At 36.1% G+C, this 67,627-nt stretch overlaps 1 protein-coding gene across 1 annotated transcript; it reads left to right on the plus strand.

The window, feature by feature from the left end:
* The first annotated feature begins 12,806 nt into the window (after positions 1–12,806).
* LOC138713517 (uncharacterized) lies at positions 12,807–37,331 on the plus strand. Its single transcript, XM_069845686.1, has 3 exons — positions 12,807–13,033; positions 27,877–28,158; positions 35,848–37,331. The coding sequence occupies exons 1-3, from the start codon at positions 13,022–13,024 to the stop codon at positions 36,082–36,084; spliced, it is 531 nt and encodes a 176-aa protein (XP_069701787.1). The 5' UTR covers positions 12,807–13,021; the 3' UTR covers positions 36,085–37,331.
* Positions 37,332–67,627: the final 30,296 nt, after the last annotated feature.

Consider the following 67,627-nt stretch of genomic DNA (forward strand, 5'->3'; position numbering starts at 1 on the left):
CGATCTTACATAAATAAAAAGAAAACACTTTAGGCCCTATTTGTTCTATACTGTAATTAAACAGAACTAAAACATTTCAAAATAACCAAAGTTTAAGGTCTAATCAAACAAAATAACAATTTATATAGACTGAAAACAAAACTTATGAAAACAATTGAAGTATTAGACTATAAATACCATTACTTATTGTTAAGTCAATTAAACTTTATCCTCCTCCTCTCTTTGGCTGACCAAATAAAAACTGAAAAAAAAACTTAAAAAAAGAACGTGCAATGAAAACCATGAATTCAGCTTTGTTTATAGCAGCTAAGATGAGACAAACCAAACTTGTATAAAATATTGTCACACTTTAGTCACAGTTTTCGCAATAGAACACTTTGGCTCCTTTTGTAACACCAGCACAGTTCTCATGAACCCACTCGTTACATGACAGATAGTGAATGATATCTTATTTTATGTCATTGCAACATATGCCACAACACCATGATTCCTTGTTAGAATTACACCTCGTTGAACCATTTGAAGAATACGAGAGTTTGGTTTGAGCTGACTTCTCCGGTGCAGAATTTTCAAAACTTCTTCTTTTTGTTGTTTGCTTTTTACCTCTTCCAGTCTCTGCTTGTACGGACTACTCGTGATCACTATCATTTTCTCAGCTTTATTTGTACTTCTTTCGAGAGAAATATTGTTTGATATAGGAGACATTTCACCCAAGGAAACTTGCAATTTTGGTGCCAATGTTGCTGCATTAGCTGGAAGAGATTCTAAACTATCTTGACTTCCAGATGCTATTGCTCCTTTTTCTGGAATCACGGTATTAGGCCTATTTGGTTCTGGAATTTCCTCATTGACAGGTTCAATTGTAGAAGCTTCCATAACGGGAACATAATCTATTTCAAACTGCATCGCTGCCACAAAATGCCAATCATGAAAGACATCCCTGTTGACTGGTCAAACTCCGGTTTTTGCAAATGCATTCACTGCAGTTCCTATTGTTGCCGCCAGACCATACGCTTTACCAAACAGTAGTGGAATATGAAATTCGGTAACAACTTCAGGTTTGCGTACTCAAATGCGTAAAAAACGACACGTCCAGTGGCTGCAACCTATGAGTAATGTGTCCTGGAAGTGCCAGCATGATGACTCCATTCTCTCGAGCAATATCTAGAGCATCGAGATTTCTAGTGTGAGTTGAATGTCCATCGAGAAGAAGCAAGACTTCTCTTTCCTTTGAAGGACGGACAGTGTCGATGAAATGCCTTAACAACCTCACAAATACATCTTTGTTAATGTATCCACTTTCATGATTATAAGAAAAAATTGTTCCCGGTGGAGCTCCATCTTTTAACCCTTCCGCAGAACGCGAACGTTTGTAGATGATCAGTGGTGGAACATAGTGACACGCAGCACTTGTGCAGCAAACTGGAGTAGTAGCGGAACTTCTTTCTCCACTGGCTGTCGAACTTACTGCTCGTTCACATTTCCAGGTTTATTTTACACAGTTGATAAACCAGTCTCATCAACGTTGAATACTCGCGTTGAATCGAGTTGGTTTTCATCAACAATTTTCTGAAAGGTGTCAAAAAAGTGTCTTACGTTTTCTTTATTAAACCCCTTAGCTCGAGCAAAAGAGGTCGACTCTGTTTGACGCAAATTAAGTTCTGGATGTCTCCTCATAAATGCATAATACCATTTCTTTCCGGCGATTCTCTTTTTTTTACTGAATCTATGAGGGATTTCGTTTCTTTCTGCTATATCAAAAGCTAGCAAGTGCAGTTCCCTTGATGTAATACCAACATAAATTCCTCAAGTTTGAGAACATGAACATGAAGTTCAGTTTCCACTTCAGCGGGAAGATTAGCTATGCTATCTATAATATTTTTTTTTTTTATGTTCAACAGCAAAACAATAATTCTTGCCCACTAAAAGTCTTTGAAATGTTACCCTGGGCACACTATATGTTCTGGCAGCCTCATTGACACCCATGTCACCATTTCGTACTGCAGCTAACGCACGACTCATATCTTCTTCCTGCCACTGACCATATTTCATTTTTGACGACATCTAGGAAAGAAAATATACATATTTATAATATATGCATTTATAACTAATCATTAGTTTACATTATACACGTATTAAATCAGCTAGCACGGCTCTTTATTAACTAATTCGAAACAGTAGTTACGAAAGTGCGCGCGAGTACGGTTTCCATCATTGGGCCACTAGCCCATTCATAGCAACTCAGATTGGCTCATTGAAGGCAACTAGCACTGCATCGTTTAACATGACCCTGTATCCGTCCACAGTAACAAATTTATAATGTAAATATGACTGAATAACGAGAATTCATCGTACTTTCAGACACTGTCTGTAGGAATTTATAAAGGATTAATATTTGACAGAAATGCTTCCTTCATTACATCAGTCAATTAGAAGAAAAACGTGAAAATCATACATTCTTTCACTGCTGCTTTGTGTCTGCGTCGAGCAACTCACAACTAATATGGCGACACTTTGACAACCCGAAGTACACTAAACAGCCGCCAGAGTGCGCCTATTGGCAATACCTATGGATAAATCGAGCCGGCCCATCGAAGGAACCGGCCCATTGATAGCAACCTTACCCTACATATGTACTTGCATGTGATATAATTGTCTGACTGTTATAAGTAATGTGTATTCGTTAGTAACATTTGTGTACTTATTTGTATCTGAAATGTATTTAATTATAATCCTAATGTACCTTATGGTAAAATAGGGTTCAATAAATTTGGATATTAAAAATAATATATATTGGAGAATGTGATTTTTGTAATCAAGCTTTAGAGAATGTGACTTTTAAACTTCATAGACTTAGACAGTGTTACTTTTGGCTCCAAGAATAATCATCCCGTGACCTAGTGGCAGCTTCCTATTGGCTGAAAGGAGAATGTGACTTTTGAAATCAGGTGTACCTATGGTGGAAAATGTTAGTTTTGAAAATACATCCAACTTTTGTCACACTATATGAGTTTTTAGGCTTTCACGGTGGCTATGATCAGAATTAGGCTTTCGGATATTCCATCGTGTCCTGGAACTTGACATTTCCAACGTTTTGGGAACTACTTACCGGTTCCATCATCAGGCCAAATAGATAAGATTGGAGAGGTCGCCTACGCTGGTCTGTCCTGAAGATGGAACTTATAAATAGTTCCGAAACGTTGGAAATGTCAAGTTCCAGGACACGGTGAAATACCCAAAAGCCTGATTCTAATTTTATCACATTTAATATAAAAGAATGTTATTTTTACGTTATAATTATAATTGAAATCTGAATCTAGAAGAAAAATGCATCAAAAACTAATTTTACCCAAAAGTGGAGAATGTGGGTTTTGCAGTAAGATCCTTCATATGCATGTCCCACTTTAGGCACGCACAGCAGAAATACTACCGAAAATTTAAAGTATTTTAGAACGGTATTTTACGACTAATATCGAGGCTACATTATGTCACTTCCGTGAGATTAATTCGTAGAGAACTTAGAATTTGGACTGTAAAGGATTTCATAAGCAACTTAGTATTTCAAACATACAGCAAAACGTATATTACAAAAAGCATCTTAATCTCCAGTGTAGGGAATTATAACTCTGCACTTGATAAGAGCAAGCGGCCAAAAAGTACTTTGCAGGTACTAACACGGAACGACAACAGCCCTGAACACGCTCAAATAGACTATCCGGCGGGTCAGTAGTACTGTATTACCAAGTAAATAATGATACTGTGATGCGGGCCAGGCGATGTCTTTGTTAAAATTCATATTATTAAAAAAAGTAAAGAATGTAAACTTGCGAATTCTAAATTAGGCACTAGTATCAAATATTTGGGTGTACTATAAGCAGTAACATGAGCTGCAGCCAAGAAGTCAAAAGGAAGATAACAATGGCAAAGGAAGTTTTTAATAGAAAAAGGAGTATCTTCTGCGGACCTCTGGAGAAAGAACTAAGGAAGTGCTTTGTGTGGAATGTAGCATTGTATGGAGCAGAAACATGGACATTACGTCGAAATTGAGAGAAAGCGACTAGAAGCATTTCACATGTGGATATGGAGAACGATGGAGCATGTGAAGTGGACAGACAGAATAAGAAACGAAGCTGTGTTGGAAAGAGTGGGTGAAGAAAGAATGATGCTGAAGCTGATCAGAAAGAGAAAAAGGAATTGCTTGGGTTATTGGATGAGAAGAAACTGCCTACTGAAGGATGCACTGGAAGGAATGGTGAACGGGAGAAGAGTTCGGAGTAGAAGAAGATATCAGATGATAGACGACATTAAGATATGTGGATCATATGCGGAGACTAAGAGGAAGGCAGGAAAATAGGAAAGACTGTGAGGCCACGGGCATGGCTCAGTCGGTTAAGGCATTTGCCTGCCGGTCTGAAGTTGCGTTCGAGCGCTGGTTCGATCCCCGCTTGGGCTGATTACCTGGTTGGGTTTTTTCCGAGGTTTTCCCCAATCATAAAGTGAATATCAGGTAATCTATGGCGAATCCTCGGCCTCTTTTCGCCAAATACCATCTCATTGTCACCAATCTCATTGACGCTAAATAACCTAGTAGTTGATACAGCGTCGTTAAATAACCAACTTAAATAAAAATAAATCTGTGAAAATCTGTTGTAAATTTCGTATTTTATTAAATAAAATTAGAAATCTCTCACGAGTGGCCGATTTGATGGGTTCCAGAGAATTCACTAGCCATTCAGTTAACAAATTGGTTTGTTGTAAGGACGACAATTTACCCTGGCTTGGTTTTCCGTGATTTTCCTCGGGCGCTAAGACAAATGTCGGGGCCACGGACCTAAGCCCTAACTTCCAAAGTTTTCCTCCTACTTTTCTCAGCTTATTTTTCTAAATTATTGAACGTCAAATTTCTTCATTGGATTCGCCGTTCTTCGGGCATTGGCTTCGCGATACATCCTAGTGTGTCTTCGGAACGGCCTAACAGGCTCTTGCGTCTCCTCACAATGCAAAATCAATTGAAGGGTTTAGAACCATAGTGGGCCAAGCGCCATTTATTAAAACCGTAGTAAACAAGGGTTAAAATGACGTTATTACCATAATTCTATGGAAACATATCGCAATTAATGTAAAGTATACACATTCAAACTACATGATATGTCAATCTTCATTAAATTGTGGTATTCACTTAACTTTAACCCTTGCATTCTCTTTTTTTAATAAATGGCGCTTGGCCCAATATGGCTCTGAACCCTTCAATTAAAATGTAGTCTATTGTAAATTGTAAACTCTACAGTTTTAACTTGAAAATGTGCCCTGCTGTACACACTCATAACATAATACAGCAAAAAAAAAAAAGTCATTGCTTTTATAATAAAAATATACTTACATTTTTAACAGGACAATAAATAAATAGTTCACAGGGCTAACGACTAAGCAGCTGATAAGTACACTGATCTCTAATTAACATGGAGGCTTCAGATAATTACTCTGCCGGCAACTATAATTCATTCTGGCTCCATCCCTATTTGTTTGTTTGTTTGGGATTTTCCATACAATAGTCATGGAAATATTGTGTGTACGAGTTATGTATATACATGAATATCAAATTACAGTGTTAAAGAAAGTATATTATGTTGCATTTTATTACCGTAATTTGAGTGTAGACGTTTCACGTAATCATTTGAATTTACTTAAATCCCCTGTTAAATTTTTTCCTTTTATTTATATTTTGGCCCTATACGTCTGCTTACCTCTGATTGAGGTTCTGGCTGATATGTACATTTATTATCAGGCAGTACATCTCATTTAACTTACCTTTGTACCTAGGTTTTGTAGACTACAGCAAAGCTTTTGACTCAATCGAACACAAAAGCATTCTGCAGGCCTTGTCGACACAGGGAGTGGAAGGCAAATACATTCGTCTATTGAGCAATATTTATAGACAAAACTTTGCTAAGGTAAGAACAGAAATAGAAGGTCAATCATTTCGTCTAGAACGCGGAGTACGACAAGGTGACCCAATCTCTCCCAAACTCTTTACAAGCGTTTTGGAAAATGTATTCAGAAAAATGAACTGGAACAAGCAACAGGGAATAAACATAAACGGAAGACACCTAACAGACCTAAGATTCGCGGACGACGTAGTCCTGTTCGCAAAAACACCAGAAGAACTACAGTCAATGCTCCAACAACTCTGTACACGAAGCAAAACCGCAGGTCTATCAATGAACATGACAAAAACATAGCTGATGACAAACAGACAAGAAATCCCCATCTCAATTGACGGAACAACGCTACCATATGCAACGGAATACACATACTTAGGCCAACTAATTTCCTTTAAAGACAAGACTGGAAAAGAAATAATAAGAAGAATATCCTTAGCTTGGAAATCCTTCTGGTCCCTCCAGTTCATACTCCTGGACAAGACAATCAGCAGAAGACTCAAATTCGAAGTACTACAAACCTGCGTCTACCCAACACTACTTTATGGATGCCAAACATGGTCGACAACAAACAGACATATGAATGCGCTAGAAATATGCCAAAGGAAAATGGAACGAAAGATATTGGGAATAACTATGAGAGACAGAATTTCCAATGAGTCGCTGTCCCAAATGGCATCAACAACAAACGTCACACAAAGAGCAAACAAATTGAAGTGGAAGTGGGGAGGCCACATCGCGCGGATGAAAGACGAAAGATGGACATACAGAGCCACCATGTGGGACCCGCGCACAGGAGACCGGCACAGAGGCAGACCAAGGAAGAGGTGGGCAGACTTCTACACGACACAAGCAGACCAGCAATGGTCCAGAATAGCAAGAAGCAGGGGAACATGGAGAACAATTGGAAATCGACTACAAACGAAGACAGTGCCAGCCACACACAACATCCCAAGTTGACTCAGTCAAAGTGCATTCAATATAATAAAAGTGTTAGTGAATTCAAATTAATGAAAGTGACAGCGAAATCAACTCCAACCAGACAAAGAAACACTAGACACAACCTAACGCGGAGTAGCTCACCGCGTTAGTGAAACAGAGCTACCCTCTAGCAGGAGGCCTTTGCCCTTCAAGGGACATATTAGGCTATTATTATTATTATTATTATTATTATTATTATTATTATTATTATTATTATTATTATTATAGTACATCTCACTTGACGTTATGTGTCAGAGGAAAAACAATTGTATGCATCTGAAGTCTGATTAGAGTAATATGTAGCTAATCGGCAACGGATGAGGAAAGAATCTGGCCATCCTATCCCATTACCTCCTGGCTTAGTTGCCTCATGAGTGATGTCTTATTGGTGTCACTTATGAGGTTCAGACCTGTGTTCGGACAGTTTACTAAATAACAGCTATCTGCTATTTTTGTTCTTTTCACTCTTTCCTGTGTGAGCTGTTTGTATTTTTTTGCCCTTCCTCACTGTTTTATCTATAATTTTTGTAATTTTGGACTGTGAAACAAAAACCCCACAACGACCCTGACCGTCCTTCAGGGTGCCACGGCGCACAGACTGAAGATCATAACTTACACGTACTGTATGTGCTAACAGGTATTGTAGATTTCCTGAAGCTGCTTTTCCTAGAAAATTAAATATGAGACAATTGCCTATGTTTTTTTTTTCAGAGCACATTTATTTAAGAGTGGGTGTAGTTAGGGCAAACATATTTAGAAGGCCTGAGTTCGTGGAATGGATCGAAGTAATAGCACAGCTTTGCAGTGCGAAGGAATTTCAGCCCGTAACCCAGGACATGAAGGTTGATATCATGTAGTTACGTAACGACTACACGCAGTTTAAAGTAAAGTTCTTGTTAGTGATACAATATTTTATAGCAAATTAATCTAAAAATAAGAAAGATTGGAAAATGCTGGGTTTGCAGTGAAAGACCTGCTCTTGGGCAGAAAACTACGAATGAATTAATCTAACGTGATAATAGTTTTGTGGCGTACCATTAGTTATCATACAATAAAGTGTTGTGCTTGAAGGTTTAGCTGTTGGCATACGATCGCTAAATTACACATTCCCGGGTTCAAAACCAGCAGAGTACGTTTGATTTTAAATAGCGGTCTAGTATATACAGTCGCGAAGCTCAATACGTAGTAAATATGCAAACATTAGGTAGTTGCTCACCACTAGGATCGCTAATATCGCCTCATTACAGGCAATGCAAAATAATACCGTCACAGTCTATTGTTTCTAGCACCCTCAAAACTCAAGCTTCGTGACTGTATATAGTAGACTGTGATCTTACTATTGCTTCCTCTGGGAGAAAAACGAAGCGTTATGTTCTGCGTCATACATTTAACCCTGTTCTTGATATGGACTCCTGGCAAAATATCGGCCGTTTATCCTATATATTGAATTTCGACAATAGATAATCACTGCAGTTAGAAGTGTCTTAAAATAGGCTAAAATCTTACTATTAGGCCTACTACTGCTACTGCAACTACTAAGCCTACTACTGCTATTGATATTATTGATATTTGTGTTAGGAGTTAATCCACAAACGATTAGGGAAAACATAGAAAGTTTACTTAAAGCAAGTAAAGCAATAGGTTTGGAAGTAAATCCCGAAAAGACAAAGTATATGATTATGTCTCGTGATCAGAATATTGTACGAAATGAAAACATAATAAAAGGAGATTTATCCTTCGAAGAAGTGGAAAAATTCAAACATCTTGGATCACAACAGGCTTGGAGCTCACATACAGACGTGGACAAATTATTAGACTAAATGAATAATATGTGCAACAAAGCTGTATTTATCGGCAGAAATAATGAACAAAATGTATTTTGCACAGATGTAATGAACAGAGAATTGCGTCTGGAGGTTCCTAATATTTTGTGAACATTCCCTTATTCTTTATTAACATGTTGATTTTGTCAGGAATGCTGGAAACCAAAGTTTGACACTTTCTTTGACTATCAGCATCATTTAGCCAGATATCAGACAGTGCTTAAATGAGTCCATGTTTTGTTGTAAGCCTCTTTTTGTTCACTTTCTTCTTCAGTATAGATCACAGATTTTCAATTTCGTTCATATCCGGTGTTCTTGCAGGCCATGGGAGAACAGACTGTTGAATATCTTCTGCAGTATATATTTAAAACACCAGTAGTACCAACACAACCAGGAAAATATACTTAACCACTGGAAAAATATAACAGAAGATGTAAACAATCATATTTACAACAATAAAGACTCTGTGAATTATACTGATTGTTGATATGACGAATTATATTATGTTTCTAAGAAAAAAGTTTTAATCTAATGATTTGTCCACGTCTGTAGATACAAATCGCGCCCAAATTTCCTTGCGGGAACGCGCGATCGTTGTTCAATTGTTTCTGTTCCTATTTACCTCTTTAAGTCATTAATTATTTCATCTTCGCGAGTAAAATTCATGTCGTGATTGCATGCAAGTTCCATTTTGCAGTAAAAGTAGCTTTTTTTTTTTTTTTTACTTGAATCAAATTTATCTGTCGGCATGATTTACCATCGTTGCTAAGAGAATATTCTTTATTTTTAAAACAAAGCTCTGCAACATCACTAAATTAGTTTCCTATGGAAATAACGTCCGGAGAATCGAAAAGAATGAGTGGTTAAAAACTCTTCATCTTGAATTAGTGATTCTAACAACGAAGTTGAGAATGGAATCACGAACGTCCCGAAATAAAGTGATTAATATTCTTTTATTGTAGCAGTCCCTTGTTTCGAAGAAACGCCACCTAATGAGCAAGACCTGTCACGCAAATGTATCTCTGGTGGCCATATCAATAGCCTGCAACAACTTACCTAGAGTAGGATGGTCTGTGGAAATGAGTACATAACACGCATGACGTCTCATGAACGCAATGAGTACTGCACGCGTGAATCTTAGTATTGCAAATGCAAGAATGTAAAGATTTGCTAATTTGACTCTAACTTACAGCTCAGCTGACATAGGAGGTGTCTCTACAGTGGAATTTTCAAATCGAACTGCTCTACTTTTCACTTTATCATCACACGAAGTACAAGGATGGTACCAGTATCGTAATATTACGTAAACTCTATTTTAAGATTGTCGCTCAAATGCTTTCTTTATCATTCATATCGAAAGCATGTATTTTGGCGCACCATTTTCCTGTGTACAACTTTCCATCTTAAAATTAAACTTTTGGACAGATTTAGTATTATTCAAAATGTACTATTCAATTATTTTGGAATGATTGACATTGAATACAATAATATTTTGCGTTATTCCTGTCATTTGTCTCTTGAATAGGCCTAATCATTTTAAGCACATAGGCCTACTGAATTCCAGATAAGAAAAATACTGAGGTAAACAAAAGGGTGGAGTTTTACCACAGTCTAGTATATACAGTCACGAAGCTCAATACGTAGTAAATATGCATCCATAGATAGTTGCTAACCACTAGGATCGCTACTATCGCCACATTACAGACAATGCGAAATAGTACCTGCACAGTCTATTGTGCCTAGTACCCTCATACTTCGTGACTGTATACATTAGATTGTGGTTTTACCATCTCCCATACCATCGTACCAAATGATGCGTGTTCTCCTATTGGCTAGTGATGACGTACGCACTATAAATTAGTTGGCAATTCCTTATCGATGTAACTTATTGACCGTTACTGATATTAGACAGAAGTGAAATATGTTAAAATCACGAACCGAGATTTTTGATACGTTCAGAGAATTATCACAAATTAATCCATTCTCACAAAATTAATATTACTGTCTAAAGCAGACGGGTTTCCTCCATGCCGTAGTGTTGCTAGAACCTGCGTCACAATCTAACATAACCTATACCATTTCTCATGTAATGCGGAGACTTGTCTCGCTGTTCCGCAACCCTACCAAGATCTCTCTCCTGTACGTGCCTAAGCATATAAACATAATATACTAAACAGTGAGCAGAAACACTTGCCACTGTAGAGATCGGAGCCTGTACTGTAGCGTGGTGAACTCTGAACAGGCAGTAGCTTAAATATTTTAGATGTAGAAGTGAGGGAATTTTTAAACCTCAGTAATCAGGACACACTCAGGATTATTCATCCATGTTTACACATAATAATATATATACACCTACATTACTGAAGTATTAAGATACAGTATATGGATCATATAGTCCCGCGCCGTGACGTCGTGGTCTAAGGCATCCTCACGTTACGGAATGCGCTCTGGTTTGAGTCCTCATGGGGGAAGAAATTTTCTTATGAAATTTCGCCCAGTGTATGGGACCAGTGCCTTCTGATGCATCGTGATGCACTTAGAGAGCTACGATAGGTAGCGAAATCCGGTTGCGAAAGGCAGCTATAGCGGCTGGGGGATCATCGTGCTAATTACACGTTACCTCCATTCTGGTTGGATGATCGTCCACCTCTGCTCCGGCATGTGGAGTGAGGCCAACAGCCGGCTGGTCGGTCTGGGCCCTTCATGGGCTGTAGCGTCACGGATTATTATTATTATTATTATTATTATTATTATTATTATTATTATTGTTGTTGTTGTTGTTGTTGTTGTTGTATGGATCATACGCGGAGGCTAAGAGGAAGGCAGAAAATAGGAAACATTGAAGAATGTTGGGTGGGTTGGCAGACCTGCCGTTGGGCAGAACACCTGTGGCCGGGAGGAAAAATGTCTCAAGTCAATTTTTTGTGAAAATGAGATTTTTATGCATTCTGAAAGCGGAAACAATTCTTTACAATGTGGTAAAACGGTTAAAGTCAAATAAGACTCCTGACTGGATTTAGGCCTATAGAGCGTTACCAAATGTCCTAAGTACTTTTTGAATCGAGCACACGCAGAATAAAGGACTTAAGAAGAATATTTAATACTTTATTCCTTACAAACATCACATGTTTACTTTCCATACTTCCCTATTAAAAAGGTCTAACTTGTATTTTAACTATTTTATCACATACTGATGTCCTTCCCTTTTAAAACTTTAAGCGCCAGATAAACAGTCCTATATTGTTTAAGACCTATTTTGCATTCCTAATAATTTACATTTCCCATTTATTTTGACATGAAAAAGGTCTTATGTTTAAATAAATCCTTCTTCTCAGTTTGGGTTGTAGTCTTAAAAGGGCTGAAGTGCGGCTATTTTTGGAAATAATCAAGAAAATTTTCACATGAACATTACCTATTTTAGAAGAAATATAAACAAATAATATCCAAGAAAAACCTCTTAATTAAAAGAACTCTAAAATTGACACCAATTTCAAACTTTCTACTGCTCTCGTGAAAAGTATAAAATTTTTACTTAAGACCTTTTTCCTCCCGGCCACAGATATGAATTATTAAAGTCTACGAGTCATGTGATCTATTATTGATCCCCCTTTTAATAGAAATTAGTTCTGTCACTGCTTTGTTAATTTTTAATATAAATTTTGTAATAAATTGATGTGAAAAGCGCTTAGAATGGTCGCAGATAGAAAGCCCTGGTAACACGAGACATTTATTATACACCCCTGATCCAGAACGCGACAGGTAGGTCATCTAGAGGACACCACGAAGGGAAAAGGGGGGAACAATTTGTCCCGTTGTATCTAACTGGTCCAGACTAGACCCTCCGAGAAACATTTTCTCAAGGGCGATATAGAGGGATGCCAGCTCAGCACCTGTTGTCACCCCAGCATTTGATCCAATCACAACCTCCGTTGTTGTTCAACCAGCCAATCATACATTGTCTCTTCGAAGACATTTCCGATTTATGAAACAGAAGGCAAATACCAGCAATAATGCGATTTGTTGATTTGGCAGTCGACCAATTGGGAATAGCTTTAGATTTGAATTGGACCAATCGCGCTCGATTTCGTTGTCGACAATGTGAATCGAGGAAGAATGCAAAATGCACGCGGAATGAATGACGGCGTGTGTTTGTGATTCTGAACACGTTTTGTTCCAAACTAGACTGCAGTCATCTGGTATATATAGGTCAGTGGTCGTCTGTGACCGCAGTCAGGTGCAAAGAAGCTCTGCAGAAGTGGACCAACTATCAGCATCGTCATGAAGTCTTTGGTAAGTTAACCTGCAAGTTACATAGTATGTAATAGTTATGTACAGTAGTTCATTTTGTTCGTGATAACCTAACAATCGAGTTTGACTAAAATGATAGACGGAGCCCAGGCGTTGGTTAGACTTTTTTCTGACGAAAATGACTTGCAAATTTTGTGAATATTGCAGTTGGTAGAAGTGAAAGGGAACAGATTTTCTGACAAATGTTACGTTAATAATGTATATCATTTCTACTTCACTATCACAATAAAATAAAAAAACACAATTATGGATGTTCGTAGCGCTTTTCTTTTAAGGAACATGTTAGATAATATTCTAAAGGGAATAGTTCTAGATACAAAATCTTTGAACAGTATCCTTTCTATTTAAAAAATGTGGAGTCAAGTCCCGTTCTTGTACCGGGATAAGTTTGGCCTACTAGATCAGTGTTTTTTGAAGTACGTTCCGTGAACAAATCTAGGGGTTCCGCGAATGCTAAATGGTTTTTAGATGTTATTTAATGCTCACAGAATAGTACTATAAAATGCACGAAAATATAAATCAGGAATAATATGAAACTTCACCAATAAAAATTAATAATAATAATAATAATAATAATAATAATAATAATAGGCCTGTATTAAGTAATGGATTGCCAGGATAATCGACGCGACGGTTGAAACAGGGTATATTATTATATAGGAACGTTATATAGTCTAGCTAGCGTTAGCTTGGATTGCTATCACATTCTGTTCTCTAATTCTGAACATGTAATAGTACCTACAAGTAAGGCATAAATTTAAACAAAGTTTTATATAATCAAAATTTTTTAATTTGTTGTTTATTGTGAATAAAAGAACTGATCGACAGGAGATTCTTCTAGCATTACTTGATGTAACATGTAGGCTATTTGGTACCTAAACAACATAAATATTCTAAACATTGTAGCGGCAGTTATTAACACGCTTGAACTCTCTATAGTTCAAACATATTCCAGTCACAAGATTTTAAAAAAAATCTCACATGCTGTTTGCTAGTGACTCTGCGTATAGGTCTGAGAAAATTGAACGGTATATAGTTTTTTTACTCGTTCGCAGTTTTATTTGTCATATGTTTTCAAGAATTTTGGGACAGTAATTATGTTGTCTTTGATTAAGGTTTATGCTTCCAAAGCATCTTAAAATCGTCAATTTTTCTGGAAGGAAAGTGTATTTCCTTCTGGAATACCGTGACAATCTCTTGTTTCCATTCTTTAGAAAAACGTGAAGCTATTCGCTTTTGTCTTTCGTTAAAGCTATGTAATGAATAATCAGTGAGGGAAGTGGGGAAAAAAACCAGAGGCGGTATACTACCCCAAGATTTTCCTCTGGCATACCTCAATTTAAAAATGGCTTACCCCCTTCCTTACAACAAACACGTACATGATATCTATACTAATAATAAATCTGTAGGCGAAATTTTTCTGGTAATTTTCGATTTTCCAAAAATAATTGGTCCTAACATATATAATTAACCACTCTGAAACCGAAAAACGCTTTTTTGAAATTTTTGTTTGTATGTCTGTCTGTTTGTCCGTCTGTCTGTCTGTCTGTCTATCTGTCTGGATGTTTGTTACCTTTTCACGCGATAATGGCTGAACCGATTTATATGAAAATTGGAATATAAATTAAGTTCGATGTAACTTAGATTTTAGGCCATATGACATTCAAAATACATTATTTAAAAGGGGGGTTATAAGGGGGCCTGAATTAAATCTAAATATCTCGCTTATTATTGATTTTAGTGAAAAATGTTACATAACAAACGTTTCTTTAAAAATGATTTGCGATAATTTTTATTCCTTTGATAGGACTGATATTTAATGAGTTAAATGAGTTTTAAAATTAAAATACAATGTCATCTAAGGCGGTGTAATGAAATGAAAACAAATGACTACGTCTATAAGGGCCCTTGGACAACAACAATCGAAAGCTATGAAACATAGCCTACAGAGAATATTTCTGTGTTTGTATGAAGTAATATCGAAAGTTAAATTAACCGATTTGTATAATTAATTATTATTTCACCATTGGAAAGTGTAGTTTCTCTAGATGGACATAATGCTATAATGTTATTACAGTAACTTCTGAGTGCTCTCTGGACCAAAATGACCGCATTTTAATTATTAAAATACAATTTAGATTAAGAAACATGTTAAACGATTTATCCTTCTATCAAACACGAATGTTCTCTGGATCAAACGTGCTATTTTAGTTATGTAATTACTTGATATTTATTTCTAACGGGTGCAGCGGAGCGCACGGGTACGGCTACTATACAATAAATTGTTTCGTGCAGTCAGTAACGCGAATCTTTGAAGTTTACGCAACACATTAAACTTCTTAATAAAATAATTTCAAGTTACTTCAGTTATTTACTAGATTATTTTGCAATGTCCATTGAGACAAAATTTAAAATAATGTTAAAGCTTCAAAGTATCTTACTTAATTATGAACAAAAAGTGCAACAACAATAAAAATGACAGTCATTAAATTGACAACAGTGGCATGACAAGCTACAGACCACAGTCTTCTATAAATGAAATGTTATCGTTTTAAGCATTTCAGGGGTTGACTTATCAAATAAACGTTTCTAAATCACCGTTTAAATACACGTTGAATACAGTTCCAGAAGGCTGTGGTTTAGTTCTACGAAGGAAAAAGATAGTAGTACTCTTTTCTGTGAAGGAATGTATAAAAAAATTTTTATGGATCACATTTTTTTCTGTGACGGTATGTTATTTTTCACTAACGGTATGTTTTCTGGCATAGAAACTAGTGGCGGTATTCCATACCGGCGCGTACCGTCTCACTTCCCTCACTGATGATAATTATATACATATGTACAGTTTCCCTGGAAAATAATGAGACGATTGAATATTCCTAAGTCTCAGATGTAAGACACTGCGCATGATGGAGACCAGAGCACTGATACACAAGATAACGAATATTGAGTTACTTGAATTCAGGCTATTTGGTTTGTTACTAGCATCGTTCCGAAATTCACTTCAAAAACTGCAAAAAATATGATAATATTACGTAAATAAAAGGTAAATATATACATAAATCGTGTAGTTAAATCGACAATGGACCTTCATGACTAGATCGACACCCCGCACAGAAAGGAAAGGTTTCGTGTAGTTGCAATAGCTCAGACGCTAAGACTTCTGCATGTTGTGTAGAAAAGAGCAAGTTCGATTCTTAGTCTACATCAACGATTTTTTTTATCTACGTGTTTGTAATAGTGTTTCAATTTTATTCATGTTATGATTGAATGAAAAAGCACTGTTGCATTTATTGACTAATTACATATATTAATACTAATTATTAAATGCATCTGTTAAGTAACCAATTGCAGTATCTTTTGCAAAATCTGGAATGTTTAAGTTGTCAATAATATTTTTGTACTATATACTATAAGACGTTAAAAGAATTTGCAATAGATTTGGGATCCTCTACTTTATAATCACTGGTTTTAATGAAAAAAATATTTTCTTTCTTAGGATATCTACAAGTTTAGCTTTAATAATATTCCGAATAGTTTTAATTGCATTACCTGAATTTTGTACTTTTCTATTCAAATGTATTCTATTTCCCTCTCATAATTATTGATAAATTACACTGTACTTCTTGTAGTATTTAAGAACATGAGGATCATTACATTGAAACTCATTACATATATATTCTTCTTTTTAATACATGAGATTTTTAAGTCCCTGCGTTATCTACATTTTTTTTTTACTTTTGAATTTTTTCACAACATTGAGTGGAGAACATCCACTGAAGTGATTCTGAAATTAAGTGAAAAATAAAATACATTTACTCTTAATATCAGTAGTACCAGTAACATATACGTTTTTCCAAGATTTATTTTGTAAACATAAATGTAAATAATCACTAGATACAGCATTTACGACCCTTTTTTAGTTTTTCAATTAATATTATGAAATTGTTCAGTGACATTGGAAACACTTAGGATTTGTTTATCATGTTCAGACAAGCCATTGATTATAGATTCTGTCGAATAGAAATTCAGTCTAATTCTGTGTACAAAACTTTTTTTGGCTGTGCTACTTCAGCTTGCGAAAATTATTCTACGACTAAGGTTTTCAGTTTCAAGCATATCGTGTTGGGGGTGAATGTCTTACGATGGACCTGGCGTTATAGAACGCATCGAAGACCGGTTTAATGCGGGAACTTACGAGCACATTCTGGAAAATATATTCCTTCCTTCCGCTCGAGAACATTTTCCCGAAGGAACATTGCTGTTCCAGCAGGATAACCATCCCGTGCACTATGCCGCAAGCATTCGAAATCATTAATTGGCCCCCGAAGTCATCTGATTTGAATGCCATCGAAAATTTATGGGCGGAATTAAAAAAGAGAAGAATATCCACCTATGCCCACCGACGCCCTCGAAATCGAGACGAATTGTGGAATCAAGTTGTTGACACCTGGGAAGATCTCACCGGGGATCAGAACTTATTCCACAATCTCGTGACATCCATGCCGGATTGACTTAGAGCTGTAATAGAAGCTGATGGCATGTGGACAAGATTTTAAGTTAACAGGTCTCTTTTTGTTTCTTATGATTTTTGTTTGAGGAAGAAAACTTTTAACTTCCAAGTAAGATTTTTTTTTTACGAGGTTCAGCCCACTTGTAAGACCCAGAAATTGGGCATAAATTATTCCATATTTTTCGACAAATTAGACAGTCGAGAAACTCCGAAGAAATTAATTACACCTCAATAAAAAAAAGTTTTACCTGGGATTGAACACGAGACGCTTCGGTTATATAATGGAACCGACACGCTACTATATGAGCTACCGAGACAAGACACTGAGAGCAGCAGTCCAGAATGTAGATCTCATAGCAGGCACTTGCCATTCGGTATAGAGAAGCAATGACATTTTGTGACTCGAGCTATGTTGTGAAATTGTGGCCTTAAATAGCTATCTTCTTCGTGATCCTTATTCTGGTCCTTGTCCTTGTTGTGGTCCTTGTAACAATTTTTGTTGTATTATATACGTCGATATCAAGTGAACCGTGCTGTAGAACTTTAACTTCCGACGACCAAGAGTCGTCTCATTCTTTTTAAGGGTAACTGTACATAATAATGAACTGTGTTAAAATACAGATTAAACACAATAACAACTGGAGCAGATAATACAGGGACGTTGTTCGTGGTTTAAAATTATGAAACTGATTAAATACGTAAATCGTAATTCACCTTTCACAAATTCCCCGTTAAATTGATCTAATCAGTCCCCTTTACAAGCCTGGGAGGTTATTAAGGAATTTCAAGGGTATTAGGTAGCCTATGTGTCTCCCGCGCCGTGGCGTCGTGATATAAGGCATCCTTTCTAGGACTCTCGTTACGGAATGCGCGCTGGTTCGAATCCTTGTAGGGGGAGAAATTTTCTAATGAAATTTCGACCAATGTATGGGACTGGTATCCACCCAGCATCGTGATGCACTTGGGAGCTGTGATAGCCAAATCCGGTTGCGAAAGCCAGCTAAAAGCGAAATCCGGTTGCGAAAGCCAGCTATAACGGCTGGGGGGGGGGGGATCATCGTGCTAACCAGACGATACCTCCATTCAGGTTGGATGATGTCCACCTCTGCTTCGGCATGTGGGGGTGAGACCAAGAGCCGGCTGGTCGGTCTGTATCCTTAAAGGACTGTAGCGCTACGGATTATTATTATTATTATTATTATTATTATTATTATTATTATTATTATTATTATTATTATTACATATGTGTACCTAATACACAAACTATTGTTATGTGGCTTTATTCCGAATTAATTACGTAGGCCTACATCAAGTGAAACTTCACAATTTATTACTGAAGTCGGATCTCTCACTTTTTGGGATTAAAATTGCAGAAAGAAAAGTTCTGGCGTGTTTCTTTGAGCGCAAAATGAAAGGTTTCGTATAAGATATTCGTGAATGACTCGTCTAGTAGAAAATTAATTGCAAACAGAATAAGTTGAGGAAGAACTCAACATGCAATCAGGAATCGTGTGTCATCTCCATTACATCCATTATTTTAATAGTCCACTTTCCTTCCAGTAAACATATGTTTTTGTGTTAAAATGAAGATTTCTGCCTTTAGCGGTTTTTCATGAAAGTCCTGTCCTTGAGACTTCGATCAACACATGTCTGGATAACAACCACTAGCGCAATTGACTTGATTTAATAAGATGGAAGAATAATAATAAAGATATAATGCGTTAGACATGCTATCCTTTCTTCAAGAAAATTAATGATTTGAATTCCAGTAGACAACTGGGATATTAATCAACGAATGTAGTCTTTAATCTCTTTTCCCATAATTGCAGTGTATTTCCAGAGGTTTAGAAGTCCGAAGGTCTTCATTAAAATGCTTGTGATGACGTTGAAATCTTTATTCTAATTCGAAATACGACCTAATTGATTAATTATGATTGCCGACATCCTACAATTATATGTCGACCTCACTGACATTAATACATTGTATTGGAGCGTTGACTCCATGCCGGTTTTTACGAGGACAGATTACGCTTCGAATATATTAGCTAATTTCACGATAATTTTTCAGTATGTATAATTGCTGAGTCGCCCCTCATTTTGACGATTTGAACGCTTATTCTTCTCTACAACATTAATTACAGCACTGGAGTCGTTGCGCTGTATAGAAAGTTGTCGTCATATTTCACATAACATAATTAAAATCCGCGGCAGAAGTATTCGGGACGTGTAATTTAGCGCTAGTATTCTGCAGTCCGAACAACAAAAAAGTAATCTAAAGCCGATGAAGATTCTGGATAGGGAGAAAAGCATCATCATCTCACGTACAAGCGAGTCCCCTCCGTGCCGCAGTGGTTGTGAGTTACAGAGACGGCGGAACTGGTCTTGTTAGCAGGTTTCAAGCTGTTCCTCTCTTCAGCAAGACTATATATATATTTTTATTTTATTTTATTTTATTCTATTTTAAATCCACCACCAACAGAAGCAAGCTTCCAATTATAGGTGGCTTACATTGATACTTAAAACAATACACAATAAGAAAAAACAAAACAAACAGCACAAACGAAAGAAAGAAAGATACATAATAGATGCTAGAATATAATATTGCAGTTAATATAGTGCCAAATATCAATATAATAATGCAAATTTTTTTCAAAACTAGAGTAAAAAACATAATACACTTATTCATAATTTAAATATCTAAGGAAATACAATGCAAGATGTCGAGGACGAAATTTGTGACTTAATTTCAAATGAGGAAATTTATAATAATGATACAGATTTTGAGATAGACAATGCTTATGTAAAATATTTGAAATAATTATGTCCACATTGTTTCTGCAGAAGTGGAATGAAGTTTTTCTAGAAGTAAGGCTGTGTTTTTCTAGCAACAGGCAATGATTCTCCTTTGAAAATTTGAAAATGTGGCTTTGTTATTCACTGCAACAATATGTGGTATGAAAAATTATGTAAAACAGAAACATAACACACCATCATATTAGCATAGTGAAATAATAAGGCTGATACTTGTCAACGTTATACTAGCTGTATTTTCTACAGACAGAAAATAAAATGCCTTTAAAATAGTGCAATTTTTCTTTAACAAAGAAAATTATATCTTTAAATTTTTCTTTAGCAGATAGTTGTGTTTCAAAGTCGAAGGAGTGGCTTTCAATCACCCAAATGCCGAGGACTAACTTGCCGTGATGATAAGCATGAGTGCAAACGAACGAAAGAAACTGGTTAAATCACCCCAACTCTGAGACGTACTCAAAGTTAGAGGCGCACGAAGCGCACTGGTAGTATAACGGCATATATTTCTTAGGCCTAATGATAAATATCAGGAGAATTGTCACATGTGATGAAAAATGGATATATTACTTTAACCTTGACACCTCAAAACATTGGCTAGATCTCCGTCACCCAGCAAGTCGTTAATCAAAAATGGTTCTGTCCCGAAGTAATGTTATGTGTCTGATGGAATTTTGAAGGTATGGTTCATTGAGAATTTATTCCAAACGGACATACAGTCGATGCGGGACTTTATTCTCAACAGCTAGAACGAGTTCATGAAATTTTGAGAGAGAGGTACCCGGCGTTCGGGATTAGTTAATCGAAATAGAATTCTTTTGCAACAAAGCAATGCGAAACCCCATACCATTCAAATAACCATGAACAAAATCCAGGAATTGGAATGTCTCGAATTCCTAACACACCCGGAATATAGTTTTCATCTTGCGCCTTCAGATTACTATATATTTCTGTCCATGGGTCACTTCCTGCGTGGAAGAAAATTAAAAAAGTGTAAGTCGTTGAAATGGATATAAGTAACTGAATTTTTATCATATGGTGAAGAATGGCTAGAACCAAGAAAAATTCTCTCCGGGACCGGGACCCAAAACCCGGATTTTCAGCTCTACGTGCTGACGCTTTATCCACTAAGTCACATAGGTTAACAGAGAGGTAGAACTTAAACTGAGGAGGATTCAATCGGGCATCGGGACTGGAATCCTGTGTGGCTTAGTGGATAAAGCGTCAGGACGTAGAGCTGAAAACTCGGGTTTGGTTCCCGGTACCGGAGAGAATTTTTCTCCGTTCTACCCATTCTTCACATATTTTGATGCAGAATTCCTGCACGGAAATATCATATGTACTTCGGTACATCATAGTCAGGCTTAGGATCCGGGACACTTTAGCAACCAATGTACGCACAACTTGACTATAGAGTTCCTTGAATGTAATAGACAGACATACTGTGAATGTAAACAACGACGTCAATGTGCTGCGTTATATTCTACAGTTAATAGTACAGTCTAGTGACGGTGGAAAATGAAGTAGGATACATACCTCACAAGTTTTCATGTCCTCGGCGACGTTGAAGGCGTTAGGTGGCAAAAAAACCGGACCGACTCTTGTAGCTGATTTCAGAGCCTTATTCACAGTGACAGGACGATAGACTGGTAACTAAGACTTTCGTGGTTCGAATCCTGCCTGGGAAGGAAACTTTGTTTTGTTCCTTACTTACTTACTTACGGAGACGGCCTCCAGATATGGAGGGTAGCTGCGAATATATTGAATAAGCAGTCGTGGACAGCCGATAAGGGGTGGTCCTCCAGCTTGGGGGTTGGGCGAAGGGCTAACAACCCATCACCGTAAAAAAACAGCTTGTTACGTATCCCTATAATTGTTTTGTTCCTTATTCAAATTTATTCCCAATACTTTTCGATCGCAGCGATATTTTATTACTTAATTAACATATTATTCCCAGAACATGAATTTTACCAGCTTATTTTCTAATGGCTTTCGAAATGGGCTACGTCAGCAGACGAAACTACAACAGTTTCAATATATTACTCGCTGTCTTGTGAATGCGGGCGTGGCATGCACAGTGGCTCATTTCGGGGACTTTGATTATTCCGTCGGCCGGATTTTTTTCCACTACTGTACATACTTGCAACTAGTTCGAAAAAACTTTTCACTATGAATTGAAAATGCACTGTGATGGCCTGAGTTCGTTTCGTAGGGAGGTACGGATGAATACTGCATTTCTGATCACGAACCGGATTGTACACTAACGCACAGGTAAACAAAACTCTACGCGCAACCTCACTCCATCTATACTCCGTTGCACTGTAACTTCACTTCATTCTTAAGTTGTTTCGGATTCTAAGCCTGATCATAGAAATATGAATTCTTATCACATATAAGAATATAATTATAATAACAACTTTCATGTGTTAAAATAAAGAAATAAGTTTGTAAATTACCTAGTTGACTAGTTTCAGCTTTGTGTCAGCCATCTTCAGAATTAGTGAGGCACTTGCATCTTCCTGTTTCTTCTGTTGTTTTTATATGGTAGTGTAGAATCAAATAGGGACACAACTAAATTTCAGAACATACACAGAATTTCACTTCACACTACCATACACAAACGCACTCTCAGCTAAACTACTTAAGAAACCGGAAGAAGCAAAGGACTTCACTAGTTCTGAAGGTGGCTGACACAATGCTGAAACTAGTCAACTAGGTAATTTACAAACTTATTTTTTTTTATTTTAACATATGAAAGTGGTTATTATAACTATGTATATTTCTAAGTGATATAACGTGTTAAAAGTGTGTAATCATGATGTGTGAAATCTTATATAAAATCAAATTGTCGAAAATATATTTCCTAGTTGTGTGAGCATTGACATTTCTTTAATGATTTGCTATTAATTCCAATTTCATTCTCAGAAAATTTGTATATATCACTACCATCAGATGTTACATTCATCCTCGAAGTGATATCCTCCATCTCTACAACACAAAGCCCAAGTTCCCCGTAGTTCGTTTTAAAGCCGTCATGGAATGTACAAAAACCAACCCTTACTCTCCTTTTGTTCCGATCTACACGACGGTGTAAAAAGCTACAGATTACATTTGCGCCTTCAACTTGGATATTTAACCTGAGGACTTAAAATTGTTGCGGCCCACTGAACTAGAAAATTGGTTTCGTAATCTGCCAAGAGTTACATGAATGTAATACATCAAAACAAAGCCTCTCTATGACAATCTAGCCATCTCCTCGTGCATGCCTTTCCTCCTGGATTCTGCGGTTTTTGTCAAGGATACAGTTACAAAACTAATCCTACTCACCAAACCACTCGAGGCTGTCTCTTCGCGATCCACATATTATGCAAAAGCAATCACCTGTCTTCTTATAGAAGCCGCTGGACACGTAATACTAATAGACAACCTCGCATTACAACTTATTTCCTTCAAATCTTTTTGCTGCCTCAAGTTTAAGATTGTCTTAGTTCGTATGTTCTTATCTGACTGCCTGTCTGCCTAGGACAACTTTACTCATTGTCGTGCCTTTCCACTTGATATCGTGCGTATAAATTTGTTTTTCATTATACGAAGTACAGTATATCAGTTATTCACATTTTTCTGGAAAACTATTCAAAATATATGAAAATGGCATTTGACTTTTTTGTTGGTCTTTACCAAAGGAATCGTATACCGGAATAAATTACATTACTTTGTAGGCTATGTGTACACATGCGGAAATTATGCGCACGAAATATAAAAAAAGTAAATTTTACACGAAATAAAGAAGAAAATGTCAGTGCATTTGAAACCAAAGAAAACTATTTTCTTCGTGATTTTTTTATTACGTACAGTATACTGACAAAACTGTAGAAATTTTTTTTTAGAAGGAAATATGATTTCCTAAGAGAATTATTTCTATCTCAAGTTTTGACCTCCTCCGACCAGACGAATATGCTGGTAGGGAACGGTCTCCCTTTCTTAAAGAGTTAGCGGTTATTAGTTTGTGACTCTCTTGTTATGCGTAAATAAATTTCCTGAAGCAATTGTTTAACATTATCGATCAATATTTACTTAAGCAGCACAACTCATAAATGAAATCAAATATCTCACTTTTTGGCATTATAAAATGCTGTTTGTGTGCCTTCTTACTTTATTAAATTTCCGCTTCCCGTTTTGAATCGTGGCGCTGCACAATTCTTAAGATTTACATTGTTCACTTTGTAACTTGTTTATGAAGTGAATGATTACATTATTTTTATAATCTATTGGTTGCTTAAAAACGGTTGGATTTTACCGGAAAGTGATTCCTATTTCTTTTAGTAGATGGTGAACTTAGTACTGTTCCCAACCAAACGGTCCGTGGATCAATTCCCGGCGTGGGCCGAAATTTACTACTATTGCACAGGACTGGGTGTTTGTCCCTTGTCTTGCATTTGTCCTGTGACGTTTCCGCTGTTGCTTTGCACTGAATTACCACACAGTCAGGGTGGCCAGCCATGTGAGAGAGTTTAGTGTCTGTTCAGTGAAAGGCGAGGACAAACATCTGAGTGTTGAAGTAACACGTCACGAAGATTGAGATTGTGAACTTATTTTTGTATAAAATTTCTCAGAAATTGTTTAATTATTTCAAATTATTACCTTACCTTCTGTAGCTTTATTAACTTCTTAAGGAACTTTGCAGTCCAGACTAGTAAATTCCGTTTAACTCACGAAATGCATGTAATTTTTTTTCCACTCCCACATTTTACCATATAAAAATATATTTAATAATTTTACATGATTTGACGTCAGGGAATCATCGTGTTTTGAATATATATATATATATATATATATATATATATATACATATATATATATATATTGTTGCTATGCACCTGTTGAACGAAACTTATTTTACTTATTTTCCTAGGGAAGTAATATGAATTATGTCCAATAATCAGTAGCAACCAGCATTAGACCTATCACAGTAAAATCCATTTACTTCCCTAAAAGCAACCTATTAATAGCATACTTACAGCAGTGAGAATGTAAAAAATGTTTATTCACTAACGAACTCGTGCACAGTAAAATTATGTATGTCTCATGATCGTCTTTATCACCTCGGGCAACGTAAACCTCGGGTCAGAGGCTCTCGGGTGTAACATCGTCGGCCTAGATATAAACAGTTTCATTGCGCCCTTCATACATAAATTACTGTTATTCAAGAAAGCTGTATTATCTAATGAAGAACTGTATTTTGTCGATTTTTATTGAAATTTAATCGAGGTTGAAAACTTGAAATGTAATTTCCACATTCTTATACAGGGTGTTAAGAAGTATCCAATATTTTAGGAGATGCTAGTTTGCATCAAAGCAAGAAAATAATGTCTAATAAGTATGGGTCCTGCAACACATACTTTCTGACATCTGAACACTTGTTCATAGGAGGTGCTCAATGTGACGTCCATTCCAATGCATTCCTCTGCTCCTCGGCGTAAGAAATCACGCATTCTTTGAAATTTGTTTTAATACGTTAATAAGAAAGTCCTGATAATGATCCCCAGTTAATCTCTGTGGTAGCACGTATGGCCCTATTAATCTATCGCCAAGAACGCCTGCCCATAAGTTGAGAATGGTGCTGATGCCTTGTTTCTTCAGCTGCATGGGGATTTTCATCAGCCTATACATGCTGATTACGAAAATTCACAACATCATCTCTACTGAACCCCGCTCATATCCGCAACCAGACTTTTGTTTTCAGTATTCCTTGCGACGTACCATTACTCCATGCCAAGGGTGTCAACTATGATATGATTATCTGGTAGTCTGCTGTATTGTAGGGCAGGAAAATGCATTGCCATAATTGGACGTTACATTGAGCACCTCCTATTAACAAGTGTTCAGATCTCAGGAAATATGTATTGTAGGACCCATGTATATTAGACATTATTTTCTTGTTTTGATGCATACTATCACCTCTGAAAATATTGGATACTTTTTCTTAACACCCTGTATAGCGTAATGGATATGTGTTCTTGTTTTCATCCATCGTTATTGCTGGGTTTGCAATGAAAGACCTGCCCTTGGGCAGAACGCTATGTATGTATTAGGCCTCATCTAAAAGTAATTTAGCGATCTCGATGTCTTCGATGTCCTTGTGGTTTGTACTTTGTTACATAAATGTAGTTCTATACAAAATTGTTGCTTTTTGTCTTAAAATTTATTGTTTATGTTGGAGATCATAGTTGCATTGTACGGTATATTTATTCGCCAATAGTTAGTTCAGAGGTAGGCCTACCGTATTATTCTGCACCCCTCTTTTAAAAATCTAAAATTTGACAACCTTAATTATACAAATATTGAGAAGCTAAATGTCATACAGCAAATGAACTCAAAGTCTACTTTCGGCACTTTACAACACGTAACAAAATGGACGAGAATCGATTGTCCAAACTAGTCCTTAATTAAAAACAAAGTGTAAGACCAAAGACAAGATTAAGGGATCAAAATCATTTGAATTTTTAGACAGAACTGATTCTTAAGGGGAGGACGGATGAGAAACAACATTGTTACTGAATTGCCTATATCTTTCACATTTTTGAACCTAGGACCTTTAAATTTGAAATATTAGTTTAAAAAAGGGTTTCCTTTGCCTTCAATTTTTTAAAGAATCTATGAATATTAGTTTTTATTTTTCAAATGTTTCATTAAAAATAAAAAATGATGTACTTTTTTCTAAAAAATTTCCTAAACCAATATATCTAAAACTTTGCACAGGTGTTACCAATACCTAAACTAACATTTCCCTGCAACAAAATACTTTATTTAGGCTTTATATTATTTAAAAAAAATATATTAGGTATAAACACTTCTTAAAATTTTTTCTAAGTTTTGTAATGTATAAAACTCACAAATATTAAAAAATCAAAATTTTGTTGCAGGAAATTATAGATAATACAGTTTTAAGCTTGTGTGCAAAATTTCATAATTTCACTCCTAATGGTTGGAGAGAAAAAGGTACATAAGAAGCACTAAAAATGTAAGTTACGGAAAACGACGTTTAAAGTTGTAGTGCTATTTATCTACTATCTCACCTCATACAGTGCACTCAATGTTCTCCATATCCATAAGGAAGTAGTAACACCCACAGCCTTTCTAGCACTGCTCACATAATTTGCCTGTTTAAATTCCAAGAAAATGTCTATAACACAGAAACTCCAAAATGGCTACTGAAAGAGGAAGTGGCACATTGCGCCTCGCTGTGGTATTTAAATTTTAAAGACCGCTTAGGTCCTTCAGACAAGCAAAATATTTCAGTATTTAATACAGAAAAGTATGTACTATTTATTAAAGCTATAAAAAAATTTCATTTTTGTCACAATTTCGCGTCTGTTTATCATTAAGGATATGTGCTGTGTACATTGAATTGTTACCGTCATCTAATCAATAAGTTTGAGCCTGGAATATGTAAGAATGCGTAAGTTTACTTTTTAGCGCATCCTCAACACATGTGACGTTGCAGGTGGCAGTAATAGTCTTGTACGTCGCGGCGGCAGGCGCCCAGCACCTGGCCTGGCCGTACGGCACCGCCATTGTGCCGGCTGGTGCAGTTGCGCCCGTTGTCGCAGTCAAGGAGCCATCCACTGTAGTCGTCAAGTCTGTGGTGGATAACCCCGTGCAGATGAAGGGTCTGTTCGGAGTGCCCGTCTCCAGCATCTACCAGTACCCACACGTGGTGCAGGTCGCCATCCCCTCGCAGGACACTTCCCGCGGCATGCCGCAACCCGTCGAAGATACGCCAGAGGTATGCTACAACAAGTGTCCCACAAGTGCTAGTCTTTAGGTGTTCTATACTATACCGGGTATGGAATATTCCTCAAGTACCATTTTAATTTAATTAACTCTCAAGGTACGCATATTCATAAAAAGATGCATAGGAAGTAAAGTTTACGACTACATAATAATAAATATAGGCCTGTATTGATTCTTTTAAATTATTCTAAAAGTATAAGCTGAAATGATGTGATGAAAACCTGTGATGTTCCACAGGAAATGGGACCTTAGAGTAAAGAAAATCCAAATTCACTTTTTGGCATATTCTCATACAGGATTTCATGCTAAATCTATAAGGCTTTTCAGAAAGTTATTGAACTTTGAATACACAGTTCTAAAATCACTCGTTTTCAGTACGAGAGGTGAAAGTTTGCCAATATTGAACTTTCTTACCTTCACCCAATTTTAATTAAAATTAAATGCAAAATGCATCTCCTCATTCGGAATTTAATGCTGGACTCATTTGTAAAGTTTAAATTTTTGTAGAATGATCTTAAAAGCTGTATAGAACACTTCAAAGTTACTACTTTCTGAAGAAATAGCACAATGGAAAATATAGAAAATTCCACAAAGACAATCTTATTTTAATAGCTTCATTTTGTATTGAATTAACAAAAATGATAATTTTGAAAATGATTAATGTAATTTAACGAAATAATAATAATAATAATAATAATAATAATAATAATAATAATAATTTATTAGTATATTATTGTAAAAAAAATCTGTAAATATCCAGGAGAGTATGAATAAAGAAATTAAAATTGAGAACCAAATAGATTAAGAAAATTAACAAACTGAACATTACATAAACTAATCTAAATTAACAATCAGTCAAACTGAAATCAGCCTAACGTAAATTATTAATAGTAAGTTAAGGAAAAGAAATAACTTCGACATCACTCACAAAAGATTACTGACTGCATTATGGAAGATAACGCCCCTTTTTTCAATTAATGTATTGCAAGTAAGAATCCTTCAAATAAAGCACTGCACTTATGAAAACTTCTTTTTTACCATCTGTTGGTCAATTTTTGAACTACTAAGTACTTATAGTTGTTCAAAAAGGATGTAGATAGCGTCTGCTATAAAAAAAGTGAAAATAGCATTCTCCCCTCTTGTCGAAAATTGGTCGTAATGTAAAATTGACTTCGGGAAGCTAAGGTCCCATTTACTGTGGTAGGCTATGTCACATTTAGAGAAACAAAGAATACCTTACACGTTAGGGACGCTAGCGATCACCGTACAGAGCGCGATAGTTCTTGAACAACAAACCAATTTATTTTTCAGTAAATTTACTATTTTCAGTGTTCATGATACTTAACAATTCGTATGTTATTTATGCCAGATAGTTATGTACATACTACGTATTAATTTGATCTCTCTTGTACTAATCCTCGAATGAGAAATACTTTATATTTTTCACTTGCACCTTATTATAATTTGCAGTATTAAACATAACATGAAAAATGAGTTAGCAAAACAAAAGCCATGACATTCGTAAGAGTCTGTTCTAATGCAAGTTAGACATAAATGAGAAAATAACTGAACAGTCTATGAGTTACTAATATTTAGGAATAGAAATAACTTGCAATAGGACTTAAAAATTAGAATTATAAAACGAAGCTGATACAACAGCTAGAATGCCAGCTTAAATAATACAATATGGCGAATAAATATTTGAGAAGAAAACAAAAGTACGAAAATATATTAAATCCGACGCAAGACCAATGTTGACATGCTGCAGAGAAAGAGCGAATACTTTAGAAATCAAACAGATACTGGAAACAACAAAGATGAACATCCTTAGGAAAATAATAGGCACGATGGAACTGGGCAAAATAAGAAGTAAAACCATTAAACAGTAATGCACGATTCAGCCGATAGAACGTGTTGGTTGACAGATGAAGGCAAGAAAGAGAAAACGCATATCAAAAGCGACAAAAGGTAAAATTGTTAAAATGATAAAGAACAACATACCGAAAGGAAAACGAAGTGCAGGAAAACCTAACAAAAGATGGATCGGCTCACACTCTGTTTAAAGTACCTAAAAAAACAGGGATTTAAATGTTGAACCTTCCTCTATCTAGTGATGTGCCGAATGTGTTTCTGCCTTTTATAGTTAATTTGAAATAATTGTTTGAAATATGCTCCATTATTTTGAAGTGCTCTGTAGCTATTAATATGAATTTGTATGAATTAATTACATTGTATCTACTTACACTATACAATACACAACAATACAATTTATGAATTTAATAAAATAATATAAAAACCGCCTTTTATAATTCAGAAAAACGAAAATTCGACTTATTTGGATTGTATACTAAAGGATTTCATTTAGGTATGTCTTTTGAAGACAGTAATTGCTCAAGAAAATAAACTATAAACAGTAGATACCTATTAATGGAGAAAAAAATTCGTTCCGATACGGGAATCGAACCCAAGACCGTAAGCTTGGCGCGCTGAGTGTTCTTACCGTCTGAGCTATACCGATACCTGATCCACAATGCCGGCCGAAATCTTCTCCTTTGTATCGTAAATGGCCTACTACCTACAATGTCCTGGGTTCGATTCCCGTTGTCGGAACGAATTTTTTTCCATTAATACGTGAAAACTACATAAAGTCATTAATTACACAATATTCAATAGAGGACTGCGATATCCTCATATAAGAATTTACTGTATACAGGGTGATTCACGAGGATTTACCGTCATTTACGGAGCTTATTTCTGAAGACATTTTGAGCAAAAAATGTAATATAAACATAGTTCCTATTCTCAATATTTTCAGAGTTACACTGATTTAAAGTTGCTTGTAAAATGCGTTTTTTCTTTAGTTTGAAGGTAAAATAATAATACAAATAGAGAATGAACCATTCAGAAGTATTATTTCTTTAATAGGCAAGTATTAGGAAGCTAAAAATGTGCTGTGAACTCCTTAGTTGCTTCGTACAGACATCTTTTTCTATTTTTAACTAGAAAATTAGGCTACATTATTCTTACGCACTTATCACAACAATTGTTACAAATAACACCACTTCCACAAGTTTACAACACATTTTAAAAAATGTCGTCCGTTTGAGTACACTTGGCCGCACGCTTGTGAACGGCACTTGTCGCTCTATGTAACTGCATACAGCTATCTTTGATTTCCGTAGCGCTCGCGCTGGCTGCTGACTGCACGCTGACCAAGATCACTCGTTCACAGCAATGCGTTCCAATAACGAAACGTAACCCTGTTAATATTGAGAATAGGACCCATGTTTATATGACATATTTTGCTCAGAATGTCTTCGGAAATAAGCTCCGTAAAGAAGGTAAATCCTCGTGAATCACCCTGTATAAACAGTAACTTAATATCATTAGAAACATAATAAAGGAACTAGATTGTTATGAAACGTATAATGCGAAAGCATACGTGATCTTCATGCTAAGTTTTATACATATATTATGCACTCTGTAAATGTACATATAATTCAGCATATTTATGATATCCTTTGTAATCCCCCCGTACCAGTGTATGGCTTTTAAAGGACATTTCTAGTGCGATAATTTGAATGGATCCCTTCTGAACTGAACAGTTTCACGGTAGATGCTTTTAAATATGTAGGATTATCTCACGCACGTATTTCTCACCTTTCAGTTAAAATGAGGGTAACACCTCAGCGGTTAGCGAGCAGGAGATTGCTCAAATACCTCCATTAATGCCAATTGCTGTCTGGGATAATGATACCTGCACTGTAAGACTTCTATCGTTCCGCTTATGGAATGAACTCCCGCCCTTCTCATACTCCAGCAAGAACCCCAACCACCCATTTCGAGTGCTATGAGAACGACCGCTAAATAAGGAAGATCCAATCCAGTAAAAAGCGGAGGCATTGACCAGTCGGCTGAACTGGCTTTATTTCTTTTCCCTCCAAGAGCGATTACGAAAGAAGTTGCTTCCAGTCGGTTAAGGTACCAATCTTTCGTGAACTGCTATCTTTCTCCAAATACGGGAGTGTCAGGTAGACGAGTATATCCGTCATACGGCTTGAGGAGTACATTTACATGCCCATAAAGAGGCGATTCAGTTATTAGTCTTCAAAGTCTAGTCAAGACGTAAATTGTAAGAAAAATAGTCGAAATGTTCCCTATAATGTTTCTAGTAGGGGAGGGGCTGGCGAGAGATGTTTTATATGAATACTTCAGTTTCTTGAGCCATTCTTATTTAATTTTTGTGAATCCATGGTATGTATATTATGGAGAAGAATGAAGCGTGTGAAATGGACAGAATAGAAATGAAGCTGTGGTAGAAAGAGCGGGTGAAGAAAGAATAATGCTGAAACGGATCAGGAAGAGCAAAAGAACAAGCTGGGTCACTGGCTGAGAAGAAACTGTCTGCTGAAGGATGCACTGGAAGGAATGGTGAACGGGAGAAAAGTTCGGGGAAAAGAAGATAGGAGATGATAAAGAATATTAGGATCGAACGCGGAAACTGATAGGACTGCGGAAAATAGGAAAGATTGGAGAATTCTGGGTTTGCAGCGAAAGACATATCTTTGGACAGAAAAGTATGAATGGATGAATGAATGAAACTCGAATATGAGCGAAGCTTCTAGAACGATAGTGGTTTACTCTCGGATCTCATTCGGCCCTTCGAAGTGATTTTTGTGATCTTTCTGGATATGTAACATAGCCTATTGTGCACACAATATTCAGTTATTGATAATTTTACTCCATTCTTACGAGCCCAGTAGGAGACCTAAGTAGGAAATTACTATACTTTTCAATAGGAAAATTGAACACTTTTAAATCTATCTAATTGATTCGACAAAGAAAACGATAAAACAGAGTAATAAAATGGAGGGAAAAAGTAGACCAGGTATCGAATTGCAATTACTTGAGCTGAAAGGTACCTAGCCACCGACGTGTTCTGTTGGTAACAAAGAAACTCGTGTTCTGAGATTGCTCTTAGTTTTGTGTTAAAATTCCTTGGACTTATAACTTGGTTTGGTTTCTTCTTAAGTTTTCTCTCCAACAGTGAGGCGAATAACAGGCAATCCCATGGTGTTATCACAGTCTAGTATATACAGTCACGAAGCTTGAGTTTATGAGGGTACTAGGAACAATAGACTGTGCAGGTACTATTTTGCATTGTCTGTGATGAGGCGATAGTAGCGATCCTAATGGTTAGCAACTGTCTATGGATGCATATTTCTTACATATTGAGCTTCGTGACTGTATATACTAGACGGTGGTGTTATCTCGCCAAAATAACAGAAATTACATCTACGCTAGATAATCGCGGTGTTCATACAACATCGTTAAATAACCGAATACAAGACCTACATTTCGTGCTGAAAACTAAATCTACTTGGAAACTTAAATATTCAAGATATGTGAAACTGAAACAATATCAGAAAATAAGAACCACAAAAGATACCAAAATAAAACTGCACAAAACATTGGCTATCCGGAGTCTGACTTAAGCAAGTGAGAACTAGACAAATAGGACCAAAAGAAAGTAGAATCAACACAGGTGAAATTTGTTAGACTTAGGACTTCTGAACACAAGGGAAGATAAAAATACGTGACATCTACAGTATAAACACGACCATAGTGTCTTCGTAGATAGATTACAGTAACTACACCAGAGAAAGAAGAATTCTGCTAAACTACTGAATGAAAAATAAATGATTTGTAGATCACCACAGCATGGCGCGTCCTCAGGTTACGGATAGAGGAGACGGCTTTCCTGTAGCTGCGAATACAGGGTGAACCAGACTTCTACCGACAAACTTTCACAGGTTGTTCTGGGATGTCGTTTGCATGGTGATAAGTATGACCGTGACATCGATATATTTGTATTAGTCTGAGGTGAACATACGACGCCCCGGACAGAATGTAGTTAAGTACAGGCAGCGGAAGCGAATTTGACACACCTAAGCAAGCACGTTCCTTGTTTTGTATACGATTATTGCGTATTATAAAATCAAGACAATACATTATTGCATAATAAGGTTTAATATCGGAAAGGTCTTAAATGCTGGTGAGGTTGCGAAATCATACTTAAATTGTCACAAATGTGGTAAAACATAATTCTGAAAAGTTTTTTTTATTTATTTTATTTTATTGTATTTTATTTATTTATTTATTTATTTATTTATTTATTTTTGTATTTAGAGTTTTGCATTACAGTTTTAGAATTCCGAAAACGTATATGGCATACAATTTTGCTTTCTCTATATTTAACACTTACATTAATTTGTTTAGCATATCTAATCCGTACTTTACTTTTCTTGCATGTTGTTCGCTTGTTTCGGTTCCTGCTGCAATAAACAACAACATTCATTTTCAAAGTTTCAAATGAAAATGACCGCTGAGCGTCGGATAGTATAACCTTGTATGCGGAAAAACTGCGTTCAACATCGACTTAAACCAAGGGGGCATATGTAAAGTATTTCATGTTATCAATTTCATTTCTACATCTCACAGTAATACAAAAAACGGTGTTTTCAATTCATTATGCAAAATTGCAAAAGTTTTGTCAGATGACAAGTGCGATTGTTATAAACTTGATGTAGAAATGAAATTGATAATATGAAATATTTTAGGCCTACATATGCGCCTTTGGTTTCAGCCGATGTTGAACGCAGTTTTTCCTCATACAAGGTTATACTATCCGACACTTGGCGGTCATTTTCATTTGAAAATTTGAAAATGAATGTTGTTGTTTATTGCAGCAGGAACCGAAACTAAGCGAACAACATGCAAGAAAAGTAAGATACGGAATAGATATGATAAATAAATTAATGTAACAGTTAAAAATAGGGAAAGCAAAATTGTGCGCTATATACGTTTTCGACACTCTAAAACTGTAATGCAAAACTCCAAATATAAAGAAAAACATCTTTTCAGACTTATGTTTACCACATTTGTGACAATTTAAGTATGATTTCCAACATTTATTCTCAACCTCACCAGTATTTTAGATCTTTCCGATATTAATCCCTATTATACAATAATTGTATTGTCTTGATTTTATAACACGCAATAATCGTATACAAAACAGGCAACGTGGTTGCATAGGCGTGCGTCAAATTCGCTTCCGCTGTCTGTACTTGAAACGCCGACTACATTCTGTTCTGGATGTTGTATGTTCATACTAATACAAATATACCAATGTCATGGCCCTAGTGATAAGAGGGGTTCTGAGAGATTACAAGGAAAAATAAAAAAGTAATGAACTAAGTTCTGAAGTAGGTACTGTAATATCATAAACCAACAAGACAAAAATTACATGAGTAATGAAACAAAGCTTGGAACAAAACGTATACTTGTTTGTTAAACACTTCACTGTACAGTGCACTGTGTACTTTTCACTTCGTTTAAAGCAGCTGTTCAAAATGTCGACCGCCATGATCTCTCAGACTCCAGTCGGCATTAAAATGGATCTGGTTGCAAGGATTCTTGCAGCCACCGAAGAAGTGCTCCAATCGCTTGGGATGCTAGAGCATATGCGAAGTCCATGCTGCGTCTCTGTACAGTTTGTAGAGATCATGGCGGTCTACATTTTGAACAGCTGCTTTAAACGAAGTGAAGAGTACACAGTATACTGTCCAGTTCTACGTTGTGTAATTTTACATTAAATTCATATTTCTATTTTGCTTTGCAGGTAAAGAGCGCTAAAGCCTTGTTTGCCAAGGAATACGAGAAGGCGGCCATTGCGGCTGCACTGGCACCGGAAGTGCGTAGACGCCGCGATGTGGCGTCCATCTTGATGAAGGAGACACCCGCCAGCACAACGCACCTGCGCACGCCCATGCATTTGCCCTGGCCCGTCATGTCCTACTCCTCCGACCCCACTTGGATGTCGGGCCACCACTATACCCTGCCCGTTGTCAGCTACTAAGTCACATCAGTCGTGGTCTACTTTATTTGTCTTACTACCGCTGCCGTGTTTAGAAGGCTTATAAGAATGAAGGCTGCCCTTCTGGTCCGTTTCCAATAGATAATATTTAAATAAATACATTGCAGAACTCAGTCAGTCCGTACATAAAATATCGACAATTTTCCATTAAATTTAGCGCTGTAACTTATTTTCTGTTTCAGCAACTCGATGTTTTTTATAGTCTTGTTACATTTTCCTTATTATTTATTTCTTTTCTTTTAATCGAATTTGGTACGTTGTCATAAAAAAGACTGTTTTCTTATTTCAGTCCCTGCAATAAAATTCTATAATTTGTCTTGATTTGATTTTTTTACGCTATACATTTATTTATTGCTTGATCAGAAAACAAAATGTCATGAAACCACAAAATGGCGTCGTCTTTTAAGATATTGTAAAATGTAAGCACGACTTGAATCGAAAGTCGTAGTAATTACATTATAATATCGAATTTACAATCAGGTTACTTGGTGACAATTATTCTTCCCTAATAATTTTATCTTTCACTGAATAATGAAGAAAAACACCAGGTATCTATCGGAAATTACTGAAATTAAACTCTTCGTGACTAAACATCACTCCTGACATCTGTTGGTATTAAAAGAAAGTAAAACGTTTCTCATTTTTTCATTGTCATGCGTGGGCATGAACGTGATATACAAAGGTCAACAATTGAAAATAACTCTTGATTTCCACATAAGATGGCAGCACGGTATATTGTAGTTAGATAAAATAAAGTTGGTCACGGTTTGATCAGCAAATCACTCCCATTCCATCCCCGGCGTCCAGATTTTGTAGGTAGATAGCGTGACGCGAGCTTGCAACCCAATTTCGTGACATGCTTGCACCAGTATGGGCGACCGGGGAATATTCAAGGATTAATCGTGGCATTATTTGACGAGAGAACTGGTTTACACGTGAGCTACAGTCTGCAGTGATTACGAAACAAAATATGTATTTTCTTCTGCGATTGGCGATTTTCGTCAGTCTATCATTACTTTGCAGTAATCATCAAGCGCAGCTGGTGATAGTAGAGGTGATAACTTGAGATGAAACTCCCAGTCGTGTAACCATAATACTTAAACATCACTCATACAACGTATTCGTGATGCTCTTGTTTCCTTCTGAACTGTATTACTGTGTCCTGCCTTTTTCTTTGTACCTATTTTATATCCAATAATTGGAGAATAAAAATATATTGCAGTATGATACACAGTGTTTCTCTTTCACTCATCAATTGATATACGTTAGTTAAAAGAAGTAAGTGCTTTCATATGAGTGTCGTGGTACCTAACAAGTTTTTACTGATTGAAGACTGTTTTATGCTCCTTAAAAGTCAGTGTCGTGGTACCTAATAAGTTCTTACTGATTGAAGATCGTTTTATGCTCCTTATAAAAGTCAGCCTTGCACAACATTAGATCGTAACTACTTCGCTTGAAAGTTTGCATACGGGTAAATACCGCAAAAAGAATTTACCCATAATTTTGCCTGGCCATTAAGTACAAATTCTGCAATGCTTGGGAAAAGTGGCATAAGTCAATTTCCACAAAAAGTTGTTATTAATTTATTGACAACTTACGGAACATCTGCTCCCTTGGAAAAAGAGACATAAGTATTTCTCCCATTAGAATAATTCATACAGAAGAAAATCAAATCGACATAAATCAGTCTGAAGACAGTTTTTTCCTTCTGTAAAATTAACATTTTTGACTTGTGCCACTTTCCCCGAGCACTATAGAATTGTAATGTAAAAATAATATATTTTACCAGTAGCATGTGACGGCAACATGCTATTGAAAAACATCACATTTAATGTATTGTCTACATCCAGGGCCCTATTATATATAGAAGTATAGTCCATTACATTATTAGTTATTGATATGATATATATATATATATATATATATATATATATATATATATATATATATATATTTCTCAACATATTCGGTCCTGCTGACCATTCACAATTCTGTATACGGGCCAGTCCCTTACTTACACTATTTACAGCTTAAACACAGACGTAACGTGACCTTAAAACCTGCTCTTACCATGCCTTTCATGTCCCTACACTTTCACTTAACCTTCCTCCTAATTTATCCCCTTCTTATCCTACTTCACGTCTCTTATTCTCAGCTACACTTAAAAATATTCTTACTAGTTTTCCTATTCAACTTCATTCCCCTTTTCTCATAGCTAACTAAATACTTCCTTCTTGTAAATAACATAATACATTTAAACTTATTAATATAGAAGATCTAACCCTTGTTGACTATTTCAGTAAAGACATAACCAATTATAAATTCGCTGTCTTAACACTTCTTACACATCACATTAGCGCTCGTACCTTGGAACATTGTTATCAGCATCTCGGAGCACAATACCACATCACACATTGGACAGTTTTTGGACTCCTGTTCGGTGCCCGTGGCACGATCCCACGAGAAACTTTTAATCAACTTAAACAATTTAAAATTTCTGATGCAACGATTGATGCCATAGGATCTCATGTGTTAAAATCATCCTTAGCTGTAATTAGTAATCATTTGTACCCAAGAAACTTTTATTGTAAATGATTTCCTATGTTTTCTTATCATTTAGCTCAATTTTTTTCTTTCAGATTGCCACATAATTGTTTTTAATCATTATTCATTATGAATTGATTAGTAGGTCGATCTATTTAACCCTTATTTAGGGTGGCTTTTGTTAATACAATATATATATATATATATATATATATATATATATATATATATATATATATATATACAACATGGTCTTGAGAATCCACTGTTTAATCAAAACAATTCTATAACATTGAAAAAGTGCATCAGTTCAATTCCATTTTTCTATTATATAAACCCACTGATACATCATTTCCTCAGATTATGGACTGTTTTTTCTTCCCTACTGCCCCCTCGTTTTGCACTCCTAACACACTTTATACTCTCACTACTCCCCTTCTACTCCCCGCACTTATTTCACTTCCTCTTTCACAACTCTTTTCTTTCGTTGATTCAACATTCTTCTCTCCCCTCTTCTGCCTTTTATATTCTCTCCATTTCTCGACTCGTTTAAATTCTCTAAACAAAATTCGACATCAAATAACCTCTATTAATTTTAAACTTATCCTTAATTATTTTTGCATAATGCTCGTCTTTCCTAGCTGCTTTCATAAAGGGCACTAACACCTTCCTTCTACACCTCATCTCGTATTCAATATCTTCCTCTATACTAATGCTCGATTCTTTTAATGCTCTCTTATTATCTACGATCTTCTCTTTAATCATCCGGTTTGCCATTCTGACCGAAATGGGTCTATCTTTCCGCTTTCCATTCTAGACACCTCTTTCACTTGTTCATTTCCAATGTCATTACCTAACCACTCCCAGCACACATGCACTATCACTTCATACGTGTTACAAGATTGTTTTTTTACTTGCTTTTCAATACCAAAGAATATTAGGTTGCTCCTCGTTTCTGTTATTCTAAATATTTCACCCTTTTTAATAGATTGTCTTCCTTCTGTATATCTTCCAGATATACCATCCATTCTCAACATACCCTTCGCCTCACTTTTTACTCACTATGAAACGGCTTCCGTATACTACTACACTTTGCTAAGTTAGCAGGTTCGCGGTCAATCACGTCTAACTCGGCTCTTTGCTGTTGAGAACGGCTCACCAGTGCTATCTAGTGGCAGGGATTGTAGGCAGCGAGGATGACGGGACGAATAGCGCGTTGAACTGTGAAATGAGCTTTGTTCTTCTACAAACACATGATGTCGTAAGGATTATTCTCATTATAGTTGTACACAATGTCAGTTAAATGTGGAAATGTTTGTTCTGTGTTTCGTAAAAACTACGCCTAGCAAAATATGCTAGATGTTTCTTCAGATTTCCAAACGATAGAGATTGGGGGTAGTCATATAAACACCAGTAGAATATTACTTTTCTGTCACAAGATTATTATTATTATTATTATTATTATTATTATTATTATTATTATTACTGCTTCTACTCCCGGTACTACAGTTATCTGCTTTTGTCTTTTAGGTGTGCCATACTCATATAATAATAATAATAATAATAATAATAATAATAATAATAATAATAATAATAATAGTTTTATTTTCCCTGGCAGAGTTAAGGCCACCAGGCCTTCTCTTCCACTCAACCAGGATCATATAGGTAAATTAAACGCAGACAGACGTTAGTTAGTGAGGTTTAATAAGGCGCGTCAGCTACTATCGCTATTTGCGTCCTTATCTAAAATTCTTTTAAAAACAAAACACAATATCATAAGCAAATGCTGTAAACAGTTCTAGACGAAACGTTTAAAACTAGAAGGGCAGAATATCTGTGCGAAAATCACAGATCACTTTTGATTATCGGACTTCAATAACCATAATTCGAAACATTAGGGGTAAGTATTTTTAGTAGGTTATTTTACGACGCTTTATCAAAATCTTCGGTTATTCAGCGTCTGAGTGAGATGAAGGTGATAATGCTCATGAAATGAGTCCGGGGTCCAGCACCGAAAGTTATCCAGCATTTGCTCATGTTGGGTTGAGGTAACGTGCCCCGACCGGGAATCGAACCCGGGCCACCTGGTTTCGCGGCCAGACGCGCTAGCCGTTACTCCACAGGTGTGGACAGGGGTAAGTAAAAATAGAGTGTAATAAATTGGAAAAATATACCGAAGTTTCAAATCAATCGTAGGACTGTTAATTTTTAATGTTCTGTTATTAATAACAGACTGAAGATAACAGTTATTCCTTTACAGAATATAACAGCTCTTTTTTTTATCCAAACAGTGTGTCTTGGAATGCGTAACATAAAAAATTGTGAATTGTTGATTTTTTCATAATAAGTGATTCAGGTAGTTATTCGGAAAAATAATTTGCCTAGTCCTATACTTTAAAGGCATTATTAATATTTCACTAAATTAAGATCATTTTTTTGTAATGCAAGAAATTATAAAAGATAAAAACTTGCTCAAGCGGAAATTACAGCTCTGAACACAGCATGTTCAAATGCCGATTTAATTAAAATTGTTCAAGATGATGAATTCATTTGTCACAAGTGTGCTTAAAAAGAAGGAAATAGAGAAACGATATTCCAGTTAACATAAAAGTTTTTCCTCAACATTCCATTAATGTTCACCTCAAGGCTAAAGATTTATAAGAAGAAAATTATGTTTACCAAAAGTTAGATCTCTCAAAAATTGACTTCATGAATTTGGTTTAGGCCCCTATATAAATCGCAACATTCTACAATTAATTATTAAAAATAAAATTCGATATTTTACCATTGAATGAAAAGGTTGTAACTATTATTGTTGAAGATAAAATGTCATTGAAGGAAAACATAACTTATAATGCTAAAACAAACACTTTGAGGGGTTCATTGAAGTAGACAGGCCTAATCAACAAACTTCAACTGAAGTAAAAGTTTCAGAAGTACCATTTGCAAATTAAGCAATGGTTTTTATTATTCGAGGTATGTTCCAAACTTTTAAAGAAAACTAGATTTAATTTACTTTATATCAAAGATACAATATCTGCAGAGATTTAAAATCACATCTGCTTGTTGTAAAAGATAAAATACAAGATACAGGCTTTATCCCTAAAGCAGAAACTGTATCTTCACTGGCAGATATTTCAATGTGCTAATAAATTGTTACATCAAAAATAAAATGGATAACCATTAGTCAAGAAACGAAATACGCAATGTATGAAAGTTTCTAAATTCATGCACAACTAAATCATAATTACATTTGAAAATACTAGAATTGTTTCATTTCATTTCTATTCCAATAACTTGTAACGTATTACTAATTTAAAATGTTGTGAACCTTGTGACTCTAAGTAATACTATTGATTTGCATTTTCTTATTGACATCAAATGAACACTTATCCGTTTTTCCTCACGTAACTCAGTACGCCGCAGTGTATAAGCAATCCAAGCCGCTAGATAGCAGCACAGTCACTTTTCGCCGCCACTTACAATGCTAAACAGGCAAGCTTTCCAGTATTATTGTTAGAGAGTATTTGGTATCAGTAAAAAAGTTATTAGTGACGTCATTAAGGTATGGCGGAGGAACTCCTGTTTGTCAAATGACGTCATACATTGAATTAGGTTATGTCCACCTCCTTGGTATTAATTCGTGTTTGAGGGTGCAAAAAACTGTTAATCATCATATTTGTCTGAATTATTTTGTCAGAAATAATGATCATTTAAATATTTCATCATGTATTTGTTAATATTTAAAAGTAATCTTCCACTTTAAGATGACCATCGTAATTTTCCGTGCGTAACAGTACAAATTTTAGTCGAGAGCTTGTGAAAATATCGATCTCTCCATATACGCGCGTTAATTTGATTTTAAATGTTTCGCAAGCAAGGAAAATTCATGAGAATGGTGTTAAAGGAAACGAAATTATTTTAAAAGAGCCAGAGGCAAGAAAAGCTATGTATTGTGGGTCCCTATCACCAAGGCATGGTGCGTCCTCAGGTTGCGGATAGAGAAGGCGGCCTCCAGATATGGAGGGTAGCTGCGAATATAATATTGTATAAGCAATCGTAGACAGCCGATAAGGGGCGATCTTTCAGCTTTGGGGTTGGGCGAAGGGTTAATAACCTATCACCGTAAAAAACAGCTTGTTACGAAACCTCGGAATAGGACTGATTCCACGGTACGACGACAGCAAAGGAATAAGGTTATGAGATTGGTACTTGGTATGTGACAAGCCTTTATACAACAGGAGCGGTAATATTAATAGCAAAAGAATTAGCTAGATATAGGATAGACTTTATGGGAGTGTAGGAGGTTAGGTTAGAAGAAATGGCATATTGCTTTCTCTTCTCAAGAAAGCTGAAAGTTAGAATTTATAAAACAATTATGTTACCGGTTGTTCTGTATGTTCGTGAAATTTGGACTCTCGCTTTGAGAGAGCGACATAGATTAAGGATGTTTGAGAATAAAGTGCTTAGAAAAATATTTGGGGGTAAGAGGGATGAAGTTAGAGGAGAAAGTTACACAACGTAAAACTGTACGCATTGTATTCTTCACCTAACATAATTAGGAACATTAAATCCAGACGTTTGAGATGGGCAGGGCATTTAGTACGTATGGGTGAATCCAGAAATGCATGTAGAGTGTTAGTTGGGAGGACGGAGGTGAATAAGACCTTTGGGGAGGTCGAAACGTAGATAGGAGGACAATATTAAAATGGATTTGAGGAAGATGGGTGGGTCAGGGTGAATTGCCACAAAACCCGAATAGGTAAAGATAGTTATAAGATCGAGATATGTTATTTGCCACAAAACTGCCTGCGGTAAATTTTAGAGTTGAATCTACGAGATATGTTAATTGCCACAAAACTACCTGCGGTAAATTTTGTGGTTGGTACCTGTGTCGATCAAGTTGCTTATGTTTCGTGTCAGTGTCTGTTCTACCCTGCTAGTAACGGCAGTGCATTTGACTTACCGGCACAGTGAAAAAGTAAACAACTTTTAGTGATCAACAATTTTAAATTGTATATTCATTATATATCTAAAAGTAACAATTATGCACGGCGGTTACACAACAGGGTTAACTGAAGAAATATGCGACATGGGTAAGTGTGGCGTTACTCATAATCATACGAGCATAACCGAGGTAAAATTAAATCGACAAGAAATAAACTATACTTCAAAAGAAAAGCAATAGAAAGCTTACCTGAGAAACCTTAAAAAATCATTCGTGTTGAATTGACAAATCATGACAATGAACATGAGTTGACAACAGCGGATCTTGAACTTATTAAGGGAAATATACATTTTGCCAGATCAGATGTACAGTTGTCAAAAAAAAAAGTGGCCGCACTCGTGAACAGCGAATATTTTCAAAGTCCACTTCGGGTCGCGGCGATGTTACACGATGCATGTGCTTGTACAAGTAGTTCCGGAACTTTGAAAGTGTTCCATATTTGCGCCTCGTAGACCAGCGGTAGAGTGCTTGTTTAATTATTCAAAGGTTGTGGGTTCGGGCCTTCTTCAAGTTTTCATTTTATTTTTTAATCGTTCTTTAGCGATGTAAGTGCTATTCAAATTATCATTTATATCCAGTTATCGTTCTTTATGGATATCACTTTATTCATATCTTGTTATCGTTCTTTAGAGATATGAATAAAATTCAAGTCATCATTTGTATTCTGTTATCGTTTTATAACGATATGAATAATAATAATAATTATTATTGTATCTCCAATGGGGGTTAGTCCTATTTTACATATGTATGTTAGGGCTATAGTTTTATACACAAAAAAGATAAGCATAAAGAGAAATGGAAAAGAAAATTAAATTAGTTTACGCGATGTAAACAAAACATAAACAATCCGTGAATTAGGCATTGCGATTGCAAAACAAATATCAATTATCAATTTGAAACATACAAAAACATTAACAACACACATACGTAACACTTCTATAACACAAATATGCAGCTTTCCGTACCATACATCATAAATTAATACACAATAGTCACACAAACACAATCACACTGTAATTACGACATTGCGACGACATCAAGCATCCCATAACTGACTCACATACGTAACAAATCAAACATCCGTTGCAACACATACACTTCAACATAGTAACCACACTTTTAAAAGTTACAAATTTGGCTCCAAGAAGAATAAATAGGACACTGTTACTAATTACTATTCTTCTACAATTTCTTAAATACATCTGTAAGAAATCTGTGAAATTCCGATATGAATAATATTCACGTTTCTATATCGTTATCGTTCTTTAGCGATATAAATAATATTTAAGTTATCATTTATATTCTGTTTTCCTTCATTAGCATTATAAAATAATATTCAAGTTATTTATATTGTTATTGTTCTTTCGCAATATAAATAATCTGTATTTTATGTAGGGGAGAGTCGGGTAGTATCGGACAGTGCGTTTCTTTCATCTACCACTATATGGTAGTACCTGAATGACATGGTTACGTTCCTCTATGCGACATTACAGAAACGTAACCATGTCAATCAGGTACTATCATCGTGTGGTAGATGAAAGAAAATCACTGTCCGATATTACCCGATGTCCGATACTACCCGACTCTCCCCTAAGTAATTATTATAACACAAATAACCATCTTTCTTTGTAAAATAGATTATTCTATTTAGATAATTAAATACGTATTACATAATATCTTATATTAATTAAACAAATCGATATTTATCATTTATATTCTGTTATCGTTCTTTAGTGATACTGTATAAATAATATTCAAGTTATTTATATTGTAATCGTTCTTTAGCGATATAAATAACATAAATTTAATATTAGGTTTGGAAAAATCCGGTTGCATAATACTGGTATTAGTTTTTCTTTTTGTATTATTACATTATACTATCTTGAACCACAATAAAATGAAAAGGAGTAACGAGGAATTGAACCTGAGACGTTGACATCTAAATTTCGACGTTCGTCCGCTGAGCTACGAGGGCAAAAGTGTGGAAACATTTTCGGAAAAATTGGCCTAATCACACTCTAAGATTTTCTGATGATTCGTAGAAGTTAGTCCAGGATGCGGGGGGCAAAGGCTAATTGAGATTTCCCGGTCTCTGATCGGGTCAAACATCCTGATAGAATTAATATTTAACCCTTGCCGTGACTTTCGGTGAAGTCCGGAGGGCCCAATTAGTCAAATCCACTCTCCTCATCTCCACGCTTGGGCCCCCTAGAATCCAATAAGATGCGAAATAGATAGTGGTGTGCGGAAAGCAACGGAATGTTACTGCATTTAGGCCTATCCTTCCCAAGAAAAACTGCAAACATGAACAAAGGAAGCTTTTAATAGAAGAAGAAGGATCTTCTGCGGACCTCTGGAAAAAGAACTAAGGAAAAGGCTAGTGAAGTGCTTTGTGTGGAGTGTGGCATTGTATGGGGAAGGAACATGGACATTACGACGAAATGAAGAGAAACGAATTGAAGCATTTGAAATGTGGATTTGGAGAAGAACGGTGCGTGTGAAGTGGACAGACAGAATAAGAAATAAAATTGTGTTTGAAAAAGTGAGTGAAGAAAGAATGATGCTGAAACTGATCAGAAAGAGAAAAAGGAATTGGTTGGGTCTCTGGTTGAAAAGAATAATAGACGACATTAGGATTTGTGGATCATATGCGTAGACTAAGAGGAAGGAAGAAAATAGGAAAGATTGGAGATTGCTGGGTTTGCAATGAAAGACCTGCCCATGGACAGAACACTTATGTATGTATGTTCAGAATGCCTGGAATATCGTGTCTAAGAAAGTCGCTATTTGCAAAAACTAGTGAATTCCATGCCCACTCAACTGCAAGATGATCGAGATAAGAGGAAGATAGACTAAATATTGAATTGTGGCTTTTTGTTTTGTTTCTTGAACGCTTAATTGTTTGAATGTTTTAAGGCCGATGCCAGTAAATTTATTTTGTTTATGCCACGAAAGATATTTTTATTGAGAATAAAATCTTTTTTCTTTCCATTTGCAGCCACAATATCATAATGATAAGTCATGGCATAATATATTAATGAACCTGATGTTAATTACTAAAATAATCGTAAAAGAGAAAGGAGCCTTTATGTGTAGTTTGTGTCTCTCAAAAACAGAACAAAAAAGAACGTAAAAAGCACGAGGTTGTAGTCGAACGCAGAACCTCATGAATAAGAGGCCTGAACGCTACCATTACGCTATCGAATAACACACAGAATGCTTCAATTATACCTGTAGATATCAGGCAACGTGGTCCAACAACATGTAACATCGCCTGTCTCCGAATTGTAGCGAATATACCCGAAGGGACAGCTGTACAGCTGTACAGCTGTCAAAAGAAAAATTTGCCGCTCTCTAGAAACAAAGTTCCCGTCGGGAAACTCCGCCACAATTCGGAGACAGACGATGTTACATGTTGTTGGACCACGTTACCTGATATCTACAGTTATAATTATAGTATTCTCAGTCATACTGTCATAGCGTAATAGTAGCGTTTCGGGCTGGTATTCGTCAGGTCGTGCGTTCAAACTCAACCTAGTGCTTTTTTATGTTTTTTTTTGTTTTTGGGAGAGAGAGAGAGAGAGAGAATATAATTGTTCTTGTCTCTTTTATGTCTGTTTTAGTAATTAACATCAGGTTCATAAATGTATTATGCCATGACTTTATCATTATTTCATTATTACATTATGCCTGCATATGAAAAGAAAGAAAGGTTATACTCTCAACAAAAATATATTTCGTGGCATAAACAAAACAAACTTAGTAGCGTCTGCCTTAGAAAATCCAAACAATTAAAGTTAAAAGAACAAAACAAGAAGCCACGATTCAATATTTAGTTCATCTTCGTCCCATCTCGACCACATCTTGCAGTCGAGTGGGCATGGAAACGACTAGTCTTTTCAGTTCTCAGCCACAGCATCCCAGGACGAGTTTCCACAAATCATCAGGACGTTTTGGAGGGGGATTGAGTCAATAAATTCGGCATATGCTTCTTTCCTTGTGCTCTTGTAGCTCAGTCAAAAGAACGTTGGTGACGGTGGAATTTTGACGTCAATATCTCAGGTTAAAATCCTCGTCACTCCTTTTCATTTTATTGTGTTAAAGGATAGTACGAGTACCTATAATGTAATAATATAAAAAGAAAAACAAACACTAGTATTATGTAACTATATTGTTTCATATCTGACATTAAATTTATGCTACTTATATCGCAAAAGAACAATAACAGAATATAACTGATAAGTTGGATATTATTTATTATTTATAACGCTAAAGAACGATAACAGAATATAAATGATAACTTGAATACTATTCATATCGCTGAAAAACAATAACAATACAAATGATAACTTGAATATTATTAATTTATACTTACCGCTAACGAACGATAACAGAATAAAATGATAATTTGAATATTATTTATATCGCTAAAAAGGTAACAAAATATAAATAATAACTTTAATATAATTTATATCGATAAAGAACGATAACAGAATAAAATTATAACTTCAATATTATTTATATCATTAAAAAAGATAACAAAATATAAATGGTAACTTGAATATAATTTATATCGCTAAAGAACGATAACAGAATACAAATGATAACTTGAATATTATTTATATTGCTAACGAATGATAACGAAATAAAATGATAACTTGAACAAGACTCGAACTCACAACCTTCGAACCTGATTGTAGAAAGGACCTGGATGCATCAATTATAAATTATAATCACTGTTTTAATTGAAGTAGCAAGTGTTAACAATATAGTTTCAAATGTGTTTCTTGATGTATTCTTTCCAAAGAAATTGACTACATGTAGTCTATATAAAAATGTGGAAACATTCAAATGGTTTTTCTTTTATATCTCAAAACTACACAGAAGTGACTGAGGTCTTTCTGCTGGCAGGTTACAGAAGATGTTCAAAGTGACTACCCGAACCGGATTAGATTCATTACACTGTCGTAGCAGTGACGTTTAGAATCTGTCTCATATTTCAGGTCTGCCTCCTGCAAAAGTTTACTATACAAGTCTGGACTGAAATTGTTGGCGATCATCTGCTAGGGACCAGTCATTTTGCCGCCCCATTTGAATAGAGTAACTTACTTTGAGATCCTTCGAAACATGCTTCCCTTTCTTATGGAGAATGTACTGCTCGCGACTTGTGGTTCCAGCTTAATAGCGCCCCGTTTTGCTTCAACCTACAGGATGCAATGAATATGGAGAACAGGACCTGTTGCGTAGCCAGCATGATCTCCCAACTTGATGTCTGCAAATTTGTTTGCCTTGGGGGCATGTGTAAAGCGTCGTGTACGCCATATCAATTGATACCAGGAAGGAAGTGATTTTGCAAATATTCACTTCTTTTGATCAAATTAAACACAGACCTAAAAGTTCGACAGAGTCCAACAATCACTGCTACGACGGTGTAATGAATCTAATCTGATTCGGGATGGACACTTTGAACAGCTTCTGTAACCTGTCCGCAGGGATACTTGAAGAAATAAATGACTAATTTCGTAATACGTTTGTAAATGTCACTAAAACCTGTCTTTTCTTCGATATCGCATAACTACTAACCAACGTGTCGTAGAACACGAGTTTTTCGCGAAAATGATCCTTAAATGTACCGCAATTAAGACGAAGAGCATGGAAGAAGATTACAGAAGATAAACTTCCGAATTCTAAATGAAGCAATAGAGCAAATAGCTTCAAATACTTGGGGTGTACTTGCAGTAACATGAGCTGCTGCCAGGAAGTCAAAAGGAGGATAGCAATGGCCAAGGAAGCTTTTAATAGAAAAAGGAGCATCTTCTGCAGACCTCTGGAAAAAGAACTAAAGAAGAGACTAGTAAAGTGCTTTCTATGGACTGTGGCATTGTATGGGACAGAAACATAGACATTACGACGAAGTGAAGAGAAGCGAATAGAGGCATTTGAAATGTAGATATGGAGAAGAATGGAACGTATGAAGTGGACAGACAGAATAAGAAATGAAACTGTGTTGGAAAGATGGGATGAAGAAAGAAATTGGTTGGGTCATTGGCTGAGAAGAAACTGCCTACTGAAAGATGCACTGGAAGGAATGGTGAACGGGAGAAGAGTTCGGGGTAGAAGATGATATCAGATGATAGACGACATTAAGATATAGGCTTATGGATCATATGAGGAGACAAAGAGGAAGGCAGAAAATAGGAAAGATTGGAGAAAGCTGGGTTTGCAGTGAAAGACCTGCTCTTGGGGAGAACACTAAATGAATGAATGAATGAATGAATGAATGAATGAATTTATTAATTAATTGCAAAATTTATCGCTCCTCAGAGATCGTGACACTCTGTATATTTTAATGAATGGGGAATTGATTTGTGCATGTATTTTATCTTTGATATCAAATGATTTAATTTATGCATAGAACTTGAATAATTGTTCAAGAAAACAAACTATAAACTACATGATGAAGACATGCGAACTCATAAAATGAATAATGAGAAAGTTTGTGTCATTTTCTCAACACTCTTATTTCATTTTTACAGCAATACAAGGAGCCAAATGCAAAACTCTTCTCAGTTTTATTTTGTTTACTTTTTTTTTTTTTTACCTCTTCAGTGCAGTAAAATGATCTTTTTTCTGCACTTCGTCATTGAGAGAAGAATAAATATGAGAACTATAATCAGTTGAGAAGTGTAGAGATTTCAGGACAGCAGTTATGATGTTGAAATTACGTGTTGATAATTTTCTGCGCACGCAGAATGACAGCAGTTTCGCCTGTATCTTGTCGACTGTGTGGAAGAGGTATGCGATGTCCCGAATGGAATATTCACATTTGTCAAGATATTGGCGCGATAAGATCTGCGGATGAATGGACAAACTAGATCGATCAGCCTGCAGGCGATGTTGGTTTAGCGGAACGCGTGCGGAATACGTAATGACATGGAGCGGGTGATCTGGCACACGGAGACCGGGTTCAGGCAGTAACTTGTTGTATTGCCTGTTGTAGTTAAATTTACTTTCAAAGAGCCTGATTATAAGACTAATTTTAAACAGAAGGAATGATATAAAACACGCTTTTATATAAAAATAGATGATATTATTATTATTATTATTATTATTATTATTATTATTATTATTATTATTATTAGGCCTACAAATATTATTAATATTATTATCGTATTCAATTTCAAATTAGCATAACAATTTTGAAAAAAACTATAAAATCTATAGCGTTGTATGATGCCTTAATCGAAAACCACTAGCGTCTTGATTCCGGGAAAAAAATTCTCTTTGTCTCATATGATCCTTATATCTTAATATCGTCTATCATCTGGTATATTCTTCTGCCCCGAACTCTTCTCACGTTCACCATTCCTTCCAGTGCATCATTCAGTAGACAGTTTCTTCTCAACTAATGACCAAAACTCGGAACTTGGGGACTTGTGTCTTTGAACGTGGCTAAGCGATCGGACTTCAATGTCAACAAACTCCCGCTTCCAGCACACAGGTACTGTCAGGTCTGCTATAAAGGTGGTTCCTGACCGGAACAACATATTGATAATATTATGGTAGCTTGAAACACGTAATTTTAAAGAATATATATATAAACATGCAAAATATATCAAATTTACAGTTCTGCTCTGTACATTTTATTACAGTATATGACTACATGGATTCGAAGATTTTCGAATCCATAACTTCTTCGTCTGTTAGTTAAACAAGATTTGAAACGAAAGAAACTTATTTCCACGTCACATGAAGTGGCGGGAGCAAACTTAAAATACTGAATGTTTTCACTGTCACTGTTTCCTGTTCGATATTCAGCAGTTGCTAGCTGATCTCGTATCTGAGAAAGATATGTATTCTAAATTTTTCTCGAAAATAGTTTTCAATTTCTATGTCACTACTAGGGAAGGTTCCACTACGACTTGATCCCTGGCTATGGACAAATGTTCCACCGATTTAAGAGACTGCAATGTCTTTCAATTAATGCCCGTTTTCAGTCTCTAGTTTATGTGTGGCACAACTTACAAAATATAAACTCTTCATTCGAAGAAAATAATGTATCTCCTCAGAATTCCTCCAAGAAATTCTGTACCTAAAATTTAAGAAATATATTTTCAAACTTCAATAATACCCATTCGAATACCACGTATTTTCTCATTCCTCTAACAGACCGTTTACCTGTAATTCTCTGAATGTCATTTGCTTCGACATCACATAGTTTATTCGTTCGTCTTCTTGCCATTCGATGTGACCACTTTCTTAGTACACACGACTGTCCCTGAGCACTTGCAGGGTGAGCTTTGTATACGTTGTACCTGTAACCTTACTCATGCGCACGACACACAAGTCCCCAAGTTCCGAGCTCTGCTAATGACCCTCCTCTTCCTGACGAACTTTAGCATCATTCTTTCTTCATCCACTCTTTCCAATACAACTTCATTTCTTACTCCGTCTGTCCACTTCACACGCTCCATTGTTCTCCATATCCACATTTCAAATGCTTCTATTCGCTTCTTCTCACTTTGTCCATTGCTATTCTCCTTTTGACTTCCTGGTAGCAGCTCATGCTACTGCTTATACTGGGTGTTCAGTTCAAAATGTGTCATGGCTCGCTGTATGCCGTCATGTGGCTAGCCGATGAGCCTAGAGAATTCAATTTTCCTACACTTCCGCAGCGGTGTATAACCTAAGAGGCAGAGAAGTTGCCTAGCAAGTACGGCGTTCATTCTGAAGAGTACGTACCGATACGTACGGTAACGTCGGTAGTGGCAGGAATGTGAACTGTTTGGAAATACGTAATGTCGGGATATGGGGAGAGAGTTAAGACAATTACTTATGTATTTGTTGACATTAACTTCGACGGTCAACATGGACACGGAGCATTTGATTTGTGTTGTGGAATGTTTTCGTACGCAACCGATGATAACAAATACCCTGCGTACGACTTGCCGGCGCAAAACACAGTTCGAAAGAGGTTATGGTAGCACACAGACCGTACAGAGCGCCATCTGTTGCTACGACGTTCAAGTTATACCGTACACGTTCTCAAGTTCAGATTGAAGAACGCCTTAAATAATAGGCAACTTCTCTAACATATAAGCTGAAACTCGCTTCAAATCGGTGACCCAACAACAGTGACGTCATGACACACTTTGAAATGAACACCCAGTAGTACACCCCAAGTATTTGAAGCTGTCCACTTGCTCTACTGCCTCATTTAGAATTCGCTAGTTTACCTTCTTTATTTTTCTTCCTATGACCATGGTCTTCGTCTTATTTGCATTTATCTTCATCCTAAACTGCTCACAGCTGTCATTTAGCTCCAGTAGCATATCCCTTAGTATTATCTCCTCTTCTGCTAACAAAGCCATAACATCAGCAAATCGTATGCACTTTATTCTTGTTCCTCCTGCTATCACTCCTCCCATGTTCTGAAAACAGTTCTTTACTAAATCCTCCAAGTAGATGTTGAACAGGGTAGATGATAAAGGGAGTCCTTGACGTACTCCTCTCCCAATTTCACTCCCTTGAGAGATTTCTTATCCTATCCTGACTGACTGACCATAGATCTTAACGCCTGTGGAACAAACACTCTACTCTTCCTAGCCTTAGAAGGACGGTAGACCAGCAATCCCCTTTCTATATGAAAATTCCTAACATTAGGGTCTTGATTATTTATTCTGGTACAAAACTCGATACACTCCTCATCGTTAGTTTGATGCTCCCGGAGGTCCTCGAAGATAGCAGGCAACTGCCCCAAGATGTTAACCGGAATACTGGACTGTTCCTCTAGCGCTGGCTCCTCTTGGAACACTCGTGACAAGCAATCCGCGGAAATATGCACGATGTTAAATTTGAACGGGGCCAACCTGAGGATCCAACGACCAATTCGCCCCAACTGCCGAGGATGGTTTCTCAGATAGGAGAGGGCTTCACTGTCGGTGTGAACAACAAATTCCTTATGCTCGAGAAAAGACCTAAATTTCTCGCACCCAAAGATGACAGCCAGACACTCCCTTTCATGTATGGGGTATTTATTCTCCAAAGGGGTCAACTTCCGGCTAGCGTATGCTATGGGAGCCAGTTCTCCTCCAATGTCTTGATTTAAAACAGCGGCTATAGCGAGATCACTCACGTCACATTGCAGGACAAAGGACTTCGAGAAGTCAGGCAACCTCAAGACCGGGGCAGAACACAAGGCCTTCTTGAGCCTATCAAATGCGGCCTGATGAACATCTCCCCAAACGAACACAGCATTTTTTCTTTTCAATTGGTTAAGTGGGTGCACTATCTCTGAAAAATCTCGAATAAACTTCGCATAAAACCCTACCATGCCAACAAACCTACGTATTTGTCTAACATTGGTGTGGGCCTGGGGAATTGCATCACAGCCCGCACATAGTCGGGATCCGTTTCAATGTCCTGGGCGGACAAGTGATGTCCTAAAAACTTTATTTTCGTGGCCCCCAAGGTGGTCTTCTCTTTATTTAAGGTAATACCTGCTTGTTGAAGCCTACTAAAGACTTCTCGCAAGTGCTCCTGGTGCTCTTTTCGAGATCGAGAGTAAATCAGCAAATCATCCGCATAATTAAATACGTATTGGTATTTGATATCCCCGAACAACCGATCTATCTCTCTACTCAGTATCTGGGATCCCACCGCAATCCCCATCGGTAGTTTGTTAAACTCGTACAATCCAAATGGTACGATATAGGCGGTACAACGCCTACTCTCCGGAGTAAGAGGAATTTGGTATTACGCTGAATTCAAATCAAGAACCGAAAAAACAGTAGCTCCGTGGAAATGTTGAAAGGCGCTCTCTAACGTGGGCATGGGGAAACAATCATATCTTATTTTAGCATTAAGTTTACGATAGTCAACAACCATTCTAAATTTCCCATGTGGCTTGAGGACCAAAAATGCAGGACTAGCGTAATTTGAGCTACTTTTCCTTATTATCCCGTGCCGTAGAAGATCAGTAAATTGTTCCCTTAAGATCTGCAATTTAGGAGGGGAGCAAGAATACGGCGGGGACCTAACGGGGGTGCTATCTAGCAGTTCTATCTCACATGACCTTCCCCGCATGCAACCCAATCGCTCTACAAACAACTCAGGGAATTCTTCAACAAGATGACCGTATTGACCTAAGTCCCCAACACGTGGCAAACCACCGCCAATAGGTTCTAGGTCGGCATCCTCCGAGTACACAAGGTTAACCGGAAGATTCTTACTTATGGGTTTCTCATCCCACTTCCAACTCTCTCCTGGCCTAAAGTGAAATCCATACGCCCTATCCCAAGGGAAAATCTCCATGCCAGACCTCACGATATAATCGTTTCCTAAGATTATAGGGACCTGTAAATGTTCGATAATTCTAAAAGGATGAGTCCAAGAATACTCGTTAATACGAAAATGGCACCGCACCAAGGTAGTAACAGGGACATCACTGCCATCTGCTAACTGGCATGTTTCCTTGATCGACTGCTTACTCCGTATCTTCTTCATTTGATGCAAAAATGGAACGTAGTCCGCTCTAATTATGGATGCAAAAGCACCCGTGTCCAAGATAGCGGGTATAATAACCTCTCCAAATTTTACTGAGACCCAAGGCAAGACATGAGCCTGACTATGACGTGTTCTTTTATTAACATTAAAAACCGGATTACGTGGTGTTTCTTTACGTTCGGGTTTGCTAGAATCTTGAAAATCCTTATGAGGCAGGACCCGACACTGAGCTTGAATGTGACCCAACTTGCCACATCGAAAACACGTAAGAGGCCTCTTTCGTATAAAATTTTTAGGCTGACTCACTGGACTCAACGGACGCGTACCTGAAAACTGTTCACGCGAACGAAGATGATACGGCAAAGATCTGTCCCGTTGCCTTTCCGCTATCAAGGAATTATCTGCACTTCGCCCCAACTCACGTAACTCTTCGATCGTGCGTGGCCTAGATTGAAACACGAAGTGTGATCTAATACACGGACTCATATTTTGCAAAATCAATTCTATCAATTGTGACTCAGTAGAATAATGGTTTAATATAACATTGGCCCTATATACAGAGTCGAGGAATTCCAAAAAATTCTCTTCCGGAAACTGAAATCGGCGCGATAAATAATCCCTAACTAAGTCCTCTCGCAAACGTAAAGGAAGAAGTTCCAAAACAACTCGTTCGAGTAGGGTGGGCCAAGTCCTTAGAAATCGGGTACACCGTCCAAAAATCTCCAATAATAAACCACTAGTCCGCGGGATCAAACCCAATATGAACTCTCGATCCTCAACTAATCCCAAGGCATGGATTCCTATACTTTCCATTAAAAATCCCATCAATAACCTCGGATTCTTACCATCAGTCAACCGCAAATTTCTAACCAAATCCAAGTATACTTTCATATGGCACTGGTTTACATCGGAAGAAAATATTCTTCTCTCACTACCCAATTTTCCTTTCTCTATATCCAATTGTGTCATATTAACGGGATCAATTTGTTTTTCCCCACCTAATAAGAGAGTAGACGGATCCTCACCTTCCACCTGAATGGAAGCTCGTTTCTTGGGCTCAAAAACCGCAGGAGGTTGTGAGCCTACCCCCTGCATAGCATACTTGTCTCTAAGTTCATCCTCGACTCGCAGGCGAATGTTGCTCACACTCTCAGGATCCAACGTCTCCAAGTATTGGGAAAATCGGAACTGCAACTCGCGCTTCCTACCATCCGTAGATATGCCAGCACGTTCCAGCTCCAAAATCAAGGTGGCCTTCGAGAGGTTCCAACACCAACCAATTTGAACAAAATAATCCTTCATACTTGAACAAAGAAATATCAAATTAATCTCAAGTCAAAAAAAAATTATCAAAATTTCAACAAATCCACACTATTATGAGCAATCAATCCAATGCACCTCAAAAGTGGGTTGCAAAAAAGCAAACAGTTGATCGAAAACAGCCAGAAGAAATTTACAAGTGCCACAATGTCAAATCCTAAGCACCAACACAAAATCATATGTAACCATTAATCACAGTAACCCATTTATAACATTTATAACCACGGTAAACCATTTATAAACCATACTAAACCATTTATAATCACGCTAAACCGTTTATAACCACGCTCTGCTACCATTTCTTGTGAGGAGGACGGCGGTACGATCATCCACTCCTCCTCTTTATCTTTCTTATATTGGCTGCTTTCGCCAGGTGGACGGCACATTGGAAGGATTGGGTGTCTGCAGTGGAATTAACAATGATAAATAATAATGTACATAAATGGAAAATGAAATAACAATAAATATGAAATAGGTGAATGAAAATAGGACAAACTGATCTGAAATGATATCGCCAGGATATATAAATCATGAAAGTATCACAAGGTTGGGGCCAACACACTTATAAGTGATAACACAGTCCAATATGGCCGTCTCTCGATAATCAGTGACTGACCTATTAACCATATGTTCATGAAGCACTCTCTAAATAAATATATATATATATATATATATATATATATATATATATATATATATATATATATATATAATCAATAAACTGACCTATTAACCAGTTGGTCATGAATCACTCTCTAATATATATATATATATATATATATATATATATATATATATATATATATATATATATTAACTATCTGAGTATGAATCAGAACACAACACCCAGCCAGCACATTAACTTAATACATGGTCCATTAGACCATAGTTACCACTCAATCTGACTAAGCAAACTAAAAATACATGTAGACTCAATAACAGACAAACTCTAACCCAGCATAAGGCACCACATAACTGATCACTATACATTACCCATTGCACATATTGCTCACATAAACTGTGCAAATTGCACTAACACAAATCTCTGCACTTTACAAAATAAATACCCAACGGAGAGAGAGAGGGATGGAGACGGATACACGTAATAAGTAACGGACGATAATTCCAATCTTAAAGATCATTTAAATAGCAACAAAACTCGACGCACATGATAGCAAAAATAGCGGCGAAGGAAACCAACAATCAAAATGGAGCAGGGAAAATACTAAAACAATAATGTGAGACCGTAATCGCAGCTCTATCACTCTAACCGTCTCGGAAGATGAACTCACGTTTGAAATCAAATGTCATTACATAATCCCCAATACAATTTACCTCAAACACATATATCTCACAAATATGTTACTCGATGCAAATACTAAAACTTGCCCCCAAGACGTATCACTAGCAAGCGATGTTTCAAACTACGATCCACTACAATCCCAAACACACACGACGCAATTTAACTACTCCACTAAGTCTTGTTAAGTGTATGTGTCGCGTACAGGAACCCGAGTGACGTTCCGTGTATCTCCGTTAAAACAGGTAAACTCTCTCCCCCTCTATCCTCGTGAGACGTAATGAACCGGCCAATAGGATTATTTGGAAAGAACAAATGAAAGGATTGATAGCGCTATCTATACTGTGACGTCTGAGAGCGCTCTGACGGATGAAGTGACGTACTAGGTGAACGGCCGTGGTAATGGGCACGGCTCAATATAAACATTACTCAACAGTCTTCTCTTTTTTCAGTCCTCATCTATTTTCTTTAGGATTCCCATCAGTTTATTCCAATCCTCTCTGTCAAAAGCCTTTTCTGGGTCCACAAATACAACATATACTTCTTTATTCTTCTCTAGATATCTTTCGCCAATTGTTCGTAACAGTTCAATTGCATCTCTCGTACCTTTTTCCTTCCTGAGCCAAACTGCTCTTCTTCCAACTGTTCTTCCATCTTAGAATATAAACGTCGATTCAGTATTCGCAAGAGAATCTTCGTCGAGTGCGATATCAGGCTGATAGTCTTGAACTCGTTACGTTTCTTAGCATTATTTTTCTTCGGTTTTGGAAGCAACACTGTCTCCGTAAAATCTTCAGACCATTCGCCTTTTTCATATATTTCGTTGCATAATGGTAGAATTTCCTCCTTGCCTTCACCCAAGCATTTCACTAATTCAATGGGGATTCCATCAACTCCTGTTGCTTTCCCATTCTTCATTTTGTTAAGAGCTAGTACAACTTTTTCCCTTAAGGTACTAGTATACACTAAATTTTTTTCTGTATTTTTCCTTGTACATATTTAATATCTTATGCATGAATTGACCTTCAAAAAGTAGGTGGATTTTACTTTATGCAGAGGTTGTAGGTCTCATAATTAATTAATTATTAATTAATTATTCGATAATTGCATGACATAATTAAAATCATCATAACTCCCATGCAAATTAACTTACATTGATTTTATTTTGCATTGTACTCTTTATTTATGAGACTAAGACTGGTAGCAAAATCTTCTACATCACTATATTAGAAAAAAATTATAGTGAATGAAACATAAACATTCACAAACTACTTCCATTGTGTATTAATTAAATAATTAATTAACAAATTTAGGCAACTTGTATTTAGAGATGATAGCTTCCTTTCACTAGCACTAGAAAAAATATTTTCACTTGCTGAGTTAGTAGTTTCATCAATTCGCTATTAGGCCCACTATTACTTGGAACACAATCATTTCTATTCAGTTTCATACGGGTAATGATTTCCAATGAATTGTCTTTTTTATAGAGAGAGGGCGCTTATTACTCATTTTGTAACAAAACAATTCCACCCACACAACACAGTGAACATAATACTTCAAGTTATTCCTCCGAACTCATCAACAAAAAATTTAACTGCAAAAGAAACAAGGCCGGCAACATCACATCACCAGAGAGTATAGCATATAATTTACCAAAATGAAAAACATAATTTCTCTACCATGGAAAGATAGATTTCTTAGTATGGAGTGGCATGGAATGAAGCACCACGCCCACTTAGCTTCCAGAAAGTGTTGCACGTGGCCAATTAAATGGGCGTAACTCACAAACCACACAAGAAAATTATATAAAGACCAGATGTTGTTATAAAGAGCATAAAATGAAGATTTAAAGTCAAAGGACAAAAAAAAAAATTGATTTTTTTAACAATTTCATCATATGGAGTGCATACTAGTTCCTTAAAATAGAAAATCCTTTTTCATCATTTGATACGACTTCTTCGTCTTCTGTAGCTAAGTCATCTGGACGGTTCCTTGTCTCATATAACTCGTCTACATATTTCGTCCATCTGTTTAGTATTCCTGATTTGTCTGTTATTTCATTTCCGATGTCGTTCTCTATCAACCATATGGATTTCCTGTTCTTATTAGTGAAGTCCTCGGTACATTAAATAATATCTTTCTTTTTTCTCCAGATTCTCTATTTCTTCACATTTCTCTTTCATCCAATCTTCCTTTGCTTTATCATTTTCTCTTGTTAGTTCGTTGTTAAGTTTCCTGTAGTTTCTTCTACCTTCTACAGTGTTGATTTTTTTTATCATTTTCTCCTTTCCTCCATTTTCTCCATTTTCCTGTGACCCAAAGCTTCTTAATACTCACACCTTCTCTATATCGTATTGTTTCTTCTGCTGTTTTCTGTATACAACTTTTAGATGAGTCCAGTACTTACTATTCTCAGATGTGGATTCTAATGTAGCGACTTTCTTTTGAAAATTTTCTTCAAATATTCTTCTTTCCTCTTCGTTCTTCAGTTTTTCCATGTTGAATTTCTTCGTCACCTGTCTTCCTCCTATCTTCTTCAGACGAATATCTACTTCGCCTATCAGCAAGACATGATCTGAGTTAATATTCGCTTTTGGTAGATTCTTTGCATTTTTTAACCAATTTCAAAAACTTTCCTGTAGCAGTATATAGTCTATCTGATATCAGCTTTCGTCCCTTGGGGATGTACATGTGTATCTTTTTTGTTTATATTGTTGGAATAACTTTAATTCGTAACATTATAATCAGGGAAAGGATTTATATGTAAATACATATTTACTTATAAAGCTAATATAATTTATATTTTGCATTATCTTTATGTTTCACAATGTGTAGGGTTGAAAAATCCTACTTTTATTTTCCATATTTTTCCATATTTTAGAGTTTAGTACATATTTTCGTTAATTTCCATATATTTTCCATATTTCATATAAAACAGTCCATATTATATTAGGTTTAACAATAAAACAAAACAAAATTCCATTAACTTTTAAAAATACATTTCAACAATAGAGATTTAAACACATGTTCAGTAATCCCTTTAACATCAGAGTTATTTGAAAATTAGCAGTCCTATCAACAATGGGAAAGTAAGTTACAAAACTGTATTAATTTAATTTAAAATTTTTAACAGACTTCAGTTGTGCAGCTCAACAGTTAAATGCCAGTCAGAGTACACATAGGTTCAGTTTTGTAAATCATACTATAAAGACGGTAAATATGCCAAAAGTACGTCATTCAGTCAATTTAAAATCAAAACTAACAAGTTACATTTCAGAATTTAAAGAAGATGGTTTATCAACTGACAATAAAATATTATTTTGTAATTTGTGTCAGTGTGCAGTATCATCTACACAAAAGTTCCTGGTGCAACAACACATTACAACTAGTAAACATCAGGCCAACAAACAACTAAATTCCAAGCAGAGACAATTGTTTTTAACACAACCAACAACATCGAATGTAAGATCTGAGTTTAACATCGACCTGTGCCGTTCTCTCATCTCTGCTGATATTCCTCTCTACAAACTAAAGAATAAGGTCTTCAGGGAATTCCTTGAAAAATATACTCAACATACAATCCCGGATGAGTCAACACTTAGGAAGACGTATGCTCCATCCATCTACGATGAGACAATACAGAAGATAAGAGATGAAATTAAAGATAGTTCAATTTGGGTTTCCATTGATGAGACTCCCGACAAAGAAGGTAGACTTGTTGGTAATGTAGTTATCGGTTTGTTAAGTGAACAATATTCTGAACGAATTCTTTTACATTGTGATGTTCTAGAAAAGTGCAATAACAAAACTATAGTTAAACTGTTCAACGAAGCTATGGGTATCCTGTGGCCAAAGGGTATTATGTACGATAATGTGTTATTCTTTATTAGCGATGCTGCCCCTTATATGGTCAAAGCTGGACAAGCATTATCTGTTGTATATCCTAAATTGACTCATTTTACTTGTGTGGCGCATGCATTTCATCGTGTGGCAGAAGTGGTCAGAGACAATTTCCCTAAAGTAGATTTGTTGATTTCATCAGTGAAAAAAGTATTTCTCAAAGCTCCCAGTAGAGTTAACGTGTTGAAAGAAATGTACCCTGAAATTCCATTGCCACCAAAGCCAATTTTAACTAGATGGGGTACATGGCTAGAAGCAGTTGAATATTATGCCGAACATATAGACTCTATTAACAATGTTCTCCTTGCATTGGACTCTGAAGATGCAGTCTCAATTGATACTGCGAAAACAGTTACCTGTGACATAAGTGTGAAGAATGACTTAGCTCACATTCAGCATACATTTTCATGCATCATAAAAACGCTCAAAAGTCTCCAAAATAGGCACCTTTCACTATCTGAAAGTTTTGAAATTATAAATAGTACTGTGGAACAACTGAATCGTGGTAGAGGTAAAGTTGCAGATGCAGTAAGAGCTAAGGTGGACACTGTACTTTCAAAAAACCCTGGATATGAAGAACTACAAAAGGTTGTTGCTGTGATGAGTGGTGAATCAACAGTGAAGATTAACTTGGACTTATCCCCAGCAGACATTGTGAAATTGAATTATGTACCAGTTACTTCTTGTGACGTCGAACGCTCTTTTAGTCAGTATAAATCTATCCTCAGAGACAATAGAAGAAGATTCACTTTTCAGCACTTGAAAGAAATGTTTGTAACCTATTGTTATGGTAACAGACAATAAAAATTGTGTTTTGTTGAAACTACATTGGAAGATAAGGTACGTCCATTATATTTTTTGTTTAGTTTGATTAAGATGTACCAATATTTAACGTACATAGTCATTTTTTTATAATTTTAAGTCCATATTTAATTCCATATTTTGGTAAAAATCCATATTTAATTCCATATTTTGGTAAAAATAACTACATATATATTTACATATTTCATATATTTTTAGTCCATATAAATCCGTTCCCTGATTATAATATTTATAATCTTACTGTTTTGTGCTACCAATTGCATTTTTATACTGACTCTACTTCTGTCGTGAAGAGCCGTCATTATGAAGCTTAAAAATATATTGCTAACGCATTACATTACATATTATTACACAACCAAATCATTTTTCCGTGTATATTAAGGCAATATAAAACAATTAGTCAAAATGACCCCATCAGTTTTTCTAGATATGTCACGATATCCAGTCTTCCTAGTGCTAATGAAAATCTACGTTTTGTTAAGCACATTTTTGAGAAATCTCACAAAAAATCATGTACATACTGTAGTAGCTACAAAATTTGGATAAGGAGTAGTATTTTTAGTAAAGCAATATGTAAGAAAAATGGATCGCTGCATTTAGAGAGGAGCGGGCGTTTGAAGGGCCGCCCAGAACATGAAACCTTCTAAAAATTGCGGCCCGAAACAGTTGACTGAAAGAGCCTATCTGCATGAAAATTAGTGAAGAAATGTTGAAAACGAAAAATCGAATTTTGTCACTAAATTTGACAAAATGTCGCCTCAGTATTTCCTTAACGGTGGACAGTTTTTACGTGCTCTATATTTATGACACACAACTTTCAGCTTCACTTACCGCCAGGAGGAAGGTATACTAGGGATTTTGTCGACCTTTAATACCATCTCCCTCGGTTTGAATCCGCGAATCTTCAATGAATGTAGCCGGTAATTACTGTCCAACCAAGTTTTGAAGAAGTATGTGTAATATATTTATCGTTTATTTAGTAAACCGTCCTCAATTGTAAATTCGTCCAGATGAGTGGCTGGGGCGGCCGCTGAGGGTTGAACCTTGACCCTCCACGTGTCGAGTGAAAGGAATTTTACCAAACCCACATATCACGTATCATCTATCTTGTATTACAGTAATTTCCATCAGTTCACGGACTTGTCAAATTCCTGCCAGTGACTCACAACTCCCGGATCTGATGTGTGGCGTTATGGCAGCAACGCATTATCTACGAAAATTATGTGAATATTATATTATAGTATAAGGTTATTCAAAAGTAAGTTCCCATTTTGAAACAGCTCTATCTTCTGTATATATCAGCAGTTTGGTTTCATATAGGTATCATTACTGTTTAGAAGGTTTGGAGTTTTTATCGATGCGTGTTTTGTTGCTATGGTAACTGTGTCACTCTTGCGTAAACAATAATTGTTGTTGAAAATACAGACGGCAGTTGTAGGAGAGTAATTTTAATACTTTTTACAATGGTTTTATCTTTACGAGTTCGAATTGGCCTCCTTCAGTGCTATTACGAATGCAATAGACAATATGCATATCGTCGTTGTTCCTGCAATAACTCATATGTGACATATTTATCGATTTTCAGATTTTTGCTCTATTAAATAACTTAAATAGTGATAAAGCAAATAATAAAATCTCCTTTATGTAATTATATAAATCTTTGTTTCGAAAATATAAAAATTCAGTCTCCTATGTACGGCTGCCATAGGATGAATAAATGTGTTTTTCCTTCCTCCTGAAAGATTTTATATTTTGCACATAGGAGTTATTGCAGGAACAACGACTATATGCATTGAGAAGATATCGAACGTTACATGAATTGAGAAATGAACTCTGCTCTGTAAAAGTCCAAGAAGTGAGTGAAAATTCAGACTACTGTATAATGTTTGTAGTACTAATAAAGTTGCAAAGCATCTGGTCATGAGTTATTCAGCATTGTGGCGATTCCTGAGAAGATAGCTTCGGTTCTATCTCTATAAAATGAAAATGCGTTTTGAACTCAAAGAACAAGATAGAATTTGTAAAAACACTATTGCGCAACACATTTAGTGGTCGTGTACTAATTAGTAGGCATTTTCCGAACAGTTGGCCTTCTAAGTCACCAGACATAAATCCAGCTGAGTACTGGCAAATAGCTTACTACTATAATAGTGGAAAGTAATTATTAATAATATGCATATGGTTAGCGACAGCGTCGCCAATGCTATCTAGCGACTCGCTATGAGAACAAATACATAGGCTATATTTAAACTTAAAGAGAAAAATGTTAGTTTGGTATTTAAGAAACGTAATAACTAAATAAATTCAACGCTCTTTCTTTTTGGTTTTGTACCCTTGTCATCTATATGAATTGTAAAATAAAATTTGAATTGTAATAAGGAAATGGGAGGAAGGAAAATTACTAGAAAAATAAATAAGTAAGGTATTTGGTACTGGTATTTCTTAGTAGATCTACACGTGAGGAACTGAAGCAGTCAATATCGGATGTCATTGAAAACGTCCCAAGGAATGTGCTTACTAATGCCGTTTGTGCGAGATCGTGCGTATTTGCTTGCTTTCCGCACAAAACCAATACGCGGTAAGTGTGAAATACCACATTCAGTATTCCCAACGTAACACATATAACAATATCCCTCTTCTTACCGCTTAAGCGCCATATTCATTTTACTGCTTTAGGCTTTTAACATATTATTTTTAGAGACGTTTAACATAGTAATAATTATAAATTGGAAACTTACCACTGCAATTTAACCTAAATTGCACTGTTAATTATTGTTTTTAAATATTTGCAAAAATTAAGTAAACTCTACAACACCACAAAAGTTACTGCATTTGTAATGCAAGTAACATTAAGGAAGCCGTGAAAAAATCAACAAGATTACAGATGCCGATGTTATTACTCCAATATGTTATATAAATAACATTGTTAAAATATTAAAATGAAAAATAAATCATTACATAACCTTACCGTTTGTTTTAAGTTCGCATTTATAGACTGGGGGAAAAAAAGACAGACGTATATCACGGCCTGCTGGAATATAGTAAACACAGAAAACATTTTATAGCAACAATGTTGAAGATAGATATTTTAGTTTTTAAAAGTTGCCGTCATTGAACAGAAACCAAGATGGAGATTGCAACTAATTAGAAATTCCTCTTTCAGGTATGTAATAAACGATCTTCGCACAAAATAATGTACGATACACGAGCGGTATGTTTGTTTTCATGTTCTCTGAAATTAAAAAAGCTCAACTACGTTTCGCTTTTTCAATCTTTTCCTCGAACATGAAAACATCAACATACCGCTCTTGTAACGCATATTACTATTATAGCATAGAAGAAGGACTATTTGTTATTTAACAACACGGTGGTGGTCATATTTTTTTTGTGTTTTAATAAAATCCCATTTCTTTACGAACAAATTGGTGTTTTTTATTTTTCTGTAATGTAAAAATTTAACGAACTTATTACCATTTCAAAATGGGAACTTACTTTTGAATAACCTTATATTTCAATTCCTGGTATCGTTGTTTAAGGACACTGCAATTTAAACAAATGGTTACATTAAAAGAATATTCTGTGTTGAGTATTTAATAACGCTTTTTGTACTACAAAGGTCAATGTGGCGGTGTTGCAATAAAATAAGCGGAAATAACACGAATTTCTTGAAGAAAACATGCTATGTTGCGAAATTGTATACCAGGAAACTGGCAGAATAAATAAATATATATATATATATATATATATATATATATATATATATATATATATATATATATACTAAATGCTGTCTTCGAATTTCCAGGGCGTAATAGACCACATTAAAACATGCATAAATAAGATAGGACTCAATACTCAATCTTGCAATTTTTCCCAAATATCTAATGGGGCAAGTGTTATTTCCGTGTGAAACATTTCTATATGCACGGGTTTAAGCGCATACTGTAACTCCCATATGTCACCGTCGAACATTCCGTACTTCCAAATTATACTCCAAGCATCGGGTACACATGTTTTCTAGGATTTAGTTCAATGCCGGACAACGGGTGGGTCGCGCAGCACGTTTTGAAAACCGACGCCTGCTTGTCGTACGCAATGAAAACATCACGTGCCTATCTTACTTCACATTGCAAAACAGATACGTATTGTAACATCAGTTTGAACTGGGACACTGCACAGAGAACTCACAGTACAGTATTTGAAGACAAACCATCTACAGCTATTTTTTTTCGCAGTTCTTGCGCTGAAACCAAGAAATCAGACTATTTCAGGGACAGATACATGTCGCACACATCACATCGTTGATGTATTTTTGACATTTAACTCCAATTACAACGCGCTATGGATCAAAAGTTACTGTTACACATATTTTAACTCTAATATCTGCATAACTAATCATCATAACTTGACGGCTTCTATCTCGAATTTTATCGCCACAATATCCTCTATCACGCTGCGACATTTAGTATTCACTCTGTATAGTAAACGTTGGATATAACGCGGCTGTTGAGGGACACACTTTACGCCGCGTTATAGTTTACCTGATATATATGGAAGATAACTTGTAGTGAGACCAAGGGCGGGAAGAGAGGATGGAGAAAAAGACTGCAACATAGTCTGAAAATGTCATGAGAAGATCCCTGCGAGGGGAATATTGTCCTTGCGGGGTAAGAAGATAGAGTAAGAAATAGCTCTGCGCCTCTAAAGAGCACGTGGATGGGGATGGTGTCGTTGGCAGACTTGGACAAACAAGGCTTAGTCATTGGCCGGCCTGTTCTGCGTGAGGTGTTAATTGTAAGAGTGCCCGGGGGGAAAAAACTCGCATTCCGTGCTCGAATCTTTTCCTGAAATGCGAACAGTACACAACTGATCGTTAATTTTATGTCATCAAACATATAAATAAAATGTACCTATTATAAACCTTCATTCCTATGAAACGTAAAAAATAATAGGTAACATTTTCTTTGTGCGTACCATTTTTATCTGTGCACCATTATTCCCCTCCAGACCATGATAGAACCTCTTTGGAATTTGCGAACCTCCTGTATATATATATATATATATATATATATATATTATTTATTTATTTATATTTATTACATCATTCTGTATTCACATCATGCAGA

This window comes from Periplaneta americana, chromosome 14 (assembly GCF_040183065.1).
Source record: "Periplaneta americana isolate PAMFEO1 chromosome 14, P.americana_PAMFEO1_priV1, whole genome shotgun sequence".
NCBI classification, from domain to species: Eukaryota; Metazoa; Arthropoda; class Insecta; order Blattodea; family Blattidae; genus Periplaneta; species Periplaneta americana.

What these genes read in the sequence shown, in the direction of transcription:
- LOC138713517 (XM_069845686.1), top strand. An exon ending in CCGTCGAAGATACGCCAGAG is followed by an intron (nt 28,159 to 35,847) that starts GTATGCTACAAC and finishes TTTGCTTTGCAG; the next exon opens with GTAAAGAGCGCTAAAGCCTT.